This window comes from Vitis riparia, chromosome 10, assembly GCF_004353265.1.
Source record: "Vitis riparia cultivar Riparia Gloire de Montpellier isolate 1030 chromosome 10, EGFV_Vit.rip_1.0, whole genome shotgun sequence".
Taxonomy (NCBI): Eukaryota; Viridiplantae; Streptophyta; class Magnoliopsida; order Vitales; family Vitaceae; genus Vitis; species Vitis riparia.
The window spans coordinates 10,473,060-10,537,939 of NC_048440.1; the positions used below are offsets into that span (position 1 = coordinate 10,473,060).

The following is a 64,880-nucleotide window of genomic DNA, read 5'->3' on the forward strand; positions in this document are numbered from 1 at the left end:
TCATAGTGCATCTATTGAGAATAACCCCTATGCAACCTTGCATAATTACTAAAACACTCTTATGTACAAGAATGAATCTAGATTCAATCCAACCTTCATAAACCGTGTCATCATGGTATATGAGTTCAGAGTAAGGACCACTAAGACCTACAAGAGTATTGACTCTTTTAGAATTCAATTCTGAAGTTGATTCAACATTCTACTAAAGAGAATCAATTGTACTTTAATACCCTATGTAAATAACGAGACGGAGTACGGGCCTGTGACCTACTATGCACTACATGTTGACTCTTTATGAACTGGTGTTTGTAATCTAACAAGATTGTACTATCACTTATCAAGATTACCTCTCAAATCCTTACGTTACAAATCTCACTTATTATGTGATCAACTGACATACTCTTTAACTTCAAGGAGCATATGTCAAATTTCACTAAAGGAATTATCGTGGTTATAGATTTCATGATCACATATCTTTTGGATTACCTAAGGAGACACATTGTCTCAATCCCATGAGATATCATAGTGCATCTATTGAGACTACCTATTGCCACTAGTCTCTATCAACAATGACTCAGTCCGTAAGAATATATGACTACTTTAGGGTCTCACCTATAAGTCAAAATCTTCGATTAATTTTGATACAAACTCAATATTCTCTCAAGGTTGAGAGTCCATGTAGTATACTAGTTTAGTGAATTATGACAATTGATACTCTTGTGTTACGATTTACTATAAATCATGTCTAGTGTGCATCACATACACTACTACACCCACCATAGTATATTAAGGGGATCATTTTATTTATTTATTTATTTATTGTCAAAATAAAAATGTTTGACTTGAAGGTTTACTAGTATACAAACCTAAAACTTTTATTTATTACTCATCTAACCTTCTTAACTGGCTAAAGCACATTGAATCCAATTAATTTTTATTAAAAGAAAATTAAGTATGAAAATAATTTATTAGTAATAAATTTACTTTTTTTTCTTCTATATTTCCTCTTTATTTTCTTTCCATTGTACTCTTTCTCAAGTTTTCTAAGAACTAAACATAGGTTTAACATTTGTATTTTTTTTTACTTAAAATGCTTTGAGCCTTTGAAAGAGAAACACTTACAAATAAATGGTTTTAGGAAATACAAATGTCACTTTTCAATAGCGCTTTCTTTTCTTTTGTATTTTTATCCTTCATTAAAAAGTAAAAATCCTTCTATCTTTATGAAATGAAGAAAAAAAAGGAAAAGAAAAAACTCCCAAAGTTAAAAATTAGAAAGTGCTTTTACCATCTTCTAAAAAATACTTCCAAATGAGAAGTTTTTTTTTTTTTTTTTTTCCAAATATTATTACAAGTTACCTCCCTTGTGACCAAAATTGGATAATGGGCCTGGCTCGTATCCATGCAAATGCCACCCCTAATGCCTTTTCTTCCCTTTTTCTACCTTTTTACATAGGGTTCCTCACATGCTTTTCTCATAAAAACGATTTGTTAAAGCAAGTTAAGTTGAGGGATTTACAAGCCACTTCATATCTTAATAAAACATTCATGATGGGGTCTTATGAAGGAAGTAGCAGGCTAGCAGCCCATGAGCATGTGGGTGTGTGAGTTGGAGAGAATAAGTAAAATGTATGGAACCCATTCTACAAACTAAGTTTGTTTTTCCCGCAGCAGCCCAACTTGGGTGTGGGGATGAGATAGGTGGGTGTATCAATCAACCACCCCCTGGCCCCAATGCCCACTGCCCACTGCCAGCTATCAGACTATCACACATCCACCAACTCCACCCAGAAAAAAACCCACCATTTCCACCTATACATCCCACACATTATACCACCTTCAATCCCACCGCATTTTGCCACCATGACCAACAACTTCAGCAAAAAGGATGGCCCATCCTATGTAGACATGTAGATGTAGCAGTAGCAGCAAGCAACAGTCAAATGTCCTATCCTATTGTTCCCCCACCCTCATCAATTTCTCTCTGTCATCACCTTCCAACTGCATTTTTATTCTCAGAAGCTCATAGCTCATCATGGAAATGGCAAACATTTTAAGGATAGTTTGAACCCGTCCCAACAAAACCCCATTTTTACAATAATGGTTAATACAATGAGCTGATCACACTACAACACCTAAAAGATACAAAAAAAAAAAAAAAAAAAAAACCCAAAAAACAGGAGCCCAATGAGATATTTGATTCCAAGAAAATTCCAAGTCTAGTAAAACTAGATTTAACAACAAATCATATAGACGAAAGATCCTCATATATAGTCTTGATACCTGGCCTCTCAGAAACAGATCTTATACATCTAAGAGCGATTCCAAGCACCTCCTTCAGCCCCTTCTCTGCTGCTGGATTTCCCATCTCAGGTGCCACTGCAGGATCCAAGCAATCTAATCCCCGACCTTCTGCCACCCTCAATCGCACCCAATCTGTCAAATCAACCCCTCCCTCTTCACCAGAGACCACATCACCAGCACACTTGCCAGTTAAAAGTTCCAGCAGAACCACTCCAAAAGCATAAACATCTGATTTGAAGGATGGTATTGGCTTCTTGGAAGCAGCCAACTCTGGTGCACGATAACCTAGGACCCCAGCATCAAGAATCTGTTCAATGGTGCCAGCCTGGGTCATGAGGCGATGGAGGCAGTAATCAGCAACCCGTGCATTAAGATCAGGTCCATCTAACAGTATGTTGGTTGCTTTAAGGTTTCCATGAGGCACAGCACGATCAAAATGGAGATAGTTCAGGCCACGTGCAACATCGACAGCTATCTTGAGCCTCTGGGCCCAGGTTAATGGTGGCCCTTTCCTTCCTGGTCGATCTGCAAATATAGGTTTATCAGAGAAGCACACAAAAGTGGACCAACAATAATGAGATGAACTGTATAGCAGGCAAAGGAGAAAATATCATATGGGGGGACATTGTAGCGTTCTTTTGTGACAATTATTCTTTTTCAAAATATTTGTTGAAGGCGAAGAAAAGAAAGAGTTTCCTTCAGAGATACAACCGAATTCTTGTGAAATCTAAGTGGAAAAAGATGGGCACACATAAATCTGTGAAACAAGATAGCAAGCTGTATTACATAACATCCTGAAGATCCAACTAGCAAGCAATATAAGTTTGCATCATTGAGTATTAGACAAACTATAACAGTATCAACCTACTTTGCCTTTGGTCAAGTTGTTGATCAAGAACAAGATTGAGCACAAAGTACACAGCCAAATTTTTTCACGGTACAAAAGTGAAAAAAAATCCAAAGCTCATGGTGTGGTTGGTGACTTCTGCTGGACATGTAAAACAAAAGATTGCATATCAATCAATATCACATAGTTTGCACACATCTTCATCAGGGTTGGGGTGGGTTTATGGGAGGTTCTAGGTTCAAGTCCCAATAGGGACAAAAAAAGAAAAAAAAATTACCTATCAAAAAATAAAATAAAATAAAATAGTAGCAGCATTATATGGAAAAAGGAAGCCCCAGTTTATGTCTCAGAGAGCTAAATCACTCAGGGATCTAGTGACACCCATTTATCTTTGGTATTGAATGCCAAAAGAGGACTTCATGCCCATGGAACATTTAGCTAGGTAATTCCATTTCTTATTACATTTTTTGTATTATAAAGGCTTTTGAATGTGCTCCCTCTATAAGCTCTTCCTTATAAATCTTTGGTGTAGCTTTTGATGCAGGTAATCCAATAATTTGTAAGAATCTAAAATTAATCAGTTTGACTCGTGTATGTAGCCAGATGTGTAGGATTTGAACCAGGAAACATGGTCAGATCAACATGCACTCTCCTGCAAAGTAGTCTTGTGTGCACCAAAAACCATGCCATGGAAGCACAGATTGAAGAGACATGGTAAGCTATTGAAGGATACCCCTCTATAACCCATCTTTTAACATGCATGACCCTGTGAGTCTATGACAACTGTGTGATAAAAGCATAATTTTTTTTTTTCACATATAAACAACAATATTTGGAAGGTGATAATAAGAATAATACCACCTCCCATTTTTAGCATCTTAGTGTATTAGTGATAAAAGTTGAAACTAATAGGTCCAATTGAGATTGGAGAAGAGCAAGATGTTACCATAAAGAAAGCTTGCAAGGTTTCCGGGTGAGATATAATCAGAAAGAATGAGCTTCTCATGTTGTGTAGGTCCCCAATAGTATCCTCTCAACCCAACCACATTTGGATGCCTGATGTTTGCAAATTTTTTTGCCTCCTTAGCAAACTCCTTTCTCTCTTTTGCCACCCCTTCTCTCAACCACTTCACAGTCAAGAAGACGCCATTCTCCAATGTTGCCCTATACGAAGTTCCATGGCTGCTCCTACCCAACACTTCAGCAGGGGCCCTTGACAGCTCCTCAGGTGTCAATGTGATTGTATCATCAAGAAAATGCAGCTCACCAGCCAACTGATCTGGCGACCTCACATCAAGTCTTGCAAGGTTTTCGGCAGTAAATGAATCACCAGACTCTGGGGACCAAGATAATTGGCTGGTTTTTGACGGAGAGAAGCCAGTTACCACTGCCATTTTCTCATCAGAGCTAATTATCTCAGAAGACGATCCCTTCCGTGAAGCCAAAAGATCCTCAGCTGAAACAACCAAAGCACCACCACTTTCTCTTCCATTGAAGCCAGAGGGATTCTGTGGAGCCCCTTTGTGGATGTCTTTCCTTGTAACATGTTCCTGCGTGGATCTCCTTGATAGACGAAAATAGTGTATGAAGATGGCAAGCAGGATAAAAATGAGAACAGCAACCACACAAGAAACTATTATCACCACCTTGATAATAGTTTTGATTGGCTTCCTCTTGGAAAAACCTGATGGAGAAGTAGTTGACCCAGGAGGACCACCAGGTAAATGCAATCCACTATTTCCAGGGAAGAAAGAAGAACTAGGGAACTTCCTCAGGTTTTCTGGAACAGTCCCAGAAAGATCGTTGTATGATGCATTAAAGCTTTCAAGGCTGTTAGAAAAATTGTTTGGTAAAGGACCTGTGAAATTATTTTGGGATATGTCTAATGAACTTAGGGAGTTCATCTCAGACATGGATGCTGGCAGAGAACCGGATAGATTGTTTGCAGCAAGATTGAGCCTTTGAAGTGCTGTTAATGAACCAAATTGATCAGGAAAATAGCCATTAAGATGGTTTTGAGAGAGATCTAGAAACTTTAGACTAGAATTGACTGAGGGAGGAGAAAACTCAATCGCACCAGCGAATAAATTGTTCTCAAGGTAGAGTTCTTGCAATGTGGGCAATGTTAACAGATCAGCCAAAAGCGGCCCATCAAACTGGTTAGAACTAAGATCAAGGACTCTAAGCTTGGGATACAGTGTTAGAACTTTTGGGAGAGAACTCCTAAGAGAATTATGGGAGAGGTTGAGGTAATTTAGGCGGAGAAATTGTGAGGTTTCCTCAGGGAAAGCTCCTGTCAAACGATTCTGACTGAGATCCAGAAATTCAATATTTCCCCATTTCAACAATTTAGTTAAGTTTCCCTCAAACTCATTATTTGACAGGTCCAGTACAGTGCAGCTGCCAGTCAGCAGTGGAAGCTCTCCTGAGAGCCCATTTGAGGAGAGATTAAGGATGTTCAAAGTTGTTGATGTGATCATATTTATCAGCCCTGTAAAACCAACTGGAATGTGAGATATAGCAAATAAAAAATCTAAAGCCACAGTGATCAAAGAGATCAATTCAATAGCAAACATAAGCCTTGTTTTTCAGACAACATAAGCATGTTCATCTTTAAAATAAACATTCAAATATGTCAAAACCAAATTAAATCTAGCATTCTAAAACAAGGGTGCTAAATTACTAGCACAGAATTACCTGAAAGATTGTTGGCACTCAAATCCAATTCAGTTAGAACCAAAGGATCTCCTTTCAGCAGGTCATTGGGGATAAACCCAGTAAATCTGTTGTTGCTGAGCTTGAGGACCTCGAGGGCATACAGAAAATTAAATCCAGGTAATTCTCCAGATAGTTGATTGTAGCTCAAATCCAACACCTTCAAGTTAGCAAGTTCCAGTGGTCCACCTCCACTTACAAGTGATCCCATAAGCTGGTTATGGCTAAGATTTAAATACGTAACAGTTGAAGAAATACCGGATAAAAAATTCTGTTTCTGCAAACCAGAATTTACTAGCATATTCCCACTAAAGTCAACATGAATGGCACTTGAAAATCGCAAGAATTCCTCATCCAGATGACCACTGAGCATATTCCCATGCAAGTCAAGAATTTCAAGTTTTGAAAGCAGCTCAAAACCTTTTGGAATTTTACTTTCAAACCCATTTAGCGATAAATTAAGGGATACCAAATTAGTCAGTTTTGTCAATGATGCTGCCATATCACCAGAAAAGGAGTTGCGACTGAAATCTAAAGACTGGATTGATTCTAACCCCGAAATTGAGTCTGGAATTGAGCCAGAGAAGTTGTTGCCTGCTAATGACAGGTTCTTTAAATTTGCCAACTTCCCAATCCCTGGTGGTAAAGCTGAGAAAAACAGATTGTCTGAGAGATCCAAATACTCAAGGCTTTTTAAGTCGCCAATGTTATCAGGAATTTTGCCTGAAATGGAGTTTCCTGACATTGAGAGTTTCACCAGCATTGTGAGATTCGAAAATACACTCAAATCAACATCAGCAGAAAGACCCTGGTGATCAAGAACCACCCCAGCAACATTGACACCATTACAAACAACGCCATTCCAAGAGGAAGGGCACCCATTGAAGTCTATGGACTCCTCATTCCATGAATTAAGCACATAACCAGTTGGATCATGCTTGATTCCCTTCTTGAACTCGAGCAGTGCCAAAATGTCCTGTGATGGAAGCTGCCCCATTGCAGATACAAACAGTAGGGACACCAACAAAAGTTTACAGAGCTTCATCATTAACCCTAATGGGCTCAGTGAAGTGAGATAGCAAAGCTCAATGCAGTAAACAGAATGTGGCTTTCAATCTTTGCAATCTGAAAATTCATGCAAACCCAACTAAAGGGTTGCTGGGTTTTCAATCAGCAAATCCAAACCAGACCATTCATGGCGAAACAAGATAAAAACCCAACATCAATATCATGAAAAATCACCACTATGCAAAGCACAAACAGCACACACTGACCCAAACGCTCCAAATGTTTTCATATGCTCAGTACATTTCTCTGATACTCAAAGATATCAAAACCCTAAAAGATTAAAAGAAAAAACAAACCAGATCTTTGTTGGAGGCAAATGCTTCAGGAGATTGATTCCTCTACATCAAGAACCAGTGACAGAACCACAAACAGAGCCAAAACATTAGATGAGTGGACAACAAGAGAACAACACAAATAGAGTAGGCATGGTAGTTTCAGCATTTGCTTGCCCAGAACCACTCCCCTTTTTCTGAACAATGTGGCTCAGCATAAACTGTCCCTCTCAACGATTTAAGCATTCTACCAACAAAACAGATATAAGATGGCTTTGCACATGAACACAAGCGCCCCTTCAGCTCAGAACACTCAGTTACAACAAACCCCCAACAAAACAAAAAACGGGTCTCCAAATTAGCAAATAAGCTGCAATAAATGAAAGGGACCCAGAAATTTTCATGCCATTAAAGCACATTTTCTGCCTAAAACCCCCCAGAAAGACCACAGTGACTGTGCAAAGCCACAACCTTTATTAAACCAAAAAAGAAAAGAAGACCTGAAAAAGAAATGCCTTTTTGCGTTGTCCCTACCAGATGGACACGACCCAAAACCAAAACCCTAAATTTGTTTGGATTTAGGGTGTAAAAAAGCGGGAAAGTTGGGCTTTGGGGATGTAAATTTTAGGGCTAAAAAGGGGATTTACCCGCCAAAAAGACAAAAGAAAAAGGAAAAAAAAGGTTACAGTCTCATAGTGGACTTGAAAGCATTTGTGAAATAGAGTTAAGAAACGAGGGGGTTTTCTTTGGAAGTAACGCATGAGGACTGAGGAGTGAGCAGGAGTCGTGGGATGAGGGACCCAATTGAATGCCCTTTGACTAGGGTTTTCTCCCAAATTCCAAGTTCCCATAACCAGAGAGGTGAGTTAGGTTTTTGGCATAAATCATGATGACATCCCCATCATCATCACTTTATAGAAAGACCAATAAGACTATGACACCTTAACACAAAAACTAAGATTTTCCCTAATATAAAACCCTAAGGACAGGACCACAATGCCAACTGCCAACACCACCATGCAAAGACAATGAGACATGCAATGGGGGTTGGGCCAACCCAAATTCGACAGATTTTTCAGTTTGAAGAAATTTATTACATGAAGCAAATCATATTTTTCATCACTCTCTGACACCCTTCAATAAGGGTAGAAGGATGAAAATGGAATTTATGAAAGCATATGATTGTGCAGTTTCTTACACCGTAGAATGAATGTGAATGTGAATATGAATATGGTTATATTTATACTGAAGTGTCCAAAAGGGCATTCTATAGATGTCGTGCCCGTGACTTGTGGGGTGCTCCTGCACCTTGTACTTTTGTGACTGCTTTTCATCCACTCCCATTCATCTCCCTACACTTGCTAGTCTGGGTTTTGAGCCAAAATAGCTTGTTGAAAAAAAAAATCCATAAAAAAAACCACCCCAAAATAGTTCCCAACTAATGCATCCGAGTGACTTGGACATCCACGTGGACTAAGTTTTTTTTTTTTTTTTCCCTTGATGCATAAAACTATAGTTAATAACTATGAGTTTGAATTTTTTAAAACCATATTTAATTACTACAGCTTTAAATTTAAGTTTAAAACTAAAATCGCTTAAGCTTAAAATTGAGGTCATTAACTATGATTTTTATCATTTAAAAAAAAAATCAAAATCGTGGTTACTAACTATAGTTTTGTGACATGAATACCCAAATAGATACACGGCACACTAGTTTAGGAATTATTTTAATAAAAGTTTTATTTTATTTTATAAATTTTAAGTCATGAAGGTAGGACCAATGCTACTAACATTTTCATTGGTTTTTATTATTTTTATTTTTTATTTATTTTCTAAAAGTAATGGTTAAAGAAAAAAAAAAGGTCAATAATTTAAGGGTATTTTTTATGGTATAGGAAAATTGTCACCCAATCATTTATTTTACAAGCTTACTATCAATAGACAATGTGTTAGGTTCTTCTCCTTGAGGAAGATCTTGGGAGAGCTTGCAATGTCCCTTTGGTGGATTCTCGACTATATATTCGGGGTAGGCTAAAAAATCTATACAAATTCCTTTTTATAAGAGACATTTTGGGTTTAGTGATGTCTTATGAGCATCTTTGGATCAAATAACTAGCTTATAAAACACTCTTAGGAGTCTTGTCTTCTTGATAAAAAGATATCACATTTTTTATTCTGCGAAGAGTTCATTATTTTTTACCTTAAAAGTATACACTTTTAAGGGTTTAAATTTTGTGTTTGATATGATGACAATTTGATACCTTGGAAATTTTCACAATTTAGATACTTTTATTTAATCAATGACTCCCTAAATAAAGATAAAAAGCAATAAAAAAAAGATTAAAAAAGTTATTTTAAAAATAATAATTACTTCCAAATTCTATTACAAATGGCATGGTTTAGATATACTTTTATCAATATTTAATTTTGTAAAATCCACTTGAACCACCGTAGCATATTATGTATCTAATATAGACTACAAGTCTTGGTACACAATGCTATATGCTTAAGATTACTATCCATCGATATTACATATTGTGTATCTCATCCTCAATCTCCAATGCATAGATGAAGTCATATTCTCCCCATATAGCTCCTACGTTATATCATTATGTCATTTGAACTTTGATGTGTATTGTTGTAGGTACTCTAGGGTCTTGATTTGTTATTGGTGAGCTCCTACAATGAGAGATGACGATATCCCAATCCAAATAGAGGATGTTGAGCACTTGTAGTAAGATGCAATCAAAGAGGAGCTCGTCCATAAACAACAAATGGTGAAAAGAAAATCTGAAGGAATTAACAAGGGGCTTAATGGGAGGAAGGTGAAGGTGTCAATTGTTGTGTTAGGAATTGATTCTTTGTTCAAGAGGGAGAGGTTGACCTTTATAGTTTTCGTCTGCTAGGTTCTCATTGGTTTGCCCATCGATCAACTTCTTTCTCGAGAAGGGGCGAGCTAGTTGGTTAGACTTAGGATATTATGTCAACTTCGTTATTGGTTGACCAACTCTATGTTAGGTGGTGCTTGATAGGTGGTTAGGAATGTTGCATGTTGATAGGACGTATCCCTGGTCTAAGTTGACTTCTCTGTCATGGTCACAAATGGCACTACTTAAGGACATTAAAGTGGCAGCATCTCTCCCCAGATAAGAGGTTTTAGTCGATTTGATAGATTGATGATCAAAGGCTTTGTTACTAAACCTATTTATAGTTAAGAAAGCCTTCTTGGGATATTACTGGACAATGATATCATTGGATAGAACTCCCATGCTAGTGTTAGCTAGTAAGTGAAATACAATAGCGGTCTAGAAATGTTGTACCTAAAGTCGATGAGTTTGGACAAACTAGACATTAGTTTGCATGATATATTATTCACAACAGCTTCTGGTCAATAATTTGCCTTCATTTGGTCTATGTGTACATGGGAGTTCAAAGTTAAGTGTGGCAGGTTCAGTGATGATCTCCCAAGTGATGGTGTTTTGGTTAGGGAATGCACTCATGATGATTTGGGGACCGCTTTAGGCTTGTGATTTTGGACTTGTCTATCTAAGTATCTCCAAAAATATTCTTGAGTTACTCAAATGCACATGGAACTTGAATGCTTATTCATTCCGTAAAGATCTCTTCTACTATTCATCTTAATGAATGTAATACTATATGTACCTAAGAGGGTTAATTGTTTTACTCTTATTACAAGGAAGGTGTTTCCTTCAAAATGCTAGTAATTAAATGTCACCCTTGACATAGTGCCCTACTACTAACACGCTTCCCCAAGTTGGTACATACTCTAGAGGTTGAGACTCATCTTGATGGTGGAATGAGTTTTCCCACCATCGTGTAATTTTGGATTGATTGAAGTGTCTTGGTTTGATAGTTAGAACTAAATATTCATCAAGATAATCCAACATGTATTAAACTCATCTCAATCACAATGAGAGAGAGAGAGGAGATCATTATGTCTTTATAACAAACATCCTCTCTAAAAACTTCCACATCATCATTAGACTAGAAATACGAGAGTTACTATTTTGAACCACTATAAAAAGACTTTATTTTCTTCTCTTTTGGGTTCTCTCTTAATTTCTCTCTTTATCCACTACCACTCTCCAATCTCTCACATTGCTCCACTCTCCCCTCAAACCCTTGAATTTTGACATCTCACCTTCCCATATGACTACATGGTAAAGATAAAAACCTTATATAAATAACCATCTATTTTTCACTTTTTAAAAACAAAAAATAATAATAACTTTTAAATAAACTATTAAAAACTTACCATAAAAATATAATTTTTTTAAAAAAAAAGATAAGTTTGCCTTTTCTATAAGACTTCCCACATTAAAGTTGATATCATTTCCTGATTCTAAAAATGATGGATAGTTTTAGAGAAAGAAGACTTCATAATAACTTTTCAAATTTCAAATATGGGTTATTTGAAAATCCATTTCAGTTGCTTAATTTCCTCATATCTATTATGATTTTTTTTAAAAAAAATAATAATAAAAAGTGGGGAATCTCCATTCCATGGTGCCATAAAGACACCCTTTTTGAGTAAATGATGTGATAATAGAAAGATAAGATCCTGGGGATGAAGGCATGATATGACATGTTGAAAGCTAATTAGCATGCATGTTGCACAAGCACTGGCCGCTAGGAAATGGCTTCCAATCTTTGCATGCCATCATGACTCATGAGTAAACTCAACACCATATAAAATGGTGGGTTTAGGAATTGGATTAAAGTGGGAGTGAGAGTGTGGGAGTATGGGATTGAGGGTTTTTCCATTTGTAATGATTGATGGGCTGAGTGGAAACATTTTGATTTTGTTCAAGACTCACAAATGTTCACCCAATTCCACACTGGCCTCTAAATCTCAACCCTCCAACCACATTTTTTAATTCTCCATGGTGGATTAAATTTTCTTTTTGGGCCATTCACAGTAGTATATGCTCACCATGTGCCACTTCCCCTACTTTACTTTTGCTGTGTTGTATGACAGATGGTGCAGAACAAAAGGACAAACCATATATATTTGATTTTTTCTTTCTGTAAACAGTCCATGAGGTGAAGAACTGTAAACCTTTCCTTCATACTTCCAGGTGTTGAGACAACATGAGAGCCAAATTGACAACGAAAACATTGAGAGGATAAGGTTGCATGTGGTGTGAAAAAATAATTTTTATTTATTTATTTTCTTTTTTTTTATTCTTTCAAAAAGTGGGTCCAGTTGAGAAAAAGTTGTATCTATCTGAAAATTTGAACTATATATCTATTTATTTTAGAGATTGAGTAACAAAAGGTATTAATTTACATATATATATATATATATATATATATATATATATTTTAAATCTATTATGGAAAGGTTAACGAAAATTTTGACAACACCCATTAGTATTTCAAAATTTTCCTTATTTAAATTGCAGTTTTTCATAAAAAAAATAAAAAACATAAAAAAAGAAGAAGAAAGAAGAAGAAGAAAAGAGGGATTTAATGTTATAAGTATAATTTCAAATTTAATTTGACTTTCTTTAAAAATCAAATAGAAAACAAGTCTTCACAAACAGTGTAAATGAGTCAATGGCCCAAAAAAATTTATTTTTTTTAAATTGTGATTTTGTTTGTAATATTATATTAAAAATAATTTAAAAATACGTACTAATTCCAAAACTCTCTTAAAACCATGTTGTTCATTCAAAGAAAAATAATTTTCGAAATTATTAAAATAAAAATATAGCCTAAATAGTAAGTAGTTAGTAGTTAAATTCATACTGATAAAAAACAAATTTTAAATAAAAAAACCTTGATAAAAGAAAGAAAGAAAAAATCTAAACCAGGATACTTATTTCACATGTAAATTAAGACTTATATGGAGTTAATAACAAACTGAAAGCTCTTTTTTAATCTTAATAAAAAAATTTATATCATATGAATAATTTCTATTCAAAGAGTTCAGACATTGAAAAAGAACTTAAATGTAAAAACCATTGCTTGTTATAAAAGCTCTATTTTAACTCATATAAGATATTACTTTCATACCTAACATTTTTACAATAACAATATCACCCTTTAAAAATTATTACTTTGACTTTAACTTCAACTTCAACTTCAATTACAGGATTTACCAACTCATTTCCTTAATCCTGGCCTAAGGAACAAACTTCCTTTCATGGGCAAAAACAAAATCACCATTATGAACATTAAACATTAAAAAGAGGGAAAAAAAAAAGGGAGATTTTACAGAAAAATAACCATGAAAGATATGGAAAAGGGCAAAATGGAGAAATAATGTAAGATGATGATGATCATTCTGGAAAATTGCATACCAAGGTCAAAGCTGTTTTTAGAATCCAAATACCCGGCACTCTGCAGTCTTTAGTAGTTCACAATCAATTTGTAATATTTATCAACTTATAATGAGAATATGGTGAAGAACAAAAAGCTTATACAAACAGCTAAAAGCTTTGGCATATTTAAATAATTAAACTTAATAACTCATCTCAGGTTGGTGAAGATACATGGCTGGTTCATTTCTTCCCTCCACCAGAAACATTGAACTTGAAAAATATTATGTCTGCATCTTGGACCACATAGGTCTTCCCCTCCTGTCTATACTTCCCAGCAGCCTGTGTAGGAAAGCACAAAAATTGATATGGGTTAATTCCCAAAAGGGCTCTGAGGGAAATGAAAAAATCCCAAAGGATAATGCTGATTTAATTTGAAACATGGAACAACAGCTTAACCCAATTTGTTTTAAACAAGATTTGATATATTAGGCCCTACTAGGAGGTTAACGCATCAATTAGATGATTTTTGTATCACACCAGTAAAATGTTTGTTGTCCACTCTGAAGCATAAATATGATAGCATCAACTGGTCTGTCAACCTTTTCAAAATTTTACAAGGGTGCATATGGTCATGTCTTCCAAGTGTGAACTTCTTATAAATAAAGCATGCACAATGTATGGATTTCAGTTTAATTTGTATATTATGAATGGATTTTGATGCATCTGCTATTCATCATGCAGTGTTTCACGTGGGATTATAATGTCCAATACCAGGAAAGGTTGCCTTTTGTTCCTCAGTGTTGCCTTCTACTTCTAAATCATAACAAACCAACTAATCCAAATTCATGTTATATGAAACAAACACCTTTCTCAACTCAGGACAATGATTTCCTCGGGTATAGTGATCCCTGTGTGTGCCAATAATACGAATTTCATGGCAGCCAAATAATATTGAGCATCAATTCCAAATGGAGCAAATACACTATCTAATTCAATATATTTGGAAAAGATCAATGGTCATTGGAAAATTCGGAGCAAGACCTTATATATACAAATATACAGCCTCAAGGCCAAATTGAACCTAGGACTGCCCAGCCAGTTGGCTGTGTACTCAGCCCAAAACATTGCATGTGCACCATATGCCCAAATTTTTATTAATTTACCCTTCATTTTGCTTAAGATTTTTGTTCTCCCATCCAGAAACCTACTTTGGGGAGGTCAGCACTGGATAACAACTTTCTTAATTACTTTCTCCAATGAAAGTATATATTTAACCAGGAGGCAATAGCATCACTACATCAAGACCAAGAAAAATATTAATGACATATTAGTTTAAAGCATATACCTTAACAGCCCCCTCACTACCAAGTTCTTTCAGGTCATCAAATTTCATTACCTGTATCATAACAAAATTCTAGTCAATAACTGCTCGCAGTTCCAAACAAACACCAAATCAAAGTTAGTGAAAGGAAAATAAAGAACATTATTGGGCAATTTTTTGACAATATTCCTTGAAGAGGAAGCACTAATTAAAATATATTTTGAAAAAGAATAACAATACATTTGTTTTTGAGCTGCTGGTAGCAAAGCAAAAGTAAACAATGCATTTGGCAGGCTGCTATTCAATAAGCCAACCATGAAATTACACTGAAAATATGGTTGATAATAACAGGGCTGGAAGCAACAGCGTGGTTGCAATACTGGTGTGCAGGCTGTGTTATTAGGGATGACGCTGGATGAGGAACTGTTGGTTTGGTAATAGGCTAATAGCAATGAAGAAAAAGATCTTAGCATCACTGTTGGTAATAAGTAATGTCTCAAGTGTGCCAACTGGTGGAAGCAGAATTATAGGTACCATGATGGCAATATGAGAGTTTCAACTGTGCCAACTGGTGGAAGCAACATAGGTACCATAGCTGGTGCAGTGATGGAGATACTACTTTGGAGTGTGAAGTAACATGTTTCATAGTGTACCATCGATGATGGGTGTTGTGAAATAATATTCTGAAAGCTAGTTAAGAACAAAACGATAAATTAATATCTGAAGTTACTATGCAAATTCTAAGATTTTCTTAAAAGAAAAGGAAGAAGACCAAAATCATGAGCATATAACAACCTCAGCACAAATGAAACCTCTCTCAAAATCACTGTGGATAGTCCCTGCAGCTTGAGGAGCCTTTGTCTGGCGGCGAATTTGCCAGCACTTCACCTGAAAAAAGCCAATTATTTATTTAGCACATTCAACCATAAATCCACTATATGAAGGTTAAAAAAATGCCAATTGCATTAAAATACATAAGAATGGGAAGAACACCAAGAAAAAAAAATATAGCCATCAAAACAAAAGAGTTTAGTGATGCACATAAGAAAACACAGCATAGTATCACAACTAGCAAGCCTTATCCAATTATTTCTGTGTACTTTATATATGCAAGTTGATATGTCAAGTTGGAGACTGTTTTATAGCAGGCTCCCAGGATATTAGAATCTTTTTATTCCGTCACATGCATAAAAATTGTCTAGCAGGAAAACATTAATTTGAAGGATTCAATAGTTATAGCAAGGAACAAAATTATGGTTATTCTCTATGGAATTAATGAATCACACACTAGAGAAACTAAAATGGCTATTCAAGTCATAAGCATTGGCTTGGAAATGAATAATTGGCCCTAAAAAAAGGGCGCATTAAAGTATACACAACGTATACAAGGGCACCTAAGGGCCCACGAAGTCATGGTAGATGCAAAAAACAACTACCACCCACTATCTAGAGCTTAACCAATCAATAAAGTACAACAAGTACAAAGGGTAATCTCCAATATAAACCTTCACCCATTCCCAGAAACTAAACATAGACAATTGTTATATAGCTTGATCCAAAATATAGGTATTACTCCACTTCTATGCTAGGCCAATAAGAATGTCTTTCCATGTGAGCTTGATTTTGATCCACTCCAAAGAGTATTTGACTCTGGCGTCATGGAGGACCATAAGGCACCTTTCTCTACATTAAGAAAAAATCAACCAAAAAACAAAGAGGAGCCTCCATAAAACCAGATGGCAATTCATTTGAGGTTTGGAAGCATATCAGCTATGATGGTGTAGTCCAGCTGACTCAACTGTTCAAAAGGAACTCAAGACCGAGGAAATGTCAAATGAATGGGAAGCACCTCGGCACCAATGTACAAAAACTTACAAGTCACAGTATGAAACCTAGGGAAAGTGAGGGAGTGATACTAAAACATGAAACAAATTTATTCTAATTGGAGGCAATTTTATTACTTGGGTGATTGTTTGAACAGTCTGAAGAAGAAATTGAAAATTGGAAAAAAAAAAAAAAATCAAATCCAAGCTTTTTTCAGAGGGAAAAATTTATTTGTAAAAGATGAGAAAGAATGTGACCAAAAAAAAAAATAATAAAGCCAAAGAGAAGAAAAAGGCTGAAGCAAAGATGAGATATATCATAGATTATTTAAAGAAATAATTAATAGAATATTTTGGAGGCACAATATGAGAATTAAAAATGAAAAAATAACCAATTAAATGCATGGATGTGAACAAGGACATGTACAATGAAGTTAACTAGAGTAAAAATGATTGTAGAGAAAGTGCCACATTAAGCCCTCATTCCTTTATCATCTATTCATCTTGATGAAATTACTAGACTTTTTTTTTTTTTTTTTGGATAAGTTAAAAAAAAAAAGAGTTTTGTTCATATGAAATTACTAGGCATATTTTTTATTTATTTTTTTCTGATAAGAATCCTTCACTTGTATTTTTTTTTTTTTTTTGATGAAATTACTAGACATATTGAGGAAGAAACACAAGGTTTTGCTCATTGCTGATGGCATAGAGTCAGTCTTAGAAAGGACAGTGGCAGAATATTTTAAAATATAAAAGTTCCTTTTAGTTTGAAACAAATAATATATTGATATGAATTTTTGAATTTTCCAAGCGTTTTAGGATTCACACTTCAAAAAAAAGAAGTACAAGTGAAGATTAAGAATCCTTCCAAAAAAATACAAAGGATGATTAAAGAAGGGAGAACAACCCTAATAAGGCCACATCATAGCAGTATAATTCAAAGATAAAACAAGAAGATGTATGAGGTAAAGAAAAAATACACAACTTAAGAGGGTAAAAAGTCTTGTACAAAAGAAATCCTCTACTTGACTCCTTGTTTTGTTAACTGCTGTCACATGATCATTCAAATAAGGTAAACAAGGAAAAGAACAACACAAGTTATAGGCTAATTTAAAATTTGACAAAGTCAACTATCATACTTCCAAGGACCTCTCTCTGACTTGGACACCCATTGATATCACAATGGTAGAATCAACTTCCACCAACAAATTGGTGAAGACTCAAAACCTTGGGCTAGGCTAAACTCTTCACCTAAGTGGTCAAGCCTTCTCCCCCTGCAAGTTTTGAGAAGGTTTTCAACACCATGGTAATCCCTAGTCACACCTCCAATTCCTAGCCGATCTAAAGAATGCCCATCAAAGTTTTATCCTAATGAAACCCCCTAGAGGAGAAATCCATATGGAGGCAACTCACTGCCTAACCTGTTTCACATGCAAGTCAAGTTCGAATCAAGCATTCATAGATTCAAGGGCTTGGTAAGAATTAAAAAAATAAAAATAAATAAATAAAGAAGATTTTAAAGAAAATAACTCTTAAGGCAATCGATGACCAAACCCTCACTTTTGAAAAGAAAGGAGATTAGTGCACAAGGATAAACATGACATGCTACATTTAAGCTCCTGAATTTCTGAATCAGTAAGTTGCAACAGAAATTAAAGTTCCAAACCAGAAATGAAAAAGAGGAAGCTAAAATAGATGGAAAAAAAAGGAATTTTTATCCCTCACAACTCTGAAGAGATTTGAAAATTGAGTAATAATTGGTTGACCTCTCCACCACAAGTCTTCCCAAAACAAATCTTTGTACCATTACCAACAAAGACAATGAGGACGACAGAAAAAATCAAAGAAAAATTGTGAATGGCATAGAAGAAAATATAAAGGTATTATGATACACTTATGAGACACAAAAATAGAGAAGGAAGAATAAACTATCCTTCAAGCCAAAGTAAGAGCATATGAATGCAGCTGAAGTAAACATACAGGTTATAAATGAGGAAAGAAAATGGATGGTGAAGAGACATACAAAAGTGATAGCTTTCTCATCTTGGATATAATGAGGGAAGATTTATGAGGATATCACACATGAATCAAAGAAATGAGTATGATAAGAAAAATTAGAGAAAAACATGTGAAATGGCCTTACAAATATAGAGGATAAGGTTATGACAACACACACACACACACTATAGAGAAGGATAAGTACCACCTCAAACCAGAGTAAAAGTATATGAATGTAGATGAAGTGAACCATCAGGCATTAAATGAGGGACTAGTGAAAATTGATGCTCAAGAGACATGAAAGTGACAGCTTTTATCATGTGAGGGGGAGATTTACAAGGACATTACACATAGAAGCACATGTCCAGTCCAGTTTTTTCAGAGCTCTAGTGACTTGAGGCAAGGAGACTCTCTCTTGCCCTATCTTTTCATTTTAGCAATGGAGGTCCACAATTGGATTCTAAGGAGAGCTACAGAAAGGGGCTTTATCTTGGGCTTCAACATGGGAGGAAGAATAGGGAAAATGATGGAAGTGTCCCATCTATTGTTCATTGATGGCACCCTTATTTTCTGTGATGCTAATCAAGAGCATTTGGAGTACCTAGTTAGACTTTCATATGATTTGAGACAATAACCAACTTAACCATAAACATGCAGAAAAGAGAGTTTTACCAATCGGGGAAGTTATAAATGTGGAGGTCATAGCTTTACTGTTGGAATCTTAGAGCCAAATACTTGAGCCTTCCTTTTGTGAGCTCCTCACAAATTTGTGAGGGTTTGGTATTTGGTGGAAGAGAAATTCTAGAGAAAGCTTGATTTGTAGAAGAGACAATACCTTTCAATGGGAGGGAGGCTCACTTTGATGAGGAGCACATTATCAAACATGTCCAAAAGAGTGAGCTTGAGGCTGAAGTAGATCCAAAGGAACATCCTTTAGGGAGGGGAAGGTTGAGAAAAAGCCTCATTTTGTTAATTGGCATCTACTACCCTTTTGGAAAAGAAGAATGGAGGTCTTGGCATTAGGAGTCTTCATACCCTTAACAAGTCTCTCCTTGGAAAATGGGGTTGGGGATTCACTACTGAGAGGGAGACATTTGGAAACAGATCATAGCTGGAAAGTTTGAAGCAAGTTTGGTGTTTGAGGGTGGTGAGGGATAGTTACGGGTTAGGCTTATGGAAGGTTATTAGATGTGGTTGGGAGGACTTTAGACGCAGATCCCATTTCATAGTAGGTAATGGCAGAAGACTAAAATGTTGGAAAGATAGATGGTGCAGTGAAAATTTCTTTGAAGAATCATTCCTAGACTTAATTTTCATAGCCATTGATAAAGAGTCTTGGCTAGCAGAATTTTGAGAACAAGTTAGTGAGAGGGTTCGATGGAGTCTCCGGCAAGTCATAGACATTTCCATGATTAGGAATTGGAAGGAGTGGAGACCTTCTTTTGGAGCTTGCAAACGAGTCAAATTAGAAAGGAGGAAGAAAACATATTGGTTTGGAAGGAATCCAAGAGTGGTAAGTTTTGCCGTCAAATCCTACTATGTTGCCTTAACCTAGGGCAATAGTGAACCAAGAGCGACAAGTTCACTACTATGTTCCCAAGCAAAGGTTGTTGCCAAACGCCATGACAGGATAAGATATTTATTCTTCCTATGATCCTGCTCTTAGAATTTGCTGTTCTTCCAAAAAATTATAATTTCAAACTTCACAGGCCCCTCACAACAAAAGCAATTGACTCCAAAACAAGAAATTTGGTTTAGAATGTCTAATTTTCCAAGTAAATTTTTTTCTGACTTATCTTTTACTTTAATAGATTGATTACCCAGAATCTATGAATGCTTGAATGATGACAGCTCAGGAAACAAAATATTTTGAACATCTTATTTCAACATGTTTAAAGAGCTCTTCTTTATGGAAAAATGTTAGGAGTAATTCAAAATGGATAGGCTAAAATTATTTTACTGGCCATTCTCATTTTTTAATAATCCAAGCAAGCCAACTCATCTCTAAAACTATAAGATCGCATGCAAGCCTTTTGTGACCAAAGAACATAAAAATCCTTTCTCAAAAGCATGTTATACTGGATGTTCTGTTGACTTTTAAGTTGGTTCATATCAGCAAATAGCAGCACTCTTGTTAGTGCAATGATACTAAACTTGAGCAACCAGAATCTTTAAACAAGCAGCGAGATAGACTAACGAATACCAGCTGTTATCATATTGTGTATTGATAACCACCATATGGAGCAAAACTTTAATTAATTAAAGCTTCTATTTAATATATTCATTATAAATATACTTTGTGCTTATAAAGAAAATCCAATTAATTAAAGGATTTCACATTTATATATTTGATACCCTTATTTAAACAATTTTAATCACTTGAAAACTTTTCATGTAAAACCTTTAAAAGTTTTTGTGAATAAGCATGTTACAGTGTGTTAGCATGCCCCTCAAACTTTGTTGCCTACCTACGGAATACAAGATTGTCAAAAGCAAGTCCAACAATTAAAATATCCTACCATGAATTGCATATGCAGGACTTGTAAGAAGAATAATTCCAAAGGTCGCAAAAGACCTAATGAGAGAATAAGCAAACAACAGAAAACAAGAAGAACCCATGAGAGAATTATATTACCTCATCAGGGCCTGCCGTGAAAAAGTAGATGAGATTAATCGCTGAAAATCCAGTCTTTATGATCTTTGGAAGGGCACTGTAGCAAAGCGTCCAGCTCAACTTAGTTATCTACAAATTATATGTACTGCGTGTTTTTCTGTATTGCTTACTCTAAATAATTCTGCCAGTAAAGGTTGAAAGAAATTGCAAAGGTTTGGCTAAAATTAACAACCAATTGATGAGAATAAAAGAATATCACCATATATAATAATTGGAAAAAATAAAAAATAGTTCATGAAGTCAGTGTGACTACAGCCTTCCTAAGTAATTGATCCAGGAGGTGGGACCACTACAATATATTCTTAATCATTCCAGTAATAGTATTTTCTGGAAAGACGAACCTTAAACAGCAGGGATCAAGCACTTGGGAAGTAACTATAATACTCTGCACTGCTTTAATTGCAAAAAGTATGCCCCCCCAATCCTACCAGCCCTTACAACTATGAAATGCTTAAAGGATCACAAGAAAAAGAAAGAAAGAAAAGAGAAAAACAGTGAGTGAGAGAGAGAGAGTGAGAGAGAGAGAGAGAGAGAGAGAGAGGAGGGAGTGGAAGTTTTGTAAAACTTGTTGCTGCCTTTCTTGACTATGTCCTGATCAATTAATCATGAACAGCCCCCATTAGTCACAACTGAATTCCTAATACAGCCATAAGATTCTCCAGAAAAAGACTTCTTTATTACTTTCTTATTAGGCCCCAATCGATCCCTAATTACTAACCTCAATTACCATATACTGCTCTAATCATCAGTCCTCCAGCCCTAAAAGTTTATCAGTCAACTTTAATTTCAATTATGTGAGTTCTCCTTCAAGGTTCTGAATTACTAACCTCAATTACCATATACTGTTCCCCCTCTAAAAAATTAAAGGAAAAAAAAACTTATGCATAACGCTTATCCAGTTATGTGTTTCTTATTAGAAAGAAATAAACTAATTTTACATTGCCGAGATATATACCCAGTTTGAACTAACCTTTGTACCTTGTTCTCCTCACAATATTTTGCAGCTTCATCCTCTGGCATATCAGCAAGATTGCGCTCTAAAGCACAGCTGAAAGGGATGATTGTTTCACCCCCATGTTCCTGCACCCTAGAAAACAAAAAAGAAATGTGAATAAAAAAAAGAATTAGACTTTGAAATACCTCATGAAAAATAACAACTTTGTATGGTGCTTCTTTGAAATGACTACAAACCCTCCAAATAGCTTGAGCGAGATTGTAAGATGAAAATGAAAGAATTTTGTCATTTCATTTTTTTGGGGAGGAAGAAACAAAGTATCAAACAGCTGAAATAGGTGAAGCTAAGTATAGTCAAAATGGCTAGAAGAATGGAGAAATATTTTTCCTTTTTCTATTTTTTTTTCCTGTTTTCCTTTGATAGCCTGGCTGAGTGGAGAAATCCTATCATGGGAAACTTGTCAATGAACAAGACTCAACTACTATGTATTCTTGGAGTGTTTACTTTTGACATATTATTTATGTCCAGCTAATTCTGAATTTTTAAGGTTTATGGTGTTATTGTTTACACAGCCAGTTGCAAAAACCATAAAACCTACAGTTAAACTTGAATAAAACTGAATCCTGAAGAGCTCAATGGAATGAAAGGATTCATGTAACCAACTTCAGCTTGTCAGGATAAAACCTTATTGAGTTGCATTTAATTGAGTTTCTGTAAAAGTTTAAAGTTCCTTGAAACTCCCAAAGCAAAGCAATGCACAATTCAAAGCATGTTTTTTCCCATCAGAGGGGATAATTTTATACTGGTAAGTTACAAGAGCATATGCAAGAAATTGATCAACAACATTGCTATAAAAGTGGGAAAAAAAGGTAACTAAAGCATAATGGGGATTCCATATTAGAAAAAAGAAGGAAACACAAGAACATAACACATAAAAGTAACAATAAGAAAATTTTCGCTCCTACTGAATTCAAGCTTATACTACTCTGATTCAAAGACATTGCTACATAACATCATATTTTGATTCAGAAATTCCTCAAACTTCAAACTTTTGATTGAAGTTGTTTAAGGTTTTTCTCCATTTTATGCTTCAAAGAAAATGCCTCTTAATAGGGGAAAAAATTAAAACATGTTGAAACTATAAAATATGGTACAAATGGAAATCAAAGGCTGTTTGTACCAAGCAAGAACCTGGCTATAAATCATAACTACATGAGAGTGTGACTTAAGTTTGACTAAACATTGTAGCACCTCACCTGTAGTATTGTAATATTGCACGTAACAGCGCCAAGGCACTCTTTCACATACATAGTCAAATACTCAAGTTCTAATTCACCGTAAAGCAGCTAATAATCCACAATTTTGTTCAAATGGAAAATGACATCATATTATCAAATAATTATGTAAATGCAATGAAACCTTAGAGAAGTTCAGAGAAAAAGAACAAAACATGTAACCAATATAAGAGACACTCAGCAATCATTTATTAACCTATTTCTAATACATATGGATTTCGGAATCCTTTTCAACCATGTGGTGTTACCAACTAGGCAACATCTTTACCACCACTATAAACATGTTGACCTTCATGACTAACATGTAGGGATTGCTCATGCACAAGAGAGAGAATGAAAGAGGAACTTAAAATAGTAATGGAGAGAAGCATTGAACATACCAAGCATGAATCTTGGGCAGAAACTTGTTCTTTTTTCTTTGATAATCTTTCTCATTCATGTTAACCTGTGCATGAAGTAAAGATATAATTATAACTAAAATCCTTACCTACTTCCAAAAAATTTCATGACAGGAAAAAATGGATATGGAAAATAGGGAAGAAGTAAATTATACACAAAAAAAGTGTAACCATGGCCCCATTCCTAAAATTTTACTGATGCTATTTTCTGAAAAAATTGAGAGTGCAGCAGAAGAAAATCTAGAGGCTTACCAACCACAAGTATTCCTCTAATTAGCTAAAATTAATACTGGCGAACAAGTCTGCAACAAATTTTTTCCCCTGTTATAGTATATAGTTATATTTTCTAATGTGTATCCTTTGTTTGATTCGGTTTTTCATCTGACAAAATATCAAGTAGCACTGGAGCTGCTATTAGAAACACAGTCAAACTTCATAGTCCTTATCCGCTTTTTTCTTTTTCTGAACTGATGATTTAATTAAAAGTAGAAAACAAATTAGTAATGTTCAATTACAGTATGCTGCTTATAATACTCTATAAAATAAAAGCCATTAATCAGAAATTACCACAGTTGTGTGAATTGTAGTAGTTATCTATAGAATCCTAGGCAATCAAAGAAATTATAAGTCAAAGAATTTTCTTTCAATAAGAACCAACTATCAAAGCTACCCACAAATTTTTAGGTTAATTATTCTACTAAAAAAGATAGACAAATAAGGGGAATGGGAGAGAGAAAACCTCTTGTCAAGGAGCACAAGTGCCAGGAGTGGCCAGGGGATTTCTAGATGGAGGAAACTTTGGATGGGCAGTATAGGCTGGTTGCTGAAGTGCCTAATACAGGGTCATAACCATCTCATATGCATGGATGATCCATCTCAAAGATTGACAAATGCAATTTGAAATGCTGAAACAAGTTTCCCCACCACCTACTTAACCTATTAGCTAACACCTTAGCTAACAGTGTTAGGAGCCACCCTCCCCCAATTTTAAAGTAAAGGGCTTGAAACCCTTAATGTCCTGTGGACTGCCCTCCTTTGAGAACCAAAACTTGAAAAGTAGGATTCAAACTCTTCTAATTCCTGAAAGTCCTAAATATCCCTCTGCCTTCCTCTAACAATCTTCCAATTTTTTATTTTATTTATTTATTTATTTATTTTTATAGATAAGAAGATGAATATATTAAAAAGAGCCGCCAAAAAAGTGATCCACGGTATACAGAACATTTACACCAACCACCAAAAAGCACCACCCAAAGCCAAAGCTACAAAACAAGAATGGCTTAAGCAACACCACCCTCAACAAGATCCCAACCAATCGAAAAAACTGAAAAGAGTTGAAAGAACATCATTTATAAACAACTTTGTTTCCGATTCTACTTCCAAAGTGCAAAGCGAAAGCATCGGTTGCAAGGACCTTATCCCTGCCAAGATTAAGAAGCACTGGGCTAATGACCTTCCAAAAGGCCTCTCCAGTGCATTTCTCCTCCTTACCAGTGGATTTAAGATTTACACCTCAATTCCAGGCCTTTGATCCCCTAGAACACATATAGCTGTTAGAAGAAGGAAGTCACACTTTCTCTATGGCCTCTGGAACTAAACACCATCTATATTGATCCTGCTGATACCTTTCCAGAAGGTGTTTATAAGATTATGAAACAACTTTACATTTATATCCCTTTCCTTAAGCTGCACAACCCTAGATTTCTACCTCCAACTAATCTCCTGAAGATATGCAGCCCTTCTATACCTCTCCTCCATCTCACTCCTGAGATCCAACCCTTGCTTGTTGAGAGCCCCCAACCATAAAATTAACTTTAGAATCCATGCATTGCAAATTACCACATTACCAAAAACCACTTCATCCCACTTGTCGATATCCATCATTAGGGCCTTGAGCTTACAAGCCAACATATAACCAGGGCCTTCATGAGTTTCTACTGTTTAACCCGCATTTTGGACAAGTGAAGCAACAAATAAAAAATGTAAAGAATTCAAAATTTGCTACTTGAACATTAATATTTCTAATAGGTGGCTAGGTGCAACATAAATATATAACTCAAAATAGAAGAAACAGCCATGTGATAACAAATAGAAAACTCACCAAATAAACAACTGGCTTGGCAGTAAGCAATTGAAAAGTATTCAGGATTTCAACATCTGCAGCTTTCCAGTCCCCTAGACGAATATCTTTTCCATCCTCAAGAAAAGCTTTAACCTGTGGAAATAAAGCACTTTTACATATCTTCTCCAAAAGACTAATATGATTACCATTTACCTATAACAGGGGTATAAAGATCTTAATGCCATAAATCTCTTTAAATACAAAGGTGTAAAGTAGGATATGTTCAGGTAAATACAGTTTGTTTGTCAAATTTTTTTTGAGAAACAATACTATGAGAATGTTTCTGTCCATTACTGAACCCAAAAAAATATTTCCCACCATGGACTTGGCAAACACGGCTACAATAGGCCAATGCAAGCCAGGAATACGAATGTTGAAGATGTGATTTATGCCAACTGGAACTTCTGCATGACTTTAAGCATGTTTTATGGATGTTGTCTTTTATCATTCTATCTGAATTGGCTTCAGGCTAGAGTATCTACAACAGTGAACCTGCTTCTCTTAATGCCATATAAAAAGGTTTTGGAACAACTTCTCTCCAAACTTTTGAGAAATTTTTCAACAAAAAGAAACATAAATACGAACATTCAAAAGAAAAGATCAAAACATTTTTTGCTTTGATCTTTTTTTTAAAAGAGAAAAATATGAGAAGGATGAGAAGTCCTCCCTATGATGTACAAACCTGACCAAAAATTGAGTAAACCTCCACTAAACAAGGAGGGCTATACAAAAAGGACAAAGGCCTATTTTTTTTCCTTTGATCTTCAGAACTGATCTTTTTCTGGGAAATTATCTGATAGGGAAGAACATTGGAAATATCCTTTGAAAACTTAAAAGAGAAGGAGAAAGGCTGGTTCCAAGGCCCAAGTTTTAATTTGGCACACTAATGATGATTTAAATTCATATTGGGACTTGCCAGAGTTAGTTTGTTACATTTCTATTTTAGTTAGCGGTTGACATATGCTAAGTTTCTATCTCTTTTAATCTTTTTACTAAGTTAGAAAAGTTGCTATTTCTTTTAGTTTCTAAATGATATTCCTTTCCTATATCCTCTATTATTCTTAAAGGGAAAGATGAGGAATTAGGAGAATTGTCCCATCAGGAAAGGGTCATAAAAGTCAATATATACCTATATGGTCTTTCAAAGTAGGAGGGGAAAATTTATTAAAAATATTTAAGCATCTATTATGCTTCCTTGAAGGGTGTGATTGCCTCCTTCCTTAGTGTAATTGCTTAGGAAACTCTAGGTATGATTACCTAGGAACCTTGGTGTGATGCCAAGAATTTCTTTTCTTTCTTTTTTTTTTTCAAAGTCATCTTTTAGTTTCTTCACCTTATTCTACGACACAAGAAGGTTTTCCAGTGCTACAAATTTTAAGATCCTGCATCATTGTCTTAATTGAAATAAATGAAGTCGGTTTCTTGGTCCTTCAGACATGCCACCAAATAATATTTTCCAGGTTAATTTTTAGTAGCCATTAGATTCCAACCAGCTTTAAATCTATAAGTGAAATAGAAATCAATTCAACGGCCTATTCCTAGATGCTTCAGTTCCGCTTATGTGCTAATGGAGGAAAATGATTACTTTTGACATGAGGATATATATATATACATGTTGCAGCGGAGAACAATATCCTAAAGCAGTTCAAACTGTAACGAGCAAGCCATCTGACAGTAGAAATGATATGAGCCAGTACTACTTCTGGCTTGTCTGATCATACGGTCAAGGATGGATCCAAAATGGCTGTAGGACAAGATGTCATCATCTTGATAAGGTGAAGCAAAGTCATCAACAGCGATGGAAGATAGCAGTTGATATGACATACAGTTAAATAATCCTTTTTGTAGTGTTGGTAATCTTTCAACGCTACATATAAAATATTGGAGTGATGCATTTCAGCTAAAAGACATAAAGTAGCAAACCCTTAGGTAAAAATAGTACTTGGCATGGTTATTGCAGTTAAATGATTTTTATGTTTTTCAAAATATAGAACCACAATGAATATGGAGAAATTCAATGGGAGGAAGATTAATAAGTCCAGGCCTTCGCATGGCTGATGACAAATACAAAGGTCAGTACCAACAATAAGAAGAGACCTCATAAAGCCCTTAGGCCAGAATGGTATGTCATGTGTAAAAGGAGGCTCAGCAGCATTGTCATTACGGAATAGGTTGTTTGGACTTTGCTAGGATAGATTGGGTTTCACCAAGAAGTGTGGTGAAAATTCTGGCTATTACTTGTCAGTGTTTTTGAGGTCTTCCTAGAGGAAAGTCACTGCAGGCTCACATTAATTTGGACTGTATGGCAAGAGAGAAATGCGAGAATTTTTGGAGTCAAATGGAGTACTTAGGAAGCAATGTGGGATTTAATCTATCTCCTCTTCTCGCTAGGGTTCAGCAAGTGCAACATTTGTGGGCACCCCTTTGAGCACTATATTGATAGACTGAAACCTAGCATGCATATCTATTAGATTGGTTGAGAAAATACTCCCTACCCCCTCCAATGCACGGTGCCAAGTTGAATTTTGATGGCCGCTTCTTGAACAACCCAAAATAGTTGAGAATTAGACAAATGTTCATGGATCATCATGAAACATCAATAAGAAAATTATCTAAAAATGTTGGAAAGGGTCTAGCCATTGAGATGGAGATAATAAACCTTGTTGGAAAGCCCAAAGCTTGCTAGAGTTGAGGGTCTATCCAACCTTCTAAGAGAGGAGGATTATGCAGTAGTTCTATCTTAGTTTAATGAGAAGGAGAAAAGCCCATGGAGGTTTAATGGATGGTTATGCCAAATTCTTTATATTGCTCTAGAATTGGTGTGTTCTCTCTATTGGATACCTCAGGCAGCTAACCATGTGGTGGATATGTTAGCAAAACAGGGAAGCCAATCAATTGATCTCTTTTGTATGGGATTTTCTACTCCCCTTACTTTGTCGGTCTGTATTTGTAACCACTTTTAGTTGTGCTTTTCCATTGATATCAAGAGTAAATAGTTTTTCTTGCGTTTGATCAAAGTTTTATAGTGGTTGTGCTTGGGGGAAGGATTTTCATCCTTCTTTGTTTACTTATTTCATGACAATAAGATGTTTGTTTTCAATTAAAAATAAATAATCACTAAATGAGAAAATTCCCAAATAAATCAAAAGAGTGATTAGTAATCTTGTTAGTGTACATATTTATGCGTATGTATGTATGTAATACACATACACACATATATATAATGCACAAAACCCATGACAAGAGAATATGCAAGGAGAAAACGAAAAATTCAAGTAGAAGTCATAATCTTGAACTAATAAAGCATGAAACCTTTAGACAAAGCTCAAGCTCTATTTTTAACTGCTTGTCATTACTCCTCTTCATGCTCTTTTCAACATCCTCTATCCTCTTTTCAATAAATTCAATATCCTGTAATTGAGATGCATAAAAACATAACAAAGTTTTCAGCATATATTTCATTAATCATCACTCCAAAAACAAGAAATATGGATCAAACATATCAATATCAATTAATGTCAAGAAAAAAAATGAGAAATTTGGTTTGAAATTTAGGGAAAACCAAAAGATTTACAGTGAATCTCTAGATATTTGAAAAGGGAAAAGTATGGACAATTAAAACTCGTAGTATTGTAAAAACAATAATAGATGGAAAAAAAATGCGAACAATGATAGATGAAGAAAAAAAATGAGGAAAACCTGCTTGGTGTTTGCCATGTGTATGTCAACTCAGAAATAGTACAACAAATATCCTATAATTTCTAACATCAAAATACAATGTAATAATGAAGCATAAAACGTATATGGATGACAATTACCATTCTTTTATCACTTCCTTTATTGTCTTACTCCTTTGGGTTTGTCCGTATAAGTGCAGAAACTTAAATGAATATAAACGTTATACACTTCATTAATTTATAACTACATGAATAGTCCTCACATGTAGATTTTAACAAAAGAGAAAGTAATAACTTTACAATGCATTCCACAGAAAAAAGCGCATAATGTGCTTACTATTTTATGTGTTTCCTAAGCAAATAGATAGTAGATCTTTGGTAAGTCTGCAAGTGTTGTCAAAAGCATGCGGACTCAGTTTTCATGTCAAACAGTGTCTGAGACACCACAATCTATAGGAATTGCCTTACAAATAATAGATACAGTACAATTTTTATTTTTGTGATAACCAAGTGATGGAGGAGAGAGAAAGACCTAGAGAGAGAGTGAGCGAGAGCGATGGTTCCAGGGCACGAACGGGGACGCAGCGAGCTTTATCCAGTCAGGGGCTCGAAAAAGTAGTTTTGGGGTGGAGTCAAAGACCTTTGAGGTCGAGACAGAAAAGAAGAAGGGCAAGATGCAAATCTTCATTGTGGAAAGAAATAGAGGTGTCTCTTCATGGATTAAGTTGGGGCCGACGAGCTTAGGGCCGCTCCTGGAAGGTCTGGCTTTCTGCACCAAGGACACGAGAACTGGACATTGGAAGAAACTTTGGCAAGAGAATGAGAGGACCTTCTCGTTGGTGCGCAGCGAAAACAAGGGGGGATACTTCCTCCATTTGGGTGTTGTCAAACGGGAAAAGAAAAGATTTAGTATCTTTGTACCCAAAGGCAAAGGAGCAAAAGGGGATTGGGCTCTTATGGTGGAGGCGCTACGGGAGGTGGAAGCTGCTTCCGAAAGGCAAGTGAGACACAAGGATAAGGAAAAGTCGTGGAAACCCTTGTTGGGAAAATCCTTCACGGAGGTGGTTAAGCAGCCTTGCAACAATGGAGAAGAGGTGGTGAGGGTGAAAGTCGACAATAGGGTCTTAAGTCAAAACTTGAAGAAGCTAGCCCATTGTCTTGTTGGTTGCTGGGACCCCAAGCTAGGAAGGAGGGACGACTTGAGAAGCTGGGGGACCCAAATGGCAAAGTTGTGGGGGCTGAAGGACAACTTAGGATTGGCTAAATTGGAAAGTGGCAAGGCGTTATTGGAATTTGAGGTGATGGCAGAAGCTGAGAAAGCCCTAAAAGTTGGGGAAGTCTTGGTCGGAGGTTTCGTCATGCGTTTGGAGAAGTGGAGCCAAATGACGGGATGTCTTATGGAGGGAGAGAGAGAGAGAGAGAGGCTTGGGTGAGAATAGTAGGATTACCCATCTCTTTATGGGATCGGGCTATCTTGAGAAGGATAGGGGAGGAGTGTGGGAGGGTTTTGGACATCGATGCTAAAACGGAGAAGATGGAGGAGTTGCAGTGGACCAGGATCCTGGTGAAGATTAATGGAGAGAAAATCCCTAATACAGTGGAAATTTGGGTCGAAAACATGCGCTATTACTTAGCCTTGTGGTGGGAGACTAGGTCGGCGCTAAGATCACTACCAACTGAAGAAAGGGGAAAACCCTTCGAAGCAGTAGGAGAGGTCGAGGGTGAGGTTCTGCCACGTGAGGGCAAGCGCATGATGGAGGATGAAGGTGGCCCAAGGCTCAAGGACCATACGCAGTCTGCCGATGGGACACGGGGGCAGACAAGCGGATCATGGTGCCCCTTGGACTGTTCTCAGGGGCTTGCTTGGTTTCCCTTTGGGCCCCAGGGAGTTGTGAGAGCGCTGGGCGAGCCCATCAAGCTGGGCCTCTTGGAGGAGCCTCGAAGCTCCATGCTGGGCTTTGGGCCTGAGGGTCTAGACCCATCCCCCTCTCCTAAGGCTAAGTTCTCCCTCAGGCCAAAGGAGGTGGTGGATCCTAGACGAACCAAGGCCTGGAAGACTATCGTGGGTTTTGGGCCGACCAGTTCAAACAATGGTCAAAGCCCACCCCAGTCTGTGGAGTCCAGAGACCACTTTGGTGAGGCCCAAAACTCAAAGAGATCTAGCCCAAGCCCTTCGAGGAGTCCATTCTCTGAAACTCCCCTGTTTTGGGAGAAAGATGGCCAACGCAGGCTTTGTGAGACAGAGCTCCACTCCAAAGAGAGATCGAAGACTGATCTCGCCCTTTTTGAGGAAGCGTTGAGGTACGAGAGCGATTCTTTTCAGTTTAGTTGTTTGGTTTCTGGGCCCTATTCTTCTCCTTCTTCTTTTTCCGATCGGACTCCATTGGGGGAGTATTGCGACCTTTCTGGGGATGGAAAGGAGCGAGATGAAGGAGAAAATTCGCTTCAATTACTCAATGGTTCGGAGCCCCCAGCGGGTGAGACTGTCAAATGCTGGGACTTGATGGAGGTCAACAAAGGCAGAATTGAAGAACTTGGAAAGGAGATGTGCTCTGCTCAAATACTGCCATGAGAAACAAAGGCATGGGGGGAGCTCAACTGGGAGGAAAGTGATCTGGCCAAGTTTAGTAAATTCTTGGGGTTTTCGACAGAAGGTCTGGAGAAAGATATTGTGGACTTCTTGATTAAAATCCGAAAGAGAAGGAAAAGAATTCATAGCAAAACCGTTTTGGAGAAATCTAAGTTCGAAAGGGAACTGAAAAGATTAAAGTGCTCCATTAACTATGAAGAGGGGAAGAAGCAAAATGGTGGAGAGCAAGTAAGAGGGTGTCAGATTACGAAAGTTAAATGAAGTTAAGACTTTTGACCTGGAATTTTCATGAAGCCAACGACAGTTCCAAAAGAAGGGTAATTAAGGTTGTGATTAGGAGCTAGAGGGTGGATCTTTTCTGTCTTCAGGAGACCAAAATTCAGACATTGTCGGAGGGAATGGTGAGAAGTTTGGGTTCTAGTAGGTGGTCAAATTGGGTGGCCTTGGACGCCTATGGCTCTGCGGGAGGATTGTTGATCTATTGGGATAAAAGGTCTCTAGAAGTGCTTGAGATGGAGGTGGGAAATTTCTCAATTTCCTGTAGGATCAGGAATGTGGAAGATGGGCTAACTTGGATCTTTACTGGTGTGTACGGACCTTTCTCCAAAAAGGACAGAGACTGTATGTGGGAAGAGTTAGGGGCGATCAGAGGCTTGTGGGACGATCCGTGGTGTTTAGGGGGCAACTTCAATGTCATCCTGTCCCAAAGGGAAAGGAGTAGGCAGGGAAGGCTAACTAGAGCTATGAGAAGTTTTGCCCAGACTGTTGATGAGTTAGAACTTCTCGATCTTCCTATGCAAGAGGGTGCTTTCACTTGGAGTGGGGGTAGGAATAATCAATCCTAGGCTAGACTGGATAGATTTCTAATGACTCAGAATTGGCTGGATATGTTTAGTGGGGTCGCCCAATGCAGATTGCACAGACCTACATCTGATCATTTTCCTATTTTGCTGATGGGTGGTGGGTTAAGGAGGGGCCCTACCCTGTTTAGATTTGAGAATATGTGGCTTAAAGTGGATGATCTTAAAGGTCTTCTCCAGGGGTGGTGACAGGGGATTGAGGTGAGAGGAAGGGCCAGTTTCAGACTAGCCTCCAAGCTGAAGGAGTTGAAGCAAAAAATTAAAGTATGGAATAGGGAGGTGTTTGGAAGGCTAGAAGTCAATAAAAATTCAACTCTCCAGCAAGTGGAGTACTAGGATGGTGTGGAAAGCGAGAAGAGCCTTTCTGTAGAAGAAACTGAGCTGAAAAAAGAAGCTAAGGATGCTTTTAATAAATGGGTGCTTATGGAAGAAGTCCACTGGAGGCAGAAGTCAAGGGAGCTGTGGCTTAAGGCAGGGGGATAGGAATACTGGTTTCTTTCACCGGATGGCTAATGCCCACCGTAGGAATAACTCCCTGGATAGGATCATGATTAATGGGGAGTGGTTGACTGAAGATCAGGAGGTGAGGGAGGGGATTGTGAATGCTTTCCAGAACTTACTCTCAGAAGAGCCGGGTTGGAGAGCTGACATTGAGGGGCTGCAACTCAATCAACTTAATACCCGGGAAGCTGAAGTCTTGGAGCTGCTTTTTACTGAGGAGGAAATCCATTTCGCCTTGATGGAGATGAAGGGAGATAAAGCTCCAGGCCCGGATGGGTTTACAATGGCTTTTTGGCAAGCCTGCTGGGATTTTGTGAAGGAGGAGGTGGTGGATTTGTTCAAGGGATTCTATGAGCATAGATCCTTTGCCAAATGTCTTAATACTACCTTTTTGGTCCTCATCCCTAAGAAAGGAGGTGTTGAAGACTTAGGGGATTTCAAGCCCATTAGCTTGCTCGGGGGTTTGTACAAACTTTTGGCCAAAGCCCTAGCGAATAGGCTAAAGAAGGTGTTAGAAAGGGTAGTCTCTGTAGACCAAAATGCCTTTGTGAGAGGCAAACAGATTTTGAATGCTTCTCTAATAGCTAATGAGGTGATTGATTATTGGCATAAAAGAAAAGAGAAAGGGTTGATCTGCAAATTGGACATTGAAAAAGCTTATGATAGTATCAACTGGAAGTTTCTCATGAAGGTGTTGCTTAAAATGGGCTTTGGGTCTCGTTGGATGGATTGGATGTGGTGGTGTATTTCAACTACCAAGTTCTCCATCCTAATCAATGGGGTGCCTGTTGGTTTTTTCTCGAATCAAAGGGGCTGCGGCAAGGAGACCCTCTCTCTCCTTATCTCTTTGTCTTGGGTATGGAAGTGCTTAGCACCCTTCTTAGAAGGGCTGGTTAGGGGGGCTTTCTTTCCAGCTGCAGGCTTCAGGGGAGAGGGGGTGAGGAGCTAACCGTCTCCCACCTTCTTTTTGCTGATGATACAATCATTTTCTGCAAAGCTAGAAAAGAGCAATTAACCAATCTAAGCTGGATTTTGACGTGGTTCGAGGCGGCTTCCGGTCTTAGAATTAATCTTGCTAAGAGTGTTCTAATTCCTATTGGGGAAGTGGATGAGTTGGAGGAGTTGGCGGTTGAGCTAGGGTGCAAATTGGGGGCTTTACCTACTGTCTATTTGGGGCTGCCCCTTGGAGCTCACCATAAAACCTCTTCAACTTGGGATGGGGTGGAAAAGAGAATGAGGAGAAGACTAGCCCAGTGGAAAAGACAATACATCTCAAAGGGTGGTAGAATTACTCTTATCAAGAGCACTTTGGTCAGCATACCCATCTACCTCCTATCCCTTATTTGCATTCCTAAGTCTGTTGCAAAAAGGATTGAAAAACTTCAAAGAGACTTCCTTTGGGGGGGGAAAGCTTGGAGGGGAAAGCTCACTTAATCAACTGGAAGGTGGTTTGCAGCCCAAAAGAGGAGGGTGGTCTAGGCACCCGGAAGATTAACTTGCTAAACAAAGCCTTGTTGGGTAAATGGATATGGAGACATGCCTATGAGAAGGACAATCTTTGGAAAATGGTGATTGGGGTGAAATACGGTCAAGAGGGGTGTGGATGGAGAACTAAGGAAGTTTGTGGGTCTTTTGGAGTGGGAGTTTGGAAGGAGATCATGAAGGAGGCCAATTGGTGTTGGGAGAGCATAGAATTTAAGGTGGGGAATGGGACTAGAGTAATGTTCTGGACTGATAAGTGGCATGGTAATGCGGCGTTGTCCCAAATTTTTCCCCAGTTGTTCACCTTGCCGGGTCAAAGGAATGCCATGGTAAGTGAAGTGTGGGACTCTAGCCTTGGTCAAGGAGGTTGGAATCTCAGATTTGCTAGAGATTTCAATGATTGGGAGCTGGATCAGATAAGAGATATGCTTAATTTACTGAGGGACTTCAGGACTTCTCCTGAGGAGGATTCAATGAGCTGGAAAGGGGGGGGCCATGGCGTTTTTGGGGTTAAGGGTGCTTATAATATGTTGATTGGCTCCACAGTTTGCGCCTTCCCGAATAGACGCATTTGGATGGATAAGGTCCCCACAAAAGTTTTTTTTTTTGCTTGGGAAGCCTCGTGGGGGAAGATCCTCACTTTGGATAGGCTTCAAAGAAGGGGGTGGCAGTTCCCTAACCGTTGTTTTTTGTGTGGCTGTGAAGAGGAAAATGTCAATCACATTCTTTTACATTGTATAGTGGTTAAGACTCTTTGAGAGATTGTCCTCGCCATTTTTGGATTTCAGTGGGTGTTCCCTGAGTCTGTTAAAGAGGTGTTATTTAGTTGGAGGGACTCTTTTGTGGGGAAAAAATGAAAAAGATCTGGAATTTCATTCCGTTGTGTATATTTTGGACGGTTTGGAAGGAAAGGAATAGATTAGGCTTTTAGGGGGGGTCGTTAGCTATACTAAAAATCAAAAATTCTTTTGTTTGTAATCTGTAGAGTTGGGCTAGGGTGTACATCGGAGAGGAGACCTCTTCTCTCTTAGACTTTTTGGAGTGGCTTGCGACCACTTAAGGGTTGGTAAGGTTGCTCTCTTTTTTTCTGTTTCTTGTCTTGGGCTTCTGTGTATACCCCCTGTATACTTGTGGCTTTTTGGCCCTTTTTATATATATCGTTGTTTATCTACCAAAAAAAATAATAGATACAGTACAACCCTAAATATGACAGAGTTCCATGGATCTAAATGTTGCTTTAAGAAGAGTCCAATGAAAATTTTCTTTTGCAATATTAATGGTTGTCATGGGTATTTGAAAATTTTGGAATATGCTAAAGCAAAAATAATGCTTGGTGCTTTGTTTACTCAAATTGGACGAAGAAAAGTAAAAAGGGACCTTTCATCTGGACCCACAAGCTAATGAGACTTGCCCTTGTTTTCTGGGATCACTTGTATGGTACTTGAGACTAACCGTATTTTATAAAGTAGATTTTTTTGTTCCTAGAGTGAAAAAATGTCAAGAAGACAGAGAAATTCTTGATGAAGTTCTAGACATTCTAAAACACACAAATAACTTGTTGAATGCCCAATTAACATTATTCAGGGGAAATAATGGGACAAACAATTTTTTTTCCTTTTTTGATATGCAAATGATAAAATTTTATAAATGAGTGCCAAAACAAAAACACTCCAAAGCACATAGAATGTATGCAACAAACACTTTTTTTTTATAGGTAAATAAGAGCTTGTATTAGAAACGACTCAAAGCGGCAAAAGCAGTACACACGAAGTATACAAACATCGCCCAAAGAAACTAGACAAAAAGAAAGACAAAAAACCTTTCCCCTAACTAGACAAATAGCCACTCTATAAAATCAAACATAGACAAAGAATGATCCTCTAAATACACCCTAGCCCAATTCACAAGTGTATATAAACAAGAATGTTTTATAGCTTGGTCGGACCATTTGATATCATTGAACACTCTTTCATTTCTTCCCTTCCATGAAGTCCACATTAAGCATAAAGGGGCAGCCCTCCATGCCTTCTCCCTTCTCTTGCCCATAGAAGCACCATGCCAACCAAGCTAATTCCTTTTAATTGAGGAGTGCAAGACCCACTACACACCAAAAATAGAGAAAATCAAACTCCATAACATTGTAGCCTTCTTGCAAAACAGGATTAGGTCACTACTTTCCTCTTTCTCTTTGCACAAGTAGCACCTATTCGGCATGTTCCATCTCCTCCTTTTGAGCTGTTAGATGGTCAAAATTCTGTTCCAAGACGCTTCCCAAGCAAAAAAAAACTCACCCTTATAAGAGCCTAAGATCTCCAAATAATACTCCAAGGAAAAGGATTACTAGAGGCCCTCGTGAAGGAGCGGTAGAGGGATCTAACAGAAAAAATGCCATTCCTACTTACTTTCCAGCTCAAAAAGAGAGGACACAAAAAACAACTCCCCTCCCTTAGCGACAGCCCAACTGATCAACAAGATCAATTAAAGACATAATACCTACATCTATGAACAACTTCACCAAGAAAAGACTACTACGAAAAGAAGTTTTCAAAAAGCATGATCCGATTGCTCCTCATTATAAAAAGACATTTGGTTCCTTTCTTTCCATATTGTCCAAAAAATGCACAAGGGAAACACTCTCCAAATTTTCTTGTCTTTTGCCCACAAAGGATCCATACCACCCTAAAAGAGTCTATCTCACCAATGAAGATTGCACAGGACAGATATTGCTTGATGCTAATGCATTGTGAACCAAAAGCAAGTACAGAAACACAAATCAGTCTGCCCTCTGCATCTCATCCAGGACAATGGAAACTGATCTTCAGAAATCCTCACTCTGCTGAAACTCCACTCTAGACCACAAATGCTCACAGTTCGTCCTCCAGTAGAATCAGCAACAATTAGGAAGTCTACCTAATCTAACAACTACTCAAGAGTCAATACCCATCTGATTTCTGGAGGACCTTTCAAATGATTTTTTATTTTTCAGGTACGAAAAACAAAGGCTTCAATGATAGCTTAATTGATTTGATTAGTCTATAGATCTATTTGTGCGGTAGGGATCAGACTAGAGACTACCGTAGTTGTTCCCTGCAGGGTCTGTGACACCCCACGAGTTGACTAGTGCTAATCAAGGAAATAGGTTCCTAGCCTCTCCCATACAACCATAGTACTTAGTTCATCTTCATTATGCAACTCCTGCCGCTAGATAACCCTACACTTTATATACTTACGACCAAGGATTGAAATATCGGTTTTTACGGATATATCGGTACTTCAATTTTACAGATATATCGGAAATATCGGAAAAATATCGATGGATATTTTTTCATAAATATCGGTGGAGTGAAAATTATTTAAAATTAATAGGAATGCTTGAAAAAACTTCAAAAAATGATAAAATAAGTAATAATACACATTTTAAAGTTATCTTGTAAGTATAATTGATATATATATAATTAAGAAGAAAAATATCGTAAATAGAGATATATTGGTAGATTCGATATTTGAATTTTAAAAATAATATATATGAATTTTGAAAGTGTATAAAGTTAAAATTGAGTTAAGAAATATTTAATTTTATTGAATAAAAACAATTTATATATAAATATAATACATATGAGATTGCAATAGTCCTTATACTAAGGAAGATATCGATGTGGTTTCATTATATTATTAGATGAAGGGAGTTCATCTTGTTGAAGATAGTATTTATTTTAAAAATTTTAAAATATTTTTATTAAAACATATTTTATAAAAGTATATTTTAAATGAAAAATTAAATTAATTTATATAAAATATCTTATTTGAGATTTAATTTTTAAAATTTTATTAAAAATATGTGATAACAACTTTTTCTATTAATATTAATTTATTTAATAATCAAAATAAAGGTTGATAATTAATAATTATTTATATAGAGAGTGGAAAATTGTTCTCATGATTTTTATTTTTTATTTTTTTTATCTCCACTAAATCTAAAAATAAAAACATAAAAAAGGCACCCACTTGGCCACTTCTCTCTCGGGCATCAAGAACCCTTTTCTGAAGTTGTCCTCCAACGAGAGAATCCCTAAAAAAAAGCCCTATTTTCCTCTGCTACTCTCAAATCTCAATCCTCGCAGGTACTAATCTAATCATGTTATTATTATTATTTTTTTGCAACCCCGTTTGATTCCCAAGAAAATCCATCCCCCATTCGATTTCCGGGAAAATTCATCCTCGTTTGATTTCCGATAAAATCCATTCAAAACCCCCAAAGAAAACCAAAAAAAATTGCTTTTCTTTTGCTCCTTGTGTTTTCTGGATCTGTTTTAGGGGTCTCTTTGTTGTTGTGCCATTGGATTTAAATTTCACGAACCCTAAATCCACGATTTTTGAGCCAGGCTGAAAAACACAACTGTGCGGGCTGGACTGGTAGGAAATATCGGGAAATTTTCCTATTTATCGGTGCTTCACCGATATTTCGCCGATATATCGGCGATTTTGCCGATTTTTTGGCGATATTTCCGTGGATCGATAATCGGTGGCGATTATCGTTTCGGTGACGACCGATATCCGATATATCTTCGAAATATCGGCGATATTTCCCGATTTTTCAATCCCTGCTTACGACTACCATAAGCAAGCCCTTCAATAATTCTACCAAAATAAGAAGTTCACTACAGAAGACAATAGTACAACATTCTGAATCTGTAGCTATCCTATTAATTCAATATATAAATTCAAATTATAAAAATGACCAAACCCTTTTGGTGTTCAAAAACACTAGAAAAAGAAGTTACAACTCAATTTGTGATGGAATTACCAATACAAAAATTTCAAGAACACAAAATCCTAACTCGTCAAAATCATTTAGCAGGAAGAACAGTTGAAATATACCACATCATATTTTATTTTTAACTTCAAAACTCAACAAAATGGTGTGAAAAAGTGTAGAAATAAAGTATAGTCCACACATGCTCACTAACAGAGGCCTACATTTCAATCCAAATTGGATTGGGAGTCACGCAACTTATGGTGACAACACAACTTTCCTAATGCATATACCCCAACAATGGAGAGGCATGAACGCAAGCCCTATTGTCCTATTCCCTCATTAGCTTACTTGAAATTCTACATCAGCAATACAGGGCTTAGAAGAGTTGGGGGTCCTGTAACAAACTCCACCATATGATTAACCAATATGTCTCAGACTCTATAAAAAATAAGAAAGAAAAATCAGCCACAGCATATCATAAGATCATGACACACATTGGGCCATTGCAATAGAAATGAGGTAATCAATACAAGTCTCAAAAGTTGGGAGTTTTAGTTCAGGTATGATAGACATCAGCATAATTCCAAATAATAAAGTGTACCTTCAGCCTTAATTCTTCACTAATAACCTCTAAATCCCTCACAGGATCAACAGAATCATCAACATGGATGATATCTGGATCTTCAAAGGCACCTATAAGAAAAATGATAGAAGTCAATTTTATAGCAATGATACAACTGATAAATTTAAATCAAAAGAACCAAATTACAAACAGAAAAAAGAATAATCACATAATACTTCTCAAATTAATTGCCAATTCGATTGAAACATCACTCGGAACAACAACTCACAACAAATGAATTTGTCCAGTCAAAAGTACAAAAAAAAACTTTATAGAGCATCACCTTAGAAAGATAGCAGCAAAATTTAAATTCCTCAGGCAATCCACTTCTTTGAAAAACAAAAACCTACCCATCTAATGCAGTTCAAAACTATATTCACTTACCCATTATATGGACACAGGAGCGGGCAACTCCCCAAATCAAATTAAATGATGGAGAAGCCATCATACCATAAAATCATGAACTGTCCAAAACCTAGCTTATTCTTTTTTTGCAACCATACAATATGGTGTTACACAAAGAAACAAAAGAACAAATTACAAATAAACCAATAAAAAAATACAAAAAGGAAAGAGCATATAGTTATTGCACAAGAAAATAACTGTAGTTTTCAATTATAGTTTCTCAAATAGTACTAAACCACTCACTCAAAATCTGTTTTTTTTTATGGGAAAACCACCGTATGATCTCGATCAAAAGTATTCACATGAATGATAAATCCAGGAAAATAACATTCAGATAGTAAATTCACTGAAAATGAAAGAATCTCACGTAAAACATGAAAAATTCCATCAACTGCACGGATGTGAGATAAGAAGCTGTTCCCCAACCCTTGTCCTTGATGAGCACCTCGAACAAGTCCAGCTATATCATGGATTTCTAAAAAAGCTGATACCTGTTATTCAATAGTGTGAGACATATTAGAGAATAATGAATGACACAACCATGAATGAGATACAATCAGCTGTGTTAATTATATGAAGCCAAATACATCTCTACATACAAAATTGCAATCTTCACATAAAACTTTATGACCATGTTATGCAAACACCCTTCATTGATTATATTTATGTGGTGGAGGTAGGCGTTTTTTTAATAAGAAAAAAAGAAAAATATATTAACAGTGCCTAACAAAAAGAGCACCAAAATACACAAGTTGCACACAAAAGACACTGAGAATAAAGCAAAAAAGGGGCATAAAAAACAAAAGCCCCTTCATGAAGATTCCAACCAAGATATAAAATCTATCAAGGTTATGGAACCCCCCTTTATGTGCATTGTAACCCACAACAAAAGATTACAAAGAAAAGTGAATTTGGTGGAGGTAGGTCAAAGAAGGATGATTATTTTTGTGTCCTTATCTTCTTCCTTCCCTATGGAGAGGGTATTGTATTTTTATTTATTTTTTAATAGGCAAACAAAGCAAATATATTAAAAGTGCTTGGAAACGATGCACAAAATACACACGGAGTATACAAGTAGCAACCAAATACAAGCAAAAGGAAAGAGAGACAACAAACCAACGCCCAAAACCAAAGACAACACCCTAAAGCCTAGGAAAACATGAAACCAGACTTAACCAACATTTGGGTGAGAACAACTTGAAACATCCCACTACTACCACCACCGCTTTTCCTTGCAAGCTAGACTAAAACCAAGAAGACTGCCCCCCTAAAAACACACGGTCACTTACAAACCAACTCCCACCCATTACTCTCGTTTTTCTCTTTTTTGTTTCAACTATAGTAATTAACCTAACATTCCAAATTTCGAAGCTCCCTAACCAAACGGGGCGTGGAAGGGGGCCTCCTCTTCGCAATTGAAACTCTACGCCGCTTTCTAGATTCAAACTTTCTCAGTAGGGTCGCAATTTCCTTCTCATTCCCATCCACTAGCAAACCCAAAAACTTGCTAAACGAGATGAATTTCTAATACGATTATAAGAGAGTTGGGAAGGTTTTTGTTCTTCAAAGAAGTGAATTACCTGAGGAATTTAAATTTTCTTCTCATTCCCACTTCTTTGATACGTGCCTAGATTGTACTAACTCTTTCTTCATTGCCTAGTTGCATTAAGGCTTAAGCTAAAAATAACCACCAAAAATTGTTATTTTATGCCCTTTAAACGTATGGTAAGAAGATTTTTATATTATATAATTAAAATGCCACATAAGCACCAGACAGCAACTAATTAATATGAAAACATACAAATATATATATATATATATATATATATATATATACACACATACAAAAAAAAATATTATTTTACCCATCAAAAAAAAAAAAAAACATACAAATATTATCTACAAAGTCCTTAATATGAAACCTTAAAGTCATAACTCTTCTCGTCTTCAACCATCTCAAAGAACTCTACTCTATTCAAATGTCTTCAACCCAATTTCTAACACCTCATAAGCAACTTTGTTGTTACAAAAATTCTTGTCTATTTGACTTAATCTTTAAATATAAAAAATCTAAATTTTGCTATTTATGTGTTTTATTTTTCTAGGTTTAATCAATATATTCTTGAAACTATTCCTTTTTATTATTTTATTTTGTTCAGTGTGATATCTTATAATTTTTAATTTGTTTGATGATAACGTTGGGTTATTTTTATTTGATGACAATAATATTGGTAATATATGTTAATTGTTGATAAAGTTGAGTTTTAGTTATTTGCTACAATTTATGTGAATAAGTGAGTTTTTTATTTTCTCGGGAAACTAAAAGGACTTTCTATTCTTAATTTTGTTAATACAAGAGCTAATGTTGCCTTATGGTTGTGGATATACATAGTTAAAGAAAAAGAAAAGGAGCATTTTTAAGTATATTGAAACTAACTTTAACAAAAACGAAATAGGAAAATTACAATGAAATAAAGAGTACTTTTTAATATGAAAACATAAGAAGGAAATAGAAATTTGAATCATCTATGACCTTATTAACTCTTTAGATAAAGAATCAAGAGTTTAAAAAAATATAAATTTTTAAAATAATTTTATTATATTTCATTTTCTTTCATTTTTTTATTATAATTAAATAAGAAAATACTAGACTAGTTTCACATTATTTTAATAGTTTTCAAGATTGAAACTATGCACATTTCTTTTTTATAGGTAAAAAGGGTGATTATATTAAAAGCGCTTGAAAAAGGCGCATCAAAATACATAGTTTTCAAGATTGAAACTATATACATTATGTCATGTGAGTTATTTCTTTTAAATTTATAAAATTGTTGCAATAAGGGTACTTCAGTCAATATATTAAAAGAATGGTAATTAGTCTCTCCCTATGAAATAAATTTTTTTTTAAACTTTTTGGATTGAAAAAAATAAATAAATAAATAAAAAGCTAGTCACATTTTTTAAAATAAAATACTTTTTAAAATATTTTCATCATGTTACATCTTGTTCCAACTTTACCTTTTCTTTTTTAGCATAGATGGGGGTCCGTTATGGATTTATAAGAGTCCATACATTTTCTATTGTACCTTAAGACATAAAAAATGAATGCTTTTATTTTTTTTTTTTTGATCGGTAAAAGAGATTCTATTAGAGAAAGAAAGAGACACCAAGAAGGCGGCTCAAGAATTACAAACCTATACACCCTCCTTCAAGAAAATGCTAAGAAAACACAAGGCCCCAAAATACAACCCTAATTAGAGCCCATCCAATCTATGAAATTAGCTATAGTTAGAGGGCAATCAACTATGAACAATTTTGTTTCAGCCCAAAGAGAAAGAATAAAAGAGTATTTCAATCTTTGAATTGACAATATATCATCCTTGAAAGCCAAGCAATTCCTCGCCTTCCAAACCGTCCAAAAAAATGAATGCTTTTATGGAAACCTATTAAGCTTTACATTGCTAGATTAGAGCCTTGTATGTTCATCCATGAAGAGTGTATTGGAAGAGCAAGTTAAATGGAGCTCTCTCCTAGAAGTTGCACTCAAGCAAAACCTTAATGGTTGTTCTTTAGGTAAGTAGGACTAATTAGGAATTAGAGGTGTGATTAAGGAACATGAGGCAGTGGATTGAAAACCTTCACAAAACCTATTGGTTTGGAACTAATTAATTTTTTCAAGGATTGAAGCCTTTCTTAAAGGAATTGTTTTTGGTCTATTTCTGAGTTTGTACTATCTCATGCAGAGAGTATTTTGCTATTGTCACCTCTCAGGTGCAAACAAAAAATTATCGACATTGCTAGACTTCAAGGGTGCTCTCTTAGATTTCTCCCATGGTTAATTGGGTAGCAAATTATCTACCTAAATGTTGGGTCCCTCACTTAAGAGACTTTTGTACAATTTTTACCTCCACAAACCATTGTTTTGTGTGTATGTTGGAGTTGTTTTGGACTAGAAGGTCTTCTAAAATTATTGCTTCTAGACCGTACTTATTTTCTTCCCTTCTACATGAGTTTCTTCTCTTTGGAAGGACAACTATCCTTCTCTGTGAATTCTTGTTCAATGAAATGAACTGAATTGTTTGTCTCTAAATAAAGAAGGAAATTCTAAAGATGATTTGGAAGGAGAGTCAGCTGCCAAAAAAAAAAAAAATCATCCATTCATTCTATAATGAGATGGTGGTGTATATGGGTGAACATAAGTATCCTAGCTTGGAGATTTGAAGCTCCATGGGTCCACAAAGGCGGCCTTCCTTCCAAAGGGCATTGATTAGGAAAAGGAGTACAACTTATGATAGAGAGGTTTGGGAGTGAAGCAAGATTTCAGCATGGAGTGATAGTGATTCAACAAGATGGACCAGCAAAAAGGAAGTGTCAGTTTGGGGTTGAATCGAAATCCTTTGAGATTTCTTTGGAGTTGGTCTAGGGGAAGACTGTTGGAAAGATTTTAGAGAGAAGCTGAGGGTTTTCCACATGGATCAAGTTTGGAGGGGTCTAGCACTGTTGCTGGAGGGGGTAGAGGTTTGCTGCAAAGGGAAGTCTAGAAAGTCCTTCAAGATGGCATGGAATGAGGGGGTAAGGAGTTTTAAGCTGGAGCTTCGTAGAAACAGTGCGGGGAGTTTTCTACCATGTTCTGTGGTGTCAACAGAGGAGAAAAGGTTCTCCTTAGTGTTTCCTGAGGGAAGGGACAATCTAGGGGGATGGAAGGCCCTTGCTTTCAATCTAAGGAGCATCGGTGTTAGCCCTGTGTCCAGGCCTTTGGAGGTCTCTGAGGCTGCTGCTTCTCAGTTGGAGGATAGGGGCTTGATGGAGGTGGGCAAGGCAATTTGGCTTCAGATTGTGCCAGAGCAGGGTTTAAAAAACTCAAAGGTTCTCCAATGTGCCCATCTTGAAGTTTATGGGAAGATAACAATAAAAGAATGTTTGTAGAAGTAGAAATGGATAAGAATAGCAGAAATGGATAGGAGGAGCTCCATCTTAGAGTTCATGCATACCATAGGCGCAAGGTTGTTGAACATTGTATTTCCTTTCTTTGTATTTGTTTTTCATTTTCTTAGCATGAAGTGTATAATTTTCATCTATATATATATATATATATTATAGGCAATAAGAGAATATATGCAGATAGCACTTGAGCAAGAGGCACAACAAAGGACACATGATGCATACATTTGTCACCAAAACAAGCAAGCAAGAGAACGAGAGAGGGAAAACAAACTCCATCTACTTATTCTGAGTTAATCCAGTCTACAAAGCCTATCATAGTCAAACAATGATCATCTATATATAGTTTGACCCATTCCACAAAAGAACTAATAAATGGAAGTTTAATTGCTTGCATATGATTTTTTCAAGTCTTCAAAAGCCCTTTTGTTTATTTCCTTCCACACCGTCAAAAACATATACAAAGGAGTTGCTCTCCAAGCTTTTTTCCAATTTTTTGCTCATAAAAGATCCACACCAGCTCAACAAAGTTCCTCGTAATGATGAGTGAAACACCCATACCACGCCAAACAAAGAGAAAATCAACTGCCATAGACACTAGCTTAAGGGCAATGAAGGCGTAAAAGATCAGTTGATTCTTCCTCTTTTCTGCACATATAGCATCTATTCAGCATAATCCTTCCCCTCCTAAGTTCATTGATCATCAAAATTCTTTCCCACAATGCTTCCTAAGAAAAAAAATCTCCCCTTCATAGGTACCCAAGAGTTCCAAGCTATGATTGTGAGAAAAAGGCTCTCTTCTTCCCTAGGCTAGAAGAGTCATAGAAGGATTTGATGGGGAACTTGCCACATTCAGACTCCTTCCACCCTAATCTATCATCCTCCTCTCTCCTGATTGAACGGGCTTGGAGTTTCTTAAAAAAGTCATAACTCCTTCGAGCTATCAATCATGAACTTGTCTTAAAAAGCGAGGGCTACACTAACCTCTTTCCCCCTCATGCTCCCAACACCTCCGCTACCCATGAAACCTTTGACAATGACTATAGAAAACAATGATAGAAAAGATTCTTCCAAAGATAAATCTCCACACCATCTATCATTCTAAAATTTGACCCTTCTTCCATTACCAATAATGAACAACGATCTACTCTTAACATAATCCCACTCATTTCTAATTGTCTTACACACCCAATCCATAACCATCCCTCACACCATGCTCCTTCTTTCTTGAATTTCTGAGTGATAACTTGTCTACATAAGGAATAAATCTCCAACTCCACTTGCCAAGGAAAGCCTTATTTAGAGCATAGGGATTTTTAATGCCAAGGGCCCCATGCTTTTTGTCCAAATAGGCTATGGACCAATTAACAAGATGAAGTTGGAGTTTTTTTGCAAGCTCAACCCCACCCCAAAGAAAGTCTCTTTGGACATGCTCAAGTCAAACTCACCTTTTTGGGGATAACAAACAAAGACAAAAAAGAAATTGAAAGACTAGATAGTGTACTCCATATTAGGGTGAGTCCCCCTCCCTTAGATAGAGGTTATCTCTTCCATATAATGAGAGCCTTCTTTGAAATCTCTCCTCCACCAAGACCCAAACCCTTCTTTATTTAAAAAGAGCTCCCAACAACAAGCCTAGATAAGTAGAAGGGGAAGATGCCCTACCTTGCAACCAAAGAAGCTGCTAGCACCTCCACATTGCCCTTACCACCAATCATAATTAGCTCACTTTTCTCCAAATTAATTTTGAACTTGGATTTTGTCTTAAACTACATGAAAGACCAACTCAAAATTTTCAATTGCTCTTGACTAGCATCGTAGAAGATCAAAGTGTCATCAACAAACAATAGGTGAGTCATTTCAAGCTCCAATCCACCTTTACCACCCATCTTGAATCCCAAGATGAAGCCCCTTCGCTCACCCTCCACAAAATCATGCTAGTCACCTCCATGGCCAAAATGAATAAATAAAGAGACAGGGGGTCTCCCTATATTACCCCCTTAAGCTCTAAAAGAAACTGACTAGTCTCATTTACTAGAAACAAGAATTTTGTTGTAGAGATACACCACTTGATCCATCCAATCAACCTCTAATTAAAACTCATTTTCTCCAAGACCTCCATTAGAAAGTTCCAATTAATGTGATCATACACCTTAATATCCATCTTACAAACAATAGCACTATTGTTGCTCTTCAACCTTGAGTCAATGGCCTCATTTGTGATGAGAATTGTATAACTTTCATCTACTAAGATTATGCACCCTCTGATGTGACATATTTATCATATAAACATAAAAACCTAACATTACAAAAGGCATTATAAATTAAAAAATAAAAACTCATAGGCCGCTATTATAAACAAAGTAATTTTCCCAAAAAATTCAATTCAAATGATCAAAGATTCAACTTAATTGATTTTCAAAGTAGACATTTTTTTTTTTTTTTGATAGGTAAATTTTTTTTTTTGTCCCCATTGGGACTTGAACCTAGAACCTCCCACAAACCCTCCCCATCCCTTTACCACATGAGTCAAGCCTCAAGGGCATTTTTGAAGTAGACATACTAATTTAGAATGAATCTAATGACGTGTCTTCATCACCAACTTGGTCATGCATCTAGTTACAAGGACGGTGGGCCCATACTCCATGCCATAGCAAATTAAATCTTGTCAATATGCTGCAACTTAGGTGAATACTATGGTTTCAATACTTAAAACTTTCCAAAATACAATCTTTCAAGTGGGAACCATTGAACATCAGGTCCCACATAGTCCTAGATGGCTTTTGAGGCTTACACCATTAGGTTTACCTTAAGGCAAGACTTAAGGAAAAATCCAAGAGGGATAACCTTGAGGGTCAACTTATCTACCTCACATAGCAAACAAAAGTAATCCTTAATTCATAGAAAAGTGACACAATGGTTTTCTTCTCTTGACACTTTATAACATTGAAATTCCTAAAACTTAAATCAATGATTTATTTGTCAAACTTTGAGTGATCAAGAAAGGTCTAGGAAGCACAAATGACTAACATAAGCTTGATACTTAATACTTCCATTCAAAGCTAGTGAGGTTAAAGGTCGAGGAAGAACCTAAAGAGGAAGATGAAAGAATTATCATGAAACAATAACATTGATAGAGAAGGTAGAGAATGGAAATTAAGGTCATGACAGGGATAATATTGAAGGTAGAGGATGAGATAAAAAGGAAGATGGAAAAACAATTATAAAATGGTAAAATCAATTGATCACTCAAGCAATGATGGTAATGAGACTTTTTGCACTACATTTAAGGACCACTACAAGGTTATATCCTCGGCAAGCTACATGCCATGAGGGTATAGTGGACATCTAGAGTCTCTAAAGTATTGTTATATATTGAGGATAGTCAAGCACAATCAGAAGGACATGACAACGAGAAAGAGCACAACCTGTCAACTCAATTTATATCAAGATAAGCACAGTGCATCCTTCACCATTCTGACATGCATATCCATTCTCATCATGGTTTACAATGAGAGTTGCCAAAGGTGATTTGCAACACAAGGTTTGACATCATGTGGCACTTAGTAGTAGTCACATTATGCCTTTTTTTCATAATAGGCAAGTTACATTATGGCTCCCATGTGCTACCTTTTTTTTTTTTTTTTTCAATTTCTGCATCATATGATAATTAGAACCATGACTCCAAAATCAATATGGTTTTGTATGCTATTTCTATTAAGAAAAACCCTCTTCCAAATTGCATTTGCATTTTATTAGAACATGTATTAACAATCCTGTACATTATACAATTGATGAACCACAAACCACAATTACATTTGTTTGCTCACAACTTCAAGTTCAAAATAACAACTAAAGAAATATTTAAATGGGCAAAGGCAATTGCAAATTCATTCCTACCAATGTTGTCCCTCTCAAACATTTTTTTTTATAGGTATTGTCATTCTCAAAGATAAAACCACGTTCTTTTCAATTTCTAATTCAAACATAAGAGTATCCAGGGTCAATGGCAAGAAAAGAGCTTATCACGAAGGTCATGCTAAAGAACCTATTGACGCCACAAAGAGAGTGAAGAACCAGTTGAAACTACATTAAGAATGCTGATGAGGACCAGGGTGATATACTGAAGGCAGTAGTGTTTGTAAATTTCTTGTGTGCTTCCCTTAACTAGACACCTCTTAAAACATTCTTTTTTTCTTTTTTGAGTACTCACTTACAAAACCCTCTTATTCTATGAGCAAAACACACAATCTTGGAAGTTGATAGTCTGGATTCAGAATTTAAATTCACAAACCTCGCTTTTCGGCTTGTACAGCTGGCAAAGCCATTCGAACCGCTCATCAGGGATATTAACCCGGGCCTCATTTGGCTCAATGGTACAAAAAGGGAAGTTCTCCGCAGGTATTGCCAGCTTTGTGAGTGTGTTAAAAAGTGTTGATTTGCCTACATTTGGCAATCCAACCTGAAATGAAAAGACAAGAAAAACATCAATACAGTCATCATCACAAAAGCCAGCCAGTTCACAGAGTAAAAGGGACAGAAACCCAAGCAATCTTGGAAAAAAAATTCCTAGACCGTCAACAATCACTACTTTGCTCCTCCATTTCAAACAATCTCATTTAGGCTGCTCTTTTTTGCATAGACATTGAATTGAAAAGCCCAGCTCCAATTCAAATTTTTGGTCGTTTTATTTATCAACAAATTGAGAACTGAAATCCAACTATACAGAATTAAGACTTCATTCAATTCCCATAACCTTGTTTTATCATAGCAAAAACCCCATACAAATAATAGAAACAAGTGAAAACTACCATTTTCCATCCCACAACCAAAGCAACTGCACCCATCAATCAACATGAAGTTCACCAACATCAGAGAAACACGCAAAACTAATCACAAACTTCAAATCCTCGTTCAGATGCTAATAAAAGGAAGGACTTTGAAACAAAAAATTTTATTAAAAAAAATTAGCAATTTTCTCAGCAACCAAACAAAGGATAAAAGCAGAGTTTCCGAGCAAGTGTGAGAATGAATTGAAACGTACAATGCCAATCTTGAGATGAGATGAGAAACGACCGAGGATGGGTCGTTCGGCGGGGGCTTCCTTGGACTTAGAGGACTTGGGAGGCATAGTTATTGATGTGGAGAGAGATCTGAAGAGAGCAAGTGAAGAGATTTACAGAGATTTTCTAGGTTTTGAGGGAGTCAGCTGCCCTGGTTTCGCGAACCAGGTCGTGCAGATTAGTGAGAGAACAGAAATTTTTGGCGTGGTGCTTCCTTTTATAGCAGATAGCTAGAACCCTAGTCACCGGTGCCTCGTGCCAAAATGGTTCAAACCCTAGTGTTGCTAACGCGTTGGTTCAACGCACCAGGGTGGTTCAATTTTCGGATGGGAAGTTCTCTCTATACACATTTTTTAAGTAAATTTCATTTACCACCCTAGAGTAAATATATTTAATCCCATTGATTTGAAATTTTATTACATACCTCCCATATAGTTCTTATTTAATATTTTTACTTACCTCTTCTTCTAATTCAAAATAAGAGAAATATTTGACGAATTTTCAAATCATTAGGAACTAATTGTATTTAATTAAAACCTTAAATGAAGTAAGTGAAATTATTATTTTTTTAACAAGTTTAAAACTTTTTTTAATAAATAATTTTTTTAAAAAATAAATTAAATTAAATAAACAGATAAAACAGTTTTTAAATGGGAAAAACCAAATGAAAAAATTTGTAAAAAGGAAAAATAAAATCAAGGAAACAAAAGGAGGAGAAAAAGGGAAAATAAAAAATAAAAGCTGAGTGGGCCATGTGGTGATACATGGAAAAGAAAAATGGTTTATGTGGGGAAAAAAAGTTAGGGGATGGAAAATAATAATGGGAGATACATGAAAACTATTGCAAGTGATTTTGAAAATAGTTTTAAAAAAACTATTTTTTATTTATAATGATTTGTTTTCAATCATTATCCATTTTTTGTATAGAAAATAAGTGAAGATAGCTAAAAGCAATTCAAATATGTTATTAGAAAACATTTTATTTCATATTTTTAAGAACTAAAAACTATTTTTCTATTTTTTAATTGATAAACATTTTTTCTTATTTTTTTATTTTTAATGTGATCATGTGTCTTTATGGATTAGGTCATTGTTGATGAAACTTAAGAAACATTATAATATCTCATAGGATTAAGACAATATGTCATCTTAAGTGATCAAAATAACATGTGATTAAGATGACTATAGTCATAGCAATTCCTTTAGTGGAATTTGACATATATTCCATGGAGTAGGAGTAGGTCAATTGATTACATAATGAGTGGATCTATAACTTAAAGAGTTGAAAATGTAATTTTGATAAGTTGATAGCACTACCTTGTTAGATTATGGATGTTAGTTCATGAGAAGTTTTTATGCAGTAGATAGTAAGACATAGATATGAGTTTTGCCTTATTATAATTTTATAGAATACTAAAGTGTAGTTAAATTTTTTTACTAGAATGTTTAATCAACTTCAAAATTAGATTATGGTGGAGTCAATATTTTCTTATGGGTGGTCTCCGCTTAAGCTCTTAGTTGATTATAACACGTTTTTGAGGAATTTTAGCTTCTAGTTTATAAGTGTGTATAAAGGTATTTTGGTGAAAGTGTAAGATTGTACTAAATCTTATGAATTATTATTTTTTAAAACTGGGGTTAATTAATTAATCGAAACTTAATAGAACTAATTAATTAATTAGAACTTAGGTGAGTATTAGATGACCCAAGCTCAATATGGGCTTAAGTCACTTAAGTCCACTAAGAGCCCTACATAAACTACTCCCTGAGGGGTTTAAGGTTTAGGCATTTATCTATCATCTTCCACAAAATCTCTAGAGAGAAACCTTAGTCGTCTTCTTAAGAGAAAACTCACACCTTTATCATGTCTAGATTTGTGTGAGGTGTGATTGAGTAGAAGAACATTGAGCAAATGAGCTTCATAGTGTTTTCTATGGTTTCAAAATCTTTTCCGACGACTTCATCAACTTGGAATTAATATGGGAATATCCATATCGAAGTTATGTTCATTATATCTGTAGATCTAAGTTATTTTATGGTTTTTGTTGCATTAGTTTTAGAGAAGCCAAAGATAGAACATAAACTCTATATGATCCAAGGCCAAGGAATAAAGTAATTCAAAATTCCCCGTAAAAGATGAATGAAAACACATACATAAAAAAACTAGAAAAAACCTCATGTTAATATAATAATTTTATTATTTTATATTATTATATATAAAATAACATTTTTTTTATATATTTAAAAATTATAATATAATAATTATTTTAAATGGTTATAATATAATAAATTGTCATTTTTATATAAAAAAATGTTTTTTATATATATTAAAAATTATAAGCAAGTTAAATGGTGTAAATCGTGGTAACCCATTTAATAGGTCATAATCATAATCATGCCAACCCATTAAATGAGTATTAATTGGTCAACTTAATTATCAAGTTATTTGTGCCTATTGAATTAACAAGTATCTGTGTCATGTCATGTCAACTCAACTTGTTTATTAAACAAGGGTCGTAACATGTTCTCATTTAATAAATGTGTCTTATTCGTGTTGGGTTATTATGATATAATTATTAAATTGATCATGTTCAAGTTGAGTAAATTTTATGAATTCTTTGTCTCGATACGACATGACATGATATGAGTCATTGCCACCCTTACTTCCCTATAAATAATATATTTAGTTTTTATTTTTACATGAGATGTGAAAGCTCGTAACTCTTGATAATTGAAAAATTACCTTTGAAATTTAGGAAAACATAGGGAAAACATTTCATTATTACAAGTGAAAGAGCAATCACTTTTTCATTTATGATAATGAATTAAAATAGTTCAAGATATAGAAAATAGAAAAAGAAATGTTTTAATTAGTATCTAATGATACAAGGATAATTTATCTTTTAGGGAAAAATAATAATATATCAAATATATCACAAAACTAAATCAAGCAAATGACAAAATATGATCTTAAAAACTTTCTCCCTCTAAATAAAAGATTCTTGAACTAGAAATGTAACATCAATTTAAAGAACATACACCTAAAGATTTTTTAAGGGATTCAAACCTAAGAGAATTTAAAAGTTTAATCATAATATCAACTAACTAGTTTTTAGTATGAATTTATTGTAAATATGTCATTTTTTTCTTCTATAAAACCCTTAATAAAATAATATCTAATGTCTATATGTTTTGATGGTAAATGATGTTGGGATAGAATCCTTAAAAACATAACATGATGTAAAAGATATGATATTCATTGTTTATGTAATAATATTTCAATTTCACTTCTATATATCCTTATTTCATGCATTGTACTTTATGAACATTTTCGTCTAATATCTCTTGTATTGTACATGACTTGGGTATATTAGGAGTTATATAGAAGATTCAAGTTATGAGTTACTTGCAAGTAGATGATTTGTTCACAACTAGTTCATAGACCTAAACAATCCATTGGAGGTTGTAGTGTACTACCTTCTGATTGGAGGGATGGTTGGTCTTGACCATCGAGATGAGTTTTTTATGGTAAGCGCACTAGTGTATATGATTACACATTAGACATGACATAGGGTGAGCCATGATATAAGGCTATCAAGTAGTCATAACTTCACTAAGTTGTTTCATTGCGTTATCTTTCAACTTTGAGAGAATATTGGACTTGTACCCAAATTAATAGTGGTTTTTACCTATAAGTGAGATCCTAAAGTGATCATATATTTCCTATGAATTGAGTTACTATTGATGGAAGTATTCTCAATAAAGACATTATAATATCTCATGGGATTAAGACAAAGTGTCCCATTTGATGATCTTAAAGAGGTGTGTTCATGTAATACATAGTCATAGTAGTTCCTTAAGTGGAACTTGACATAAACTCATGGAAAGCTAAGACATGTCAATTGAACACACAATAGGAAGATCCGTAAGACAAGAATAGTAAAGGTAGTCTTGAAAGGTTTATAGTTTTCTTCTTGTTAAACTAGAAACACCAATTCATGGGGAAATTGAACACAGTGGATAGTAGGTTACACACTCGAGCACTCTGTCTCTCATTATCATTTATATAAGGATTAGAGTATAGTTGTTTTTTTGTAATGTAATATTGAATTAACTTCAAAATTAGAATTTTGAGGGAGATAGTATTGTCCTATGGATCTTAGTGATTTGTGATTAAACTCATATACCTTATTGGCACAGTTTATGAGAGTTGGATTAGCTCTCGGTTCACTTATGTGCATAAGGTGTTTTGGTAATTACGCAAGGTTGCATAGGGGTTAATGAACGACATATCTGGATTAAGCTAATTGATTAATTAGATGACCCCGTGGGATTAATTAATCAATTAAGATCCAATTTTGGCTAAATTAAGTGACCCAAGCCTAGTTAGGATTTCCATAAATACCTTTTTAAGGGTTAGAGTTTTCATTACTTTTATTTTCCACCATCAAGAGAGAAAAGAGAGCCCTAGCCTCCATCCTCCTAAACTATGTGTGCTAAGGAACCAGGTTGAGTCATTGGATGAAAGATTGTGGGTCTATGAGACTTTAGAGGACATCAATTTGATTATTCAACACATAGAACTTAAAGTTGGAATATCCAAACCTAAATGTTGGTATTTCAACCCTAAAGATCAATTTTTTTTTGAAAAATTAATATTGTTTCCCTTGCTTAAATCTAATATGCCAACACTCTAACGGACTCAAGCTTAGCTACCATACAAAAGTTTCCTCATAATTTATTTCATCAATCTTTACAAACCCTTATGCTATAAGTTTAGTCTTACTTTTTGCTAGCACCCTATCTCATTATATTTATTTTTTAAAATCTAGTTATTACCAATTGCATTTTGAACTTTAGCTCAAAGGACTAAATATTGCACGTTATTTTTACTAAATTGATTTAATTTCTCATTAGTGCAGTAACTTAAGAAATTGAGAATTTTTTTGACAAATTAGTCCTTTAGTCCAATAAAATATAGGTTTTGGACATGTTTTTGAAACTATTGTTCAAACTAGCATTTTTTTCAAAATTAGTTTAAAATTTCATTTTGAAAGTTTATTATTAATACAAATTTAGAGATCATGATTTTAAAATGCATATTGAAATCATAATTTCAAAATGCAATTTCAAACAACTTTTTTTTTAAATAAATTAAAAGATAAAAAGAAATGGATAATTTTGAACAAATATTTCAAAATGGTTAAAACATATATTTTTATGGTTAAAAAGATCATTGAAAAAAGTGTGTTTCCATCCTCTAATATGAAAATATTAGTAAAATGAGAACCCAACTTTGCATACTTCAAATTATCAATTATACTCTCAAAATATTTAGGATTTTATGCAATGTTGACTAATGTGCATTTCAATACCAAACTCCACCTTGCTAGCCAAGCCTCGAGCTAAGCCTCCCATATATGGAAAAAACCAAAACAAAACAAAACTTAGGGCTTGCTTGGTTGTTGTTTTCAAGAACTGTTTTTTGTTCTTGAAAACAACAAACACTAAAAACTTGTTTGATAGAAGAAATTGTTTTTGTTTTTTTTATTCCCCGTGTTCTCAAAATGACACTTTTAAGAGAACAAAAAAAAAGTTGTTTTCCCTATTTTTTTTTATTATTTAGAGAACAAAAAAAGAGGTATAAGAGAATAGTTGTTCTCCGTGTTTTTCTTATTTCCATTCTCACATTTCCTTTCCTCCAATACAATGATGACTTCTCCAACAACACGAAACAAAGGTAACTCCACCAACACATTTGTGTTTTCGTTTTATTTTTGCACATGTTGAAGTTATTTTTGGTAGATCTAGTAAAATAGGCTTATTTTGGTAATATTTGTTGAGAAAAATGTTAGATCTGGGTAAATAGAGAATTTTTTTTTGTATTCTCAACTCTTTTGTTCTTAAAAAATATAGAAGTTTTCATAATGAAACAGTTGTTTATCGGAATGAAAATGTGTAGAAGCTATTTTGTTTGTTTTGAAATTTGATTTTTGTTTAAAATTGGATTTTGGGAGTTATTTCTTAGTTTTGTTATTCAAATGAGATCTGAGTTTTTTTTTTTTTTTCTATCATGTGTTTTTAGTTTTCTAATTTTTCTCATTTGGATGCTGAGAAAACTGGGGAACAAGAAAGAAAACAAAAAAAATTATTTTGTTATGATTTTTCCCGTTTCTCAGTTCTGATTTTTTTTAGTTGTTTTGTTCAAGAAAAACAAAAAATTTGCTTAAAAACATGGAAGTGAGTGAAAACGAGTTGCTGGGAAATTCATCTTTAATGATAAATTTCATTAAAGATAGATACAACGAGTTTTATGAATTGAGAGGGTTTTGCATGTGAAAGTCCTTTTTAGTTTTCAAGAAGGGGAAAGACGAGAGAGAGAGAGAGAGAGAGAGAGAGAGAGAGAGAGAGAGAGAGTTGTAACTTGTAAATAAAAAAGTGATCTTGGGTAAGAGTTTTTTTTTTCAATATTGGCATGCTAACCCTCATTCAGAGAGTTTTTTCAAGGACATGAGGGTTATTTGTATGGATAAATTAGTTGGTAAAATAAAATTTCATAAATAAAGAGAAAATACATATATTATTCAACCATGCGTTGGAATCTCCTTGGAAAGTGAACACCATCTTCAGACTTCACCTAACTCAAACTCAAACAACAATGAACAACTACAGTGTAAATGTAAAGTAACAATTATTGGTCAAAGCAAATTTATTAAAATAAAAACTTCATTGCTTTTACTTCAATCATCCAAATAAAAATTATATTTAGATTAATTACTAAAAATAAAATTTAGAATAAAATTTTTGTTTATATGAAAACTAAAACTTATTTTGATAGTTTCTTTGCATTCATTTTTCTACATCTCAAATGGACATGTTTGCATTTATTTTCATGTCTTATATATTTTATTTACAAGCTTGTTGGGTGAAAATTAGTTGTAAAAATTAAATTAATTATTTTTAAAGTTTTTTATCTCATCTTAATAGAATATACTATAATTTTTAATAAAATTAAAGATTAAATCAAGAAAAAAATGTTAATAAAAATGATTTTATTCTGTTTGATTTATTTTTAAAAATATAAAAAAAATTATTTTAAAATTAATCAAACTCTTCTCATTTTTATTTAATTTTCTTTCTTTTTTTTTCCTCAATTTTTGTTTCAAATTTTATGAAAACTAAAATAAAAAAGTATTTATGATCTAATTAATATCAAATCTATTTTTATTTTTATTTTTTTTCATATTTTTATACACTATACTTCAACAATCTTAATTCTCATTCAAACAGACCCTTAAATGTTATTGGTGATTCGAAAAGTTGTCTCCTCATAGGGTTCTTATTTGTGATGGGATTGTACAAATGAAAACTGAGATAAAATATGTTAAGAATGCAGAAACATGGAGAGAAAATATAGAGAAAATCTTTATTGACATTATGGTAAATGAAGTTAATAAAAGTAACATGAATAGTGGTATATTTAGTACCAACACATGGAGGAGGATCTTACTTGAGGTCAATAGCCAAGGAAAAAGAAATTTCAATTTGAAGCAACTTAAACAAAAGTTTAATAGACTACGTGCAATGCACCATGAGTTCTCCGATCGTTTAAAGCATATTGTGTTTGGTTGGGATGTTAAAATTGACATGATGCATGCTCTGGAGAAAACCTGACAAAATTACATTCGGGTGAAAACAACTTTTAAATTAATTACTTTTTAATTTAAATATTTGGTATACATGAAGAGTGAGTTTTTTCCCCTCTATTAGGCACACCCAAATGCAAAAAGATTCCGTTAAAAGGGATGCCCAAACTACAACTTGCTAGGATTGATCTTTAATCCATCAACAACAACCGATGCCCTCCATTACTTTCCTCCCAAAATCCACCAAACATTGATGATGAGGATGAGATGGATGACAATTTGAAACATGGTGGAGTGCATATGGATGCAGATATTGAGATCCTTGATGATCTTCTATGACTAAAGATGGTAGAAGGAGTGACATCCTATTTTGGAAAACGTGCAATTGATTCTCTATTAGAGCGTAAATGTAAGAAAGAGTCTAGATTAAGTTAAATGGGAGATGCTTTGAAAGCTTGGGCAAAGGCTAGAACAGAAACAACTCAAGCTAGAATTGAGGCATTGTTGGCTAGAGTGGAAAGATATAAGAGTGGAATTAGTAGTGAAACTACTAGTGTAGGTACTAATGATTTTAGCATAACAAAGTGCATGACAACCTTACAAACCATTGGATTGCTGGATAATGACAAATATTTAAAAGCTGCTGAGAAATTCATAATGTCGGAGTAGAGAGAGATTTTTTATGAATATGCCTGATGAGAAGAAAATGGCATGGCTTGATAGGCTTTCAATGTGAATGTTTGGATGAATAACTATTCTGATGACATTGTAATATGTACTATTTTTTTTTTGGTTAAAATCTTTTACCATGTTCTTTAGCTTGTCATTGTATGGATGTTATTTATGGTTATGAAACTTATATTATATCTACTTTAATGTTCATTTCGTGTTATTTTATATTATGAGTTAATTTGTTTTGTGTAGTAACCAATGGATGATAATAGCACAAGCAATGGTTCACTATATGAGTCAACTTCATCTTCTGAAGAGGATGATGATTTAGATGAAAATTTTATTGCTCACGTGATGAATGAGTTTGAGGAAATATTTTTATGCAAGACGCCTTAAAGGATGTCAATGTTGAGTGGTGCATAATTTGTGAGAGATATGATAGAAGGTCATTCTTAGACATGCTATGAAATATTTTGGATGGATAAATAAACATTTATGAACCTTTGTGATCATCTTAAGAGACATGAAAACTTACATGATACACGATTAATCACAGTTGAAGAGGTAGTTGCTATGTTCTTACTAACCATAGGACATAATGTGAGAATGAGGGTTGTAGCAGACTGTTTTCAACATTCCATAGAGACTGTCACTTGGCACTTTAAAGAAGTTAGACATGCATTATGTCGACTAGGCAAAATTCTCATACGTCTTAGCAATATGGCCAATGAGGTGTTTTCATATGTTGCTAGAATTCTAAATATTTTCCATGGTTTAAGGTAAGAGTTTATACAAAATATTTATAAATGTGAATTTCATGTACATAAATAGTTTTCATGGACCATTGTTTAATTTATTTCCTTAATAATAATAAATGTTTGTTATTGTAGCCTTGAAGGACTAAATTGGTGCAATTGATGATACTCATATTAGTGCATGCGTCCCAGCTAATAGACAAACCAATTTTAAGGGTAGAAAATAGTTATAATACAAAATGTTATGTGTGCATGTGATTTTGATATGATGTTTACATTTGTTTATGTTAGTTGGGAACGAACAACAAACAGTGCACATATCTTTTTAGATGCATTGACTAAACCAGAAGTCAATGTTCCTTGGCTAAGTGAAGGGAAATATTATTTAGTTTATTCTGGTTATCCTTGTATATCTAGATTTTTGCCACCATATCAAGGTGAGCGATATCATTTACAAGAATATCGGGATAGACGTAATCAACCTATCAGGTATAAAGAGCTTTTTAATTATATACATTCATCTCTTTGGAATATTATTGAAAGATGTTTTGGTGTTTTGAAGACCCGAGTTCCAATATTAAGGATGATGCCTTTGTTATAAGCCAAGTAGGCAACCATCAATTGTTGTTGCATGTTGTACTCTTCATAATTGGATTCGTTTATCAACTTGGAATGATGAGTTGTTTAGAGAATATGAGGTAGAAGACATTTCAGTCCAAGGTGAAGAAGAGAGCAAAAGTAGCACAAACAATTCAATTGATTTATCATATGAGAGTGCACATCAAATTGCTCAAGTGATGTGGGCAAATTATATTAATATCAGTTCATGACTTATCCTATTTTTAATTTTAAATATTTATCAATACTTTAGTGTTTTGTTAGAATTTATACATATTTGTTAACTTAACTAGTTCTCATTAGTGTTATGTGATGTTTGTTATGATTTCTAATGATTAAATATTACTTATAAATTTAATTTATAATTGTAAAAGTAGGATGGACAAAAAACCCATGTGTTACCATGGGTGTAGACGGATGCGTATTTTCATGTTGAAAACACAAAAGAACAATGGTCATTGGTTTTATCATTGTTCATTATATCATGTAAGTATATTTAATTATCACATGAAAACATATTGATATTAGTGAAATACATACATCATATTTTATTTTATTTTAATAATTTATGTATTGTAGGAACATCCTCATTGCTTTATATAAGTTGACGAGTATAATCTACAACAACCTCAACTAGTTGTCAACTTACGACGCCCAATGCATGCGACAAATCCTCAAAGTCGTCTTCTTCTTATTGGTTGTTGTGGGTGTAGTATTGTCATGTGTTTTTTTTTTAAATTTATTTATCATATTTCGTCTTCTTATTTTAATTATTGCTAAGTGAATGTATATATTATCTAAAAAATTACCATCTATAAACTCTAGAACTTTAATATATTATATTAAAATATGATGTTGGTATCATAATACTTATAATATTTATTTGTGTTAATATTGATTGTGTTAGTATACATATAATTTGAATGATTTTTTTAATGAAAACATGTATTAGTATAATGCATTTATGATTAAAATAAATGTTTTCAAAATGATTATAGAGTCTACCATATGTACAAATTTAAGTATTATTGAAATTAATATAGTTACACATGGTTACAAAGTAATCATTTGTATAAGAAAATTATAACTGGTATAAAAATTTTAAAATGAAATAATTTTTTTTAATTTAAATAAATTGTGTATATAAAAATTATTTATATATTTATAATATCAAGTTACTTGAATAAAACACTTTATTAATTGAAAAAAAAACTTTCAAACATGTTTTTTATTTTACTTGTTTTAAAAAACTTTTTTATTAACTCAACCAAACATGTTTTTTTTTTTTTCCTGAAAATACCAAAAACTATTCTCAAAAAATATTTTTAACAACAGTTTTAAAAAACAACCAAACAGACCCTTAAACTCCACCAAACACTTAACTAGTTTCCTCCTACTTTTCCCCTTCCTTTCTCAAAAATCCAAAGTCTCGTGAAACCTAACCTCTCTGTTCTCTCCAAAAGCCCAAAAATCCCCATGAATCTCTAACATCTCATCTTTTTCCTCTCATTTTAATAACCCTAAATCCCATGATACCCTAACCTCTTCATTTATCTTTAAAGACCAAAATCCCACGAATCCTTTACCTCTCATCTTCTTCCTTTCATTCTTAAAAACCTAAAATCCCCTACCTCTTAACTTCTTTAAAAACCTTGAAATCCAATGAATCCTTAACCCTTTTTTTTTCTCTCATTCTCAAAATCCTACTATTACCCTAACTCTCCACTTCATCTGTCATTCTAATTTTCTCAAACCTATAAACTTTAATCTTTATGATGCAATGAGGATTGCAACTTTTGAAATTAAGATCACTATAGTTTCAAGTCTCAATTAGTTCTTGTGAGAAATTAGTCATTAGTGAATGAACTCAAAGAGGCTTTAGCTGAAACTATATCATCCATACAAAGCAAGGTGTAATTGAGGTAGTGTACTACTGTTAGCCCCTTAGCCTCTTGACTTAACCATGGAGGAATAGGTCTCATGGGATGAGAGCCTAGGCTGAAAGCAAGGAAAACCTAGAGGTTTGGTGGTTCAAACTCCAAGGGCTATGTAAGGAAGCCACGGGCGAGCCAAACATGTACTGCGCGTGCACCACGGGCGAGCCAGACGTGCACTGCGATCCCATTGCTAGCGAGCCAAACATGCACCGTGTGCGCACCAGATGGGCATTGCACACGCACCTAACTTAGGTGGTGTAGATGAAGGCTGAGAGACTTTTGGAATTTTAATTTATAATTATTTATTATTCCATTATGTTTCCTTAGACATATTGATGTCTCCTCCAGAAACAATGAATATTGCCCGTATTGCTCTTTAAGAGGGGGGTAGGTGACTCAAAGGAGGGAGCACCAAGGAAAGCCTTGACCGCACCAAGGGAGCACCATGGTACGGCCTTGGGCGTGCTTAGGACACACGAACGCGACTCGAGCACGCACACATGGGCTTCATGACATGTGTGGTGTGCACCCCGTGGCCGCAACGGCACGGGGCCTGATGCGGGCTACTTTCTCCCCGCGCAAGCACGAGGGCGCCTAAACCTTGTGCGGTGTGCCAGCTAATGAAACCATGGACACAATGCCATGGTTTGATGGGCACCAAACAATAGCTGACACACACCATGATGCCTACGCACAACACATGGGCGCAATGCCCTGTGCACTAAGAGGGATCAGCCATGGGCGCAATGCCATGGCTCGTTGCTATGAAGCTGGACCGGATAGGGAAAACAAGCATCAAGCCTAAGTCATGGGCACCTAGACATGGCACAGGCTCACACATCAATGTGAGAAAGACACACTGATGCACCAGACTCTTGGTCAGCTGGTTGGTGCACGCTGCTTGGTTCAGAAGGCCTTGATCAAAGACATGCTGATGGGCACCCGATCACAAGAGGCACCTTACAGGGAAGAAGGCAGCTTGTTAGGGGGACTCTCCAGCAACTTGGCGAGCAAGGCTTTAGGATATGGTAGTGCAACTAGCTAGTGGCAGCTAGCTCAGATAGCAAGTGACCAAGTCAAGCCATCATTTGACCTGCAGTTGGTTGAGGGATGATGGCTGGTGCAAGTGGGTGGCATGTGCAGGCCACTATTTGGGTGGTGGGTGTTTATGCAAGACAGTTATGGTTGGTTCTGGCCAGTTGCATAACCACCAAGTTGGCTCCAACATTTGACTTTGGAAATTCAAATTTATAATTGCAGCTTAAGTCTTTTAAAAGGGCTCCTACAGCCTTGAAACAAAGAGAGCGAGTTTTGGGAAAGGGTTCCTTCTCGTAATGTTTGGGTGTGAGTATTGTACTCTGGTTCAGGGGAAAACGATTTTGTCTTGTAGCGTGAATTAATACAAGTTGGGAAAAAGGTTTCCTATAAACGTTGCGTCCTTGTTACTTTACTGTTGTTGTGCTTATACTCTGTTTTTCTAAACGCTGGGAAGGAAGGTTGGCTAAGGTAGGGTCCTTAGCACCGTGCACTTGTGAAAAATTTAGTGTAAACTTCAGGGGTGTGACAACTATCTACTTCCACTACTTTGTTTCGCTAATGAAAATCATTCATTATTTAATAGATGTTGCTTATTTACTAGGAACTTTTGATCATGGTAAACAAAAGAAAACTTTTTGAGTAAATAATAAATTTAAAACCTTAATTTTTTTTATCCTTATATTACCATTGTTTTTATGAGTTCTAATAATTTACTTATTGATCTATCATTTAATTGTGTATTTGATTTTAAGAGCTTAGTTATTTCAATAAGAAAAATAGTAAGATGTTTTAAGAAGTTTTTTTTATATAAATTTAAGGACATTAATAGTTGATAAAAAATTGTAGATTTTTTTTAAATTAAAAAAGAGTCGAAGAACATCCACAAAAATAGTGAAAAGTAGTGATTTGAGCTTGAAAAATAATAAGAAGCACAAAAAGTATTTTCTAAGGGTAATTCATTCAAACAACTAAATATTAATATATTATAATTATTTACCTATAAAAAAATTAAATATATTATAATTGTCTTTGCAATCAATGACTAAGTCTAGCTTATTGGTAAATATTTAAACCTTACACCTCCTCGCTTCAAGCTGGTTTAAAAGTAAGATCAGAAGTTCTTTATTGTATAATTTTTTTATATTATATAATCCGTTACAAGTTTAGAATATCTAGAAATTTTTTTAATTGAAATATGTAAAATTTACTAGTTAAGTTTTATTGTCCATGCTAATGTG

General features: G+C 35.2%; 2 protein-coding genes across 2 annotated transcripts; both read right to left on the bottom strand.

Annotated features, from left to right (window-relative positions):
* Positions 1–2,028: 2,028 nt before the first annotated feature.
* On the bottom strand, positions 2,029–7,927 carry LOC117923880 (LRR receptor-like serine/threonine-protein kinase GHR1). Its single transcript, XM_034842377.1, has 3 exons — positions 5,849–7,927; positions 4,098–5,642; positions 2,029–2,829 (listed from the first exon to the last, which is right to left on the bottom strand). Exons 1-3 carry the CDS (start codon positions 6,912–6,914, stop codon positions 2,246–2,248), a joined length of 3,195 nt encoding a protein of 1,064 aa, XP_034698268.1. The 5' UTR covers positions 6,915–7,927; the 3' UTR covers positions 2,029–2,245.
* Positions 7,928–13,506: 5,579 nt separating this feature from the next.
* Positions 13,507–51,222, bottom strand: LOC117923655 (obg-like ATPase 1). The gene is made up of 12 exons (XM_034842059.1): positions 50,958–51,222; positions 50,208–50,375; positions 41,340–41,463; positions 40,547–40,638; positions 29,392–29,490; positions 26,059–26,172; positions 23,940–24,004; positions 22,280–22,396; positions 21,271–21,346; positions 15,610–15,702; positions 14,839–14,889; positions 13,507–13,832 (listed from the first exon to the last, which is right to left on the bottom strand). Exons 1-12 carry the CDS (start codon positions 51,042–51,044, stop codon positions 13,734–13,736), a joined length of 1,185 nt encoding a protein of 394 aa, XP_034697950.1. The 5' UTR covers positions 51,045–51,222; the 3' UTR covers positions 13,507–13,733.
* Positions 51,223–64,880: the final 13,658 nt, after the last annotated feature.

Excerpts from the sequence above, each read along its gene's own strand:
- LOC117923880 (XM_034842377.1), bottom strand. The coding sequence starts at position 6,914 with ATGATGAAGCTCTGTAAACTTTTGTTGGTGTCCCTACTGTTTGTATCT. Across the intron at positions 5,643-5,848 it reads GAGTGCCAACAATCTTTCAG|GGCTGATAAATATGATCACA; the intron begins GTAATTCTGTGC and ends TTGGTTTTACAG. Across the intron at positions 2,830-4,097 it reads CCTTGCAAGCTTTCTTTATG|ATCGACCAGGAAGGAAAGGG; the intron begins GTAACATCTTGC and ends CTATATTTGCAG.
- LOC117923655 (XM_034842059.1), bottom strand. The coding sequence starts at position 51,044 with ATGCCTCCCAAGTCCTCTAAGTCCAAGGAAGCCCCCGCCGAACGACCC. Across the intron at positions 24,005-26,058 it reads CCAAGCCAGTTGTTTATTTG|GTTAACATGAATGAGAAAGA; the intron begins GTGAGTTTTCTA and ends CTTCATGCACAG. Across the intron at positions 15,703-21,270 it reads TCACGGCAGGCCCTGATGAG|GTGAAGTGCTGGCAAATTCG; the intron begins GTAATATAATTC and ends GGCTTTTTTCAG.